The 60,948-nt window shown below is 37.3% G+C and overlaps 1 protein-coding gene across 1 annotated transcript; it reads left to right on the top strand.

Moving 5' to 3' along the window:
- The first annotated feature begins 47,897 nt into the window (after positions 1-47,897).
- Positions 47,898-50,858, top strand: pou3f1 (POU class 3 homeobox 1). Its single transcript, XM_052578260.1, has one exon. The coding sequence runs from the start codon at positions 48,121-48,123 to the stop codon at positions 49,225-49,227; it is 1,107 nt and encodes a 368-aa protein (XP_052434220.1). The 5' UTR covers positions 47,898-48,120; the 3' UTR covers positions 49,228-50,858.
- The last annotated feature ends 10,090 nt before the right edge of the window (positions 50,859-60,948 follow it).

Below are 60,948 nucleotides of genomic sequence, written 5' to 3' on the forward strand. Positions count from 1 at the left end.
AAATGCAGCAGCCCAAGGTCTCATAGAGGAGACGTGTCAGGGAAGGGGAGGTATGCTCATTTTAACGAGACAGGCTCTGTTATGCTAATGCATTTTTGTGCTTTCCGTTTCCACCATTGCTTCCCTTGCCCCGTCTTCTGGCCAGCCGTATCAATAGACTGGGAACTGCCCGCTGCCTGTGAATGATGACCACCCTCTCAGACACACACACCCCCCTCCCTCACCCTCCAAGCCTGCCCTACTCCACCTCCTTAACCCCAAAACCTCCTTTTTCCATCTGGACTTTGATTGACAGGCGCTGGGAAGCAGGAGAAGAGCCGAGGTTCACAGATCATTAGGAAAAGGGAGAAATCTGTGCGTTTTTGTGTGTACGTGTGTGTGTGTGTGTGTGTGTGTGTGTGTGTGTTGGGGTGGGGAAGCATTAATCCTCATGGTGACACCCCAACACCCCCATCATGGCCCCTTTCAGGCCCAAATCCTTAGCCATGGGGGTCATTGAGTCTAAGGGGAAATTTCACAATTTAGAGGCTAATCTGTCTGATACATCGCAGTTGGATGAAGAATGATTTTGTTCTTTCTTCATCCAGTTGGCCAGTGGTTGAGACACTAACCAGTTCTTTAGTACTCTTCAGTTTATGTTTTTGTAAACATGACTTGAAATCTACAGTGCTAATAGTAGTAATAAACCTAATGTTTTGAATACATTAAACCAGGTTATATACTTATCAATTAATCTCTTTAAATTTATTTCACTCTGATTCATTTGAACTAAGTGATTGCTTGTTCCACAGCTAGCCATAATTATTAACTAATTAAATGTGATTATTTAAATAGATGCAAATGGTTAACAATAAACAGTGCCCTTTTTGAGTGCAGAAGTATAATTTGTAGTATGTATGAAAAATATGCATCACATTTTGTTAACAAAAAAGTTAACTGTGTGATCCAAATGCATGTAGATTTTATACAGAATGTAAAAAAAACATACATTTTAAATATAGATGTGAAGAAATGTAAAGGAATAGTTCACCCACAAAATACATTTTTAGCATTGCTTGCTCATTCTCATGACTTTTATTCTTAAATTTGTCACTTAAAAAGGGCATATGTTTTACCTACAGTTATAATTAATAAAAAACTTGAGCGTTTATGATTGCAAGAGATTGGAACATAAGTATTACAAAACCAATCTAAATGAATTTTGTGCTCTATTTTAAGTATTTTGAAGCCATACAATAGCTTTGTGATATTTAATCATTAAATTTGTAAACTGCATCAGTCAATTGATTGAGAAGATCAAATCAAATGGCACTTTTATTATGTCAACTTTTTAATCAAATAACTTAAATTTCAGTCTTTTCCTCACACAAAACTATTGTATTACTTTAGAAAACTTTGAATCGTCATTTGGACCACTTGTATGATGTCTTACGTATTTTATTGTCAATTCATTGTAACGGTACAGAAAAAAAGCACCCAGTGCATTGTGCCTAACAAGTATCTTCCACAGGAAAAAAGAAAATCATACAGGTTTGGAATGATATGAGGGTAAGTTAATTATTAAATATTAAATTATTACGAGTAAATTATATAGACCGAATTAATTTTTTCATTTGTTCATTTTCTTTATATTTCTATTTGATTCACTGTACATAGCTGTGGGTCTAATAATAACATCCTTTTCAAAAATATTTCTTGTGCATATCTACTGTATGTAAACATTGGTTCATTTGTTTGTGGACGCAAACAGAGCGGGGTCAATCAAGAGCAGTTGTTATACATATAATTCCGCTTTCTGTTGGTTTCTCTTTCTCCAGGGTGACAGTGTGTCTGGAGTCGGCGCAGGCAGGGAGACAGTAATTGAGATCTACTCCAAGCTGGAGTGTTGGGACTCTGTTAATGGAAGCTGCTTCATAGTCAGCAGACCTCCACACCCGCGGCCCAGACCTCCATAATAACTGCACCTGAGACAGAGAGAGGCAGCAAACACAGACTAGACTGCTCTGTGCCCTGACCTTTTAATCTGTCCTTCACTTCCCCCATTTTCCCTCGCTCTCTCTCTTCCCATGTCTTTATGTACCACCTGTCTTTTACAATCTGGCCATTTAGATTTTTTCTTTAACTGTCATGAAATGTCACAACTCTGCATTTAAACACACTGACAGTCCGCATTGCACATTGGGAATGCTAGACTGAGGGGTTTCTGGTTTTTAAACCAATCGGCTGGATCAATGGCATTAGAAATCTATGTAAAGCAGAGATCGGCCGCTCATCCTCTGGTTGGCTGGCCCTCTGATTGGCAGAGGATGAGCCTAGAAGGAGGCCACATTTGCAGGCTGGAGGGTTGTAGGAAGAATCCTGCTGTGGCTCTGCAGACCTGCTGCCAATACTGAATGGGGTTACCCTCTCGTTCTCGAGGTGAGGGCATTGACAGAACAGTCAGCTTAAAAAGATCCAGGATGTGAGGGAGAGACAAATGGTCTGTCCCAAAAACATGGTGATCAGCAATTTAAAGCCACATAGGTACACTTTGTATACAGTGTGTGTGTATATATATATATATATATATATATATATATATATATGTGTGTGTGTGTGTGTGTGTGTGTGTGTGTGTGTGTAGTACAGTTTTTAAAGCTTTTCAGTAGTAATCCAGTAATTATTCCACCATCTTTCAGAAATCATCTTAATATGTTAGCTGTTCAAGAAACACTTATTTTTACTATCAATGCAAAATAATAATAATAATAATAAGAAGAAGAAAATCTTAATATTTTTGTGGAAGAAAATTATCTAACTTAACCCAATACCTAAACTTAACAACTACTAACTAATGATAAGTATCACATTAGGAGTTTATTGATATATATTTATTGATATATAGGTCAGAATTATAATGTCATTTTCATGGAATGAAGACTCACATGTTGAATCCGATGTGTTGAAAATGTGCAATTTGGCAATACCTCAAAACCAGGATTATGAAAAAATGTAGTCATTTGCTTAGCAACATGCCAACACCTTTCTTTTGAAATCAATGGTGAGACACGTTTCCTCAATGCTTGGCATGATGAGCACAGTTTGCAGTGGTTGTCTATGTAGAACATTGCATGTGGTTCTACGTCAGTTATGATCTTGCTCATGTGGGCAGTAGACAGAACGACAGCTCACTGGCTTTAGAAACAACAGAGAAAAAATTTGAGTGTAATAGAAAAGGAGAGATCGAGAAGATCTCATGGGGCATCTGTGGGAAGCTGGAAAGCGAGTTAGCAGCAGTATGTCCCGGAGAGGGACGGATGGATGTTAAGGGAACGAGAGGGCAGGAGAGAACAGAAAGAGAGGGAAAGGAGAGAGTGAGGAGCAAGGGGAGAGAGGAGGTCGGCACAAGCAGCGGCAGGCGGTGGGACTGCTCTAATTGATCTCTGGGTGATGCAAGGGGCCGCCTCTCAGGGGCCAGGCAAAGGGAGAGGAAGATGGTGGGGAGGGTCATTAGAATGCAAATCCAGGCCTCGCTCTTCCTGCATCCGCGTCCGACAGGTACATAGCAGGGAGGAGGAGAGGAAAGAGGTGGAGGAGGCTCTCTATAGAGGTGCAGCTGGACTGATCTTATAAAGGATTGCCGATTGAACGCATATGCTCGCTGCCCCTGTGTTAATATCTCTTTTATTGGTCCTCATTTTTGTTCCTGTTTTTAAGACAAAAGGGAAGGATATCCATGGCAGGGGTGAGCGGCGGTGGAGGAGTGGGAGGGAAGAGGGCCAGCCGATCGGGGTATCATTTTTTATTCCCCCTAATTGACGTGAACAGTTCTTTTGACCCTAATTAGCGGTCTGTAATCTCTCATTTGCATATCACAAAAGCAACGCTATTTGCATATTTGTAAACGAGAAGGGCCTTGCATCTACATGCAATCCCCTGTTTCCTTTTCTCTCTATTTGTCTCCTCCTCCCTCTCTCTTTTCAGTCGCACGTCGTGCCAGACAGGGACGGTGTACATTGAACTACATAAGAGCTTGGCACTGACTGCCAGTGTTATTGGCACTGTCTCTGACAGAGAGGTATATAGAGACAGAGAGTGAACGACAGTGAAAGAGACTCAGAAAGACAGCGAAACAAAGTTCTAGTAATGACAGCGTGACACTTTTGTCTGAAAGAGAGAGAAAATAGGCAGAAAGACAGATTGAGAAAGTGAAAGAGACGGTTAAATGAGAAAAAAGAGAGAAGACACTGGATGTATGTGACAGGCTTGTGTTTAATGTAGGATTTACATTGACTGACTGGTCTATCAGCCCATTGGTTTGCGTGAGCGGTCCAGTAGCTCACCTACAAATTAAAATTCTGTCATAAATGACTCACCTTTTAAAAATATTCTCACAAAAGTAGATATTTTAAAGAATGTTGATAACAGTTTTGGTGACCTTTGACTTCTATAAACCCTAATTTACAAAATATCTTCTGTTCTGAAGGGAAAGTCATAAAGTTTTAAAATAACAAAGGGTAAGTAAATGATGAGAGTTTTACAGTTGAACCACTGGCTATTTTGTTGATGTCCTTACTGTGTTGTGGTAGTTCCCTTTCAGTCTATGCAGGGTCAGAAAGCACTCAGATTTCATTCAAAAATATCAGAATTTGTGTTCCAAAAATAAATGAAGGTCTTACCGATTTGGAACAACGTGAGTGCCAAATTAATGTCAAAATTTGCATGTTTGGGTGAACTAATCCTTTAAATAACAATTGTACAGCCTTTTAAAAACACAAGGGTTGGTAAAAGATGATAGAATGAAAATTCTGGGGTGTATTTTCCCTTGAAGATCCTATATAAATGAAATATTTGATAGCTCAGGGATATAATATTTAGACTTAACTACTTTTCTGCCTTTTGCTTGCTTCATTTTCCCCTCACTCTCCAAAAGTTAATATTTTCCCAAAAGTATTTTCAATGTCCTCAGTAAGCGATCAGTTGAATCTAATGAATAAGAAAGTCGAGATCCACTTTCAAATGTGCTAGCATGTATATGTATGCTTAGCACATTACCCCTTCTTTAACTCAAACCTCAATCAACTTTAACATTCACCAAATATACTTTGCCATCTTAACACCTGAACCATACAATCTAAAAATAAGATCACCTGACAAGTAGAACCTAGTGCTTAAAAATAGCTAACAACTGCTACACTAGTGTTCTGAACGAGACCAACAACTACTAAAGAGAAAAAGCACCATTAAAGTCTGTGCATGCTTGCCAGCTCCAACAGAGCCCTTTTAAAAAAAAGTCTTGTCGGGCACTTTTCATCCCCTTGTCATGGCTGACCCTTCCAACGCTTGCCTCAATTACTATGGAAATGGGGGCTAATTGAATGGTCGGTGCGAAATAGGGAAGACAGCATGGCCTACATTATGATAAGGAGCACAGACAATAGGTGAGCCATCTCACTGGGGACACTTGGCTTAGTGGCGGATTGAACACGGCTCTCGCTTATCTCTCCTGGGGTACAGGTATTCCAAGCATCACACCATAAGCCCTGATGTTAGCATTAGCGAGGCCACATGACCGCAAGGTTTGCCAGTGGTAGGGCAACTCTTTTTGTATTCACTGGTGGCTCAATCTCAATATCCTAAGGATATAGAGGCTATTATGTGGCAGTGATTTTTGCATATGCTCCTCACTATGGGATGCCCTTTTGTGCTAACTGCTGCATTTCTGCATGGATTAGCCACAGAGACTTGTGCTGCACATACTGCCTGTTTGTTAGCAAGTAGGTCTTCAAAAGATTGCACCAACCTTAAACACCTTACTTTTAATGTATGGAGGGAGTCGTTTTACAATGCATATCTTTTTCATATGGAGATTATTGCGTTTTAAGAGGTCTGCAACTAGCTTCATTGTCACCAGGCGCTTGAAGTGTTTAGAACAAGAGGTCTGGGAACAAGCATACCTTTTCAGCTCATGAAGGAAGGAGAAAAGGAGGAGGGAAAGCTCCACTTTGATTTTGTTTGTACTGTTGAAGAAAGCAGCATCGCCTCTGCAATTAGCCCTAATAACCTGCGTGTGCATGTGTGTGTGTCTGTGATGAGAGAGAGAACGAGGATGAATGAGAAAATATAAGCTGTTTTAAGAGCACGTGTTTCAGGTGTTAAAGAACATTGAATCGAGCTAGTGGGATGAGTTTATTCCTCATGAGCTACCAAATTCAAACTGTTAATATGGAAAGACGTTCATTTTTGTTAAATTTTACTGATAAACTGGGAGATTTTGTTTTCCAGATTAAAACAGATAGGGATTTGATTGGAGCTCACTGTGTTCTAGTAACGTTCTTCTACATTAAAAATGAGATATTTGCCACATTTTGATAACACAATCTTTCTTTTTCTGCTCTCCCTTCTCGCTCTTCAGCTATTTCTTTCACCATGTTCTTCAAACCACAATACACAGATGAGTATAAATGACTTGTGTAATCGTGCTTCACTACTACACCGCGCATTGAATAAAAAAATAAATGTTATATTATGCATTCATGTATATAAAACATGCGCTTGTCTTCTTAAGTATTACTATTAAGATGCTTGCCGAATTGATAAGTATTGCAGTTTTTCAAAAAATGCAATTCTACAAGTATTGCCATTCAATATTAAAGAGTATTGCGAACAATTCGCCACACCTTTCTGAGTTTTATTTCAGGAATAATGGTGATAATTGATGCACCAAAATAATTTTTGGTTAACCAAAATGCTGAAACTGAAATTAAAGTTTTCATGACTTATTCATTAAAACATACATTAGGGCTTTCATGATATCAGATTTTTCATATCACGGTTATTGTGGCCATAAGAATTCACGATATCGACATATCGAAAAAGGAGGAAAAAGATATCAGTCAAATTAATTTTTACTTTGCTTATTGAGTTTTTATTTTTCACCCAACAAACATAAGGATACTGGCAAATGCAGGGCACAAGACTCTGGCTTTCTATGTCTTCTTTAAAGCTCCTCTGAAATAACAAGAGAGAAAATACTGTCAAGTTCAACAGTATGATAATGAGGCATTAAGTGCATGGCACTGCGACCAACTTAATATTTTACAAAGTTTAATGTAGCAATGTGGTCGCTCAGTTTTTTAAAAGATCAGTTTTAATTGAGTAACTGTTAATAGATTTGAACAAAGAAATAATGTTTCTACGGACAGGCAGTATTGATTGCAAATACAAAACAAGACGAGTAAAGAAAATGCAGTACTTATTAAAATAATCACCCTTTACTTAAATATATGAACACAGAAAACCGCTGTTAACAGGTTAATATAACCTTTCCCATTCTATGATTAGTAAAATAATAGTAATTTACTCTGCTGAACACAGCAATCCTCGGAGTTGCTGCGAGCACTGTGTCTTCTACTTGTGTGAAAAGTATCAGCGTTTAAGGCACAATACTCCCACCAGGTACTGGCGCTGGAGGATTTACATGTGGTGTCATCATAAGAGAACTGTTCATTTTATAAAACATTGTGGTTGTCGCTAATACTGGTATATCGTCACACACTAAATTAACACAATATCAATAATTGTTGCTTTGAATATCATGGGTATTGTCAATACAGCTATATCATGACACCCCTAACTTACATTAAATAATGAAGACAAGAGGATACATAAAAATATACTGTAATATAGTGCATATATTTATCAAAGATGGGATGTGAGTTATTTTCTATCAAGTTTATGAAACTTTTCTTGTATAATTTATTTTAATATTCATGTACAGTTTGTATATTTACAGGTGCATCTCAATAAAATAGAATATCATCGAAAAGTTTATTTATTTCAGTAATTCAACTCAAATTGTGAAACTTGTCTATTAACTAAATTCAATGCACACAGACTGTAGTAATTCTTTGGTTCTTTTAATTGTGATGATTTTGGCTCACATTTAACAAAAACCCACCAATTCACTCTCTCAGCAAATTAGAATATGGTGAAATGCCAATCAGCTAATCAACTCAAAACACCTGCAAAGGTTTCCTGAGCCTTCAAAATGGTCTCTCAGTTTGGTTCACTAGGCTACACAATCATGGGGAAGACTTCTGATCTGACAGTTGTCCAGAAGGCAATCATTGAAACCCTTCACAAGGAGGGTAAGCCACAAACATTCATTGCCAAAGAAGCTGTCTGTTCACAGAGTGCTGTATCCAAGCATGTTAACTGAATGTTGAGTAGAATGAAAAAGTGTGGGAGAAAAAGATGCACAACCAACCGAGAGAACCGCAGCCTTATGAGGATTGTCAAGCAAAATCAATTCAAGAAAGTGAACTCCACAAGGAATGGACTGAGGCTGGGGTCAAGGCATGAAGAGCTACCACACACAGACGTGTCAAGGTATTTGGCTACAGTTGTCGGATTCCTCTTGTTTAGCCACTCCTGAACCACAGACAACGTCAGAGGCATCTTGAAGTCCAGTGTTAAGTTACCACAGTCTGTGGTGATTTGGGGTGCCATGTCATCTGCTGGTGTTGGTCCATTGTGTTTTTTGAAAAGTCACTGCACCCGTTTACCTAGAAATTTTGGATCACTTCATGCTTCCTTCTGCTGACCAGCTTTTTGAAGATGTTGATTTCATTTCCAGCAGGATTTGGCAAGTGCCCACACTGACTGGCCAGCAAACTCACCAGACCTTGGCAAGAGGAAAAAGAGAAACAAGAGACCAAAAAAATCAGATGAGTTGAAGGCCACTGTCAAAGAAACCTGGGTTTCCACATCACCACAACGCAGTGCCACAAACTGATCACCTCCATGCCATGCCGAAATGAGGCAGTAATTAAAGCAAAAGGAGCCCCTACCAAGTATTGAGTTCACTTTTTTTTTATTTTATTTTTTTTATTTTTCTTATGAAGTATTCTAATTTGTTGAGACAGTGATTTTTTTTTTTTTTTTTTTTATGTGAGCCAAAATCATCACAATTAAAAGAAACAAAAAATTTTCAGAGTTTTTATAGCACCTATTGTAACTCCAGACACTGATCAGCACTAAACTATCCTGTTTTTCATTTTAAACCCCATTTGTGTCCTGTTTATGTGTTTTTAGCTATGCGTCTTTATCTGACCTCATGTATCAGTTTTGTGTGATAATGTGTCTTTTAATAACATACCCATCTATAAAGAGAAAGACAGAGGGGGTGAGAATGGTCCGTTCATGATACGTACAGGACACATGGAGCAAAAAGGCCAGCTCTACCCAATCAACCTACCACCCACCAGCCTGAAAGCTGGATGAGGGAGGAGAAGCGAGAGATGGTGAGAGATAGACATTTGAAGACGTTTCCTCATGACGCCTGGTCATCCTCCAGCTCTCTCCCTTATTTTCTTTTCCTCTCTACCAGGTTATTCTGTTCTTTTTTCTCCGTCTCTTTCCCGGCTCTTCCCCGCTGTGGGCCCACTCGAGCCCCCTGCCTCTGCCCCATATTGGATCTCAGTGGGCATTTGGTGTTTTTAAATGAATAGGCAAATGAGAAGAGAGTCCTCGGCAAACGGGGTGGGGGTGTCCAGGGAAGGGCGGGGCTATGTTGGAGTTGGGCCGAGGTGATTGGGTCAGTGGGCAAAAACAACCCACTTTGCATTTAAAAAAATTTCAAGGGTGGATAAGTGCCCCGGAGACAGTGCGCATTTCAATATGGCATCCCGTCAGGTTCGTTTGTGCGCGTGTGCTCCGTCAGCCACTGGTCTGTGTGAAAAGAACCTTCGACGGCCTCCTCCTTCTCTGCAAAATCCAATTCCAACTTTTCAAATTGCTTATTGCTCTGTGTTTTCCCTCCTCCTGTGTGTGTGTCTGTATGTGTGTTGAGTTTGGCAGTGTATTTTGTATCGTCAAAGGCTCCCATTTGCCTGCCGAGGATCACCTATAACGTCCTCACTTTTTTGCACTGTGTGTGGGCGTATGCGTGCCAAGACACTGTGATGGTAAGATGTAACTAAGACACACACACACACACACACACACACACACACACAATCATGCAATCGCATGCACACACATCAGAGCAAAAGGTAATGACTGAGGCAGGCAGGAAGAGCGCATTACCAAGGTGAGGGAAAAAGAAAGATACTTCAGAAAAGCGGCAGGTTAATGAACTTGTGTTTGATGCTTCACTCCCAACGCCTCATTGGATGTCTATTAGAGTAAATACTCAGCAGAGAGGATAGTAGATTGGACATTTGAATAAGGAAAGCTCAGCTGGGACTCTACAGATGAAAACGTGCCCGTGTCCTTTAATATGACCTGCAAAAACTAGATTTCTAACTTATAATGTCTTAGGGACCCATTTTTATATAAAAAATAAATCAATAAATAGGTGTCCATTTTTATTTAAACATATTTTTGTTGTTAAAGGTCACGTCAAAATCGTCTTGGTGTAACTTTCTACCAGCCTTTCATCATTTATTTGCTATTTTTCAAATGTCCTGGTAACCCTTTAAGGTTCTATTAGTTAACATTAACTAACAATGCAAATACAATAAAGCATTTATTAATCTTAGCTATTCTTCATTACAACATTTATTAATACATTATTAATCTGTTAAAATGGGCGTGAGCTTACCTGACTTAACAATTAACAGTATTTTTATTAACTAATGTTAACCAAGGTTAATAAATAATGTAAAAAATGCATTGCTCATTGTTAGTTAAATTTAGTTATTACATTAACTAGCGTTAATTAATCGGACCACTTTTTGGGTATTACCTTTTACTGAATATTTGTCGTTGTTCCAGATTGACTTTTAATCTTAAACTATGAAAATATAGCATCTAATAGCATCATTCCCACTGCACCAAATAATTTTACCTATATCAAAATCATTATGCCTATGGAATGTCCCCATAAATCTTAAAAACCATGAGTGTGTGTTTTGCATCATTTCCCTGCAGGCTCTAATTTTGTCAAAATTTGCAAAAAGTGTGAATTTTTTTTAATTATCTATGAACTACAAAGAATTGAATAGATAAAAAAGGCTAGTGAGGTCATCAAAAGTGTCTTTTTAAGGCCAAAAGAACCAATATTTGAACAAATGCTCATTAGGAATATAGGGTGCAAAAGGAGATTATTTAGAACAGAGACAGAGGACGAAAATAAAGCAAAGAGTTAATGTGTGATAGTATGTGTGTTCTCATGTGCCATCGAGTTTTGGGATGTGAAACAAGGGTCTCCAATAAAGCAGGCTGAAATATTTATGCCTTTGAAACAACAAGGGTGTGACGGTTCAGCACACCCACCACCACCGTGTCCACCCGAAGAAAAGAGGGAGAGAGAAGGGGAAAGTTGAAATATTAATGGAGTAAGTAAATTAAAGCAGAAGAATCACACACACACAAAAGAGTTTGTTTTTCCTCCAGTATATTTGTATTGTTTATGGTTGGGGTATGTATTGGTTAGAGGGCAGAAAAGAAGAATGGATTAGGTCCAGGGTTGCATCGTGGGTAATGAGACTGATAGACTTGTGCTAAAAGAAAGATGCATGCTTAAGGTCCTAGATCTATAACTTAATGCAAGTAAACAGAATCCCAGAAAGGAAAACTGAAGAGCAAAAGGACAGATCAGGGATGGAATGACAGACTATATGACAGAAAAAGGACTGATTAAAAAACAGAAAGAAGGAAGGATGAGCGCTGATGAGATCAGGGTGACACTGTTCTGTGATAAGGTGGGTGGACTAAGATAGAGGCTAGTTTACATGTATCTCCATACACAGGCTGTTTATGATGATAGCGGCTCTTTCTTCAGATCCACAGAAAGCACTGCTTCTTTGCATGTACAAAGCAGTCCTTGACCCCAGCGACAGCCCCTTGACCCACTACAGTTACAAAGACCAGCTCAAAGCTACTCACAAACACACTTTCACACACAAATAAATAGCCTACTGAATAGCATCATAGGACATATAAATGTGCATAAGATTATGTTGTTATCGACAGTATGTCATTAAAATATAGAAACATATAGGTTTCATAATGCAGACAAAACTCTTGAGGGCATTATTGTTTTTATAGGTCTTTATGTTAAATACACAAGGGGCATTTACCTTACCAGCAAGTAAACAAGCAACTAAAGTATCAGAAAGACCATGGTGCTACACTTCACTTGACTGTGGCTTTTTGAGTAATTTTTTTAACTAAAACCTTAATTTTTCTATTTTAATATATGTTAATCATGTGTTATCAATGCTGAATTTTCAGCAGCTATGACTCCAGTCTTCAAGGTCACACGATCCTTTAGAAATGCTGCTCAATTTTAGAAGTTATAAACATATATATATATATATATATATATATATATATATATATATATATATATATATATATATATATATATATATATATATATATATATATATATATATATATATATAGTGCTATAAAAAGATTAATCATGATTAATCGCATCCGAAATAAAAGATTTTGTTTATATAATATATGAATATGTTCTGTGTATATTTATTATGCATATATAAATACATACACGTGCATTTACAGTATATATTTCAGAAAGAAATATGTTGATATATTAAATATATTTATTATTATTATTATTATTATCATTATATTTATGAATTGTATGAATATAAATACAGACATGTAAATGCAAACATTTTCAAAATATATACTGTATGTGCGTGTATTTATATATACATATTGAATTTGCATAAAAAATTCATTTATTGAATGCAAACAAAAACTTTTATTTTGGATGCGATTAATCAATATTCATTGTTTGACGGCACTAATATTTTTATATTTTATAGTTTATAATTTTTTCTGTGCTGAAAACTGTGATACTTTTTTTTTCAGGATTCTTTGATAAATAGAACGTTCGAACCGTGTTTATTTAAAATAGAAATCTAATGTTTTCAACATTGAGAATGATATTGATAATAATAAGAAATGTTTCTTGGGGAATCAGCATATTAGATGGATCTTATTGAAGGATCATGTGACACTGTAGACTGGAGTAATGACTGCTGACAATTCAGCTTAGCCTATACAGTAATAAATGACATTTTAAGAAAATGTTCTGATTGAAAACAATTATTATAAATTGTAATATTTCACAATATTACTTTATTTACTGTATTTGATGTCTCATCATTTTTGGAGTTTTTTATTAGGAGTATACTGTAAATATTAATATTGTAATCATATCAAAAAACCATCTGATTTCATCATGGTACCACAATACCACCACAGTTCTTTTTTACAGGCCTCTATGGTAATATGTAGTAGGATGCCCATGCAAACCAGCCCATAAAAATACACCCTTGATATAGTTAAATACTCACACAGACTGGCACTTACACACACAGAGAGAGGAGTTTATCTCCTCCATCAATTTCCTCTGCATATGGTGGCTGTTTATGCATGGGCTCTTGTGCTACACTTTATCAAAGGCCTGTCCTCAGAGCCATGCATTATTTAACAAACCCAATCAGAATTCTGCTGCAGGTAGCACCACAACCCAGGTGCTGCACACACACACACACACACACACACACATGCTAAAACACATCCTCCAAGTCTCCTTCGTCACTAAACCGGTCCATATCTGTACTCCATTGTTTTTTAAACACTTTGGCCCCACTTGTACACTCTGTGAGGACAAAGGTACACAGCAAAGCTTCTAATTGCGACACATTCACTATATAATTGATGGCTCTCAGTTAACAGAATAAACATCTTTCATTTTGAAGCATTGCATGCGAATGGAGTTTTATGTACGTCTGTGCATGGATTCCAGTGTTTTAGATGATTAAACATTTCATTTTTCAAACGTATGCATGATTACTATGATTATTTTATAAGGCAGGTGCCTGAGTCAAGTGAGGTAAGCAACCATCTGCTGTCTCAAGCACTGCACTTCCGTTGCTCCTGTCAGAGAGAGACTGGATCGCTCAAGGCAGAAAGAGAGGAAGTGCACAGGTGTGTGTTTATGTAAGAAAGACTGCACACAGAATGAAAGACAGTTAAAGATAAAACAAGAGACAGTGATGGCCATCCTTTCAGAACGCAAGAAGAAAATGCTAAAAGATGCAGCAGTTGTCGTAAACAAAGATAGCATCAAAAAGTTTCCGTTGTTGGGGTCTCAGGCCAATTGCACCATCTGTCCACCTGTTGTCGACTGCTGACTTTCTTGTGGTTCTGACATGGTTACAGTCACCTCTCCCTGACCCCTTCCCAAACACCTCATTCACTCGGCTATATTCCGGCCGCCTGATGGACGCTGTTTATTCATCCGCACTCTTTTGTTGAGAGAATAGCAATGAGACGATTGCATCTGCTTTACCTTTGCCCTCAACAGTGATGGCATTGTAAGGTCAGGAACGGAAGCAAGTGTGTGCGTGTGTGTTCTGTGGCGGTCAGTGAAGGTGAATGGCGTACAGAAGGAGCTGTTTAAGTCAGTTGTTCGCTCCACTTTGCCCTCTTCCCCTTCTCCACTCCCAGTGGCCTCTACAAGCGAAGGCATGGAAATGTATGCGGCAAATAAATACGTGGAGTGACGGAGAGGGCAAGCCATCAGGACGTGGAAGGTAAACCGTACTGAGCCTGAAAGGGTGAGCATTTCACATTCAGAGGCACGTGGTTCTGGAGGTCAGACAGCATTGCGTCTTTTTATGCGCGAGAATGCAATGTGGGATTTCGCTTTTGTGTATCAGCCGTGCAAATAGATTCAAGGCTATACTCACATGAATGACATGGTGACCTGTATGGTAAAGCTGTGGTTATGAATCAGAGATGCTGAATCAGATTTGTATTGTGGCATTTTGCTGTTGTATTGCTATACTTTGCTAAAGTGCAAAAGGAACACAGCTGCAGACATTGCGCTCATTTGCACCAGATATTAATTTGTATCTCAAATGGTCCACCACAAGTTCATCTGAAAGGGGTTGGAAGTGATTAAATCACAAAATGTTTTGTACTGCGTTTTTTACTTCCGCATTTGACATTTTTATATAAACACTCACGAAAGATGTCTTTGACCGCCGCGTCTCTCTGCCTTTGTATGCCACATTTTAATACTTCTGCATCAAACTTTTAAAACATGTCTCGAGACTAGTTCCGTTTTATTGCTTTAATCTCACAATTCAGAATTAAGAGTTGTGAACTAAAAAGTCACAATTACCTTTCAAATTTGTATTTTTATTCCGTGGCAGAAAATTTATTCCATGTATTTCAATAGGAATCTACACAGTTAAGAATTTTTCGCAGTATATTTAAGTTGGTCACTAATTTGCACTGTTGATTAAACAAGCTGTTTGGATTGAAAGTGACTTCTGTGTGAGCAGTGCTTCCCTACACTTTTCACAATATATAGCTTCTTTGGCCCGGTTCCTCACAGTGCAGCAGGACCTGTGGATTCCTGTTGTAAAGGGGCGGCTGGGGTGTCTGTTGGATGTATGGAGTTCTGCCAGGCTAGGCTGTATCACGCTGGGATGATGCTGGCTGGCTTTCCCATGGAACATGAGCCAATTGGCAAAGAAATCAGACCCCTCCTTTCCCCAACATCAGCCCCTGGTGAAGAAGGGTGAGACCTCTGCAGTGGGAACAGAAGCTATTAAACAAACTTCATTAGCCGCAGTAAGCTTAATTTACACTCAGCTTTACGTCATCTTAAATCATGATTAAGATGTGTTTATATGAGGCAGTACAGTATGCTTGATCCAAATCGTCCATATGCAGATTCAGATGAGTGGTGATTAGTACAAAAAGTACTAGCAAAACATATTGGTAACTATATAAGCATTTCACTCCCTGTTTCAAGCACACACACACACACACACATTTGTAGTTTGTTCCACCCCAGTGCTCCTCGCCTCTCATGCCTATTTGCACACAACAAAAAATCAATGGCTTTTTTCCACTTAATCTCCTGATTAATTTATTGCTTTACTGCATGTCTGTGTGTTTGTGTGCATCTGTGTGTGTGACAAACAGCTTTGTGTGTGATACAGATATTATTACACAAACACATTAGTCAGGAGGATGCTGGCATTTGTAAGTATTGATCGATGGAGGGAGGAAGACGCCTCGCAGCACATGAGCCATTGGAGGTAAGTGAATGCCAGGAACGACACCTCGAGTGTTTTATTGAAAGAGGTTACCAAAACAAGTCTCACTTTCACAGTATTATTTTTAAAAGCACTTGTTCAGCAACTCTGCTTATAAGTGTCATTCGTTGAATGCATTTTAAAGGTGTAAACGGGGTTGACAAAGGCCGTAAAAACATGGTTAAAAAGTTGTTTCTTGCTTATAGCGCCTTGCTATTTTAAGACTACTGAATCCTATTACCACCACGAGTAAAATGTAAAAAATACTTAAATGTTATTTGACTTATTTAATACAAAAAAATATTATTCAAATTTTTGTTTAGAAAAATAAGTGTCTATATGAAACTAAAACATAAAAATAATGTCCAATCTTCAAGACACAGCTCTGACATCTCGTATCTGAGGATGTGTGGATACTTGACGAAGCTTCATGTTTAACGCAAGATAAGTTGGACCCAGCATGTGGCATTTTGATATGCAGGGGTAAAACATAATACCCTGGGGCTTATACTTCACCTCAGAAGCACCTGGCCTTTTGGCAGGGCTTTGATGGTGCCGTGCACAGACCGTTTTCCAACAAACACAGCGTTACGTGCATTCCTCGATCCGCCCGACATGCAATAACTCAAAATCTGAGACATGTGTTTCCTATCCTAGGTGTCTTCTTTAAGTGTTTCCTTCAAACAGACTGTATTTTATCCTATTAAAATTCACTTGATCAGCAGATTAAAAAAAATTACGATCTAGATTAAACAGAAACTTTGACCCGGCTGTCAGGAATTACAAGCTCTCTCTGCAGAAGGAGATAAATGTTTCGCAGTAACATTTTTGCCTGGCTCTTAGAATGCAAATCAGGGCCTGAGAGCACCAGGTTTGTAATTGTTCATTAGTAGGGTGGATCAAAGTTGATTTTCAATTCCAGTCACCATTCTGTATGTAAATTTATGTTATGGGTGGTGAGCATGCAAATACCATTTAGAAGCCGCTTTGGTGGCTTTGTAATTTATGAAGCATGTACTGTGCCATTACAGCAATATTATTACATAACTGGATCATTAGAAGACGTCAGGCCTCTGATTTGTTTAGTACCAGTTCTGCCTGCAAGGTTTCAATACCGTTCTCGTTCCACAAGAGTTATTAAGGTATTTATTCATTTATTGTTTTTACGAGGCCACCCTTTAGTGTGTTGTCCATGTTAGGTGAAAGTATTCAATTGTTCTGAGCCAAATTAAAACTTATGCAAAATATTGTGTGCATGTGAAAGAGAATAAGTGCCTCAGGCAGTGAACTTGCAGTGAGGTTACTAACTGGAGGGATATTTTGGGTTGGTGAGGTCAGTAGGGTTAAACAGAAGGTCGTGACCTTGACCCTGCTGCAGCTCCTTAAACTGTGAGAGGCGATCAGTGAGGCTCTGTAGGGGAACATGCAAGGCTCACTATGTTAGAGAATAACAAATGGACAAAGAGAAAAATAGCATTTTAGAAATGGACTAAAAGGGCCGAGAAGCACCATAAAAGTAGATAAGAATTACAGACTATATTCCTAGTCTGATGACATGTGATAACTTTAATTTTATTTGTTGTTCTCTGAAAATTCTCCACTCCGGTGGGTTGCAAGCAATTTCTGAGTGGATCATTTGTGAATAAATCATTCAGTTCTGTTTTATGAACTGGATCAGCTGATTCAATGAAAGGATCTGTTTCGAGATAGAGGTGGGCAGTAGTAAAGTATTTTTACTTTACTCAAGTCAATTTAAAAAGTATCTGTAGTTTATCAGAGTGTTTTTTTTTTTGTATAATTTTACTTCACTACATTCCAAAATATAATATCAAACTTTTGACTGCACAACATTTCATAAATTTAAGTTGTTGCTTTTACCTTTGATACTTAAGAACATTTAAAAAAAATGTACTTTCTTGTTCTCAAGTAAATCCTTTAATTACTTTTATTTGAGTAAAAGAAAGTAATAGATTTTTAATGTAATTAAGTATTAAATTATATTTAGAATTATACTGATGTGTTGTTGCTATGGGTGTCTCAAGTTAGAAACCTTGGCCAGTGGACCTTTCCTGATCCCGCCCCCATCTCTCTACCACTTCGCTTCCTGTCTTCTCTACACTGTCCTATCATAATAAATTAAAATAATATTAAATATAATAATAATTATAATAGGGAAAATAATTATTATACTGATATACTGTATACAATACTGTTCAACAGTGTAAGGTAGTTAAAAAAAAGTCCGTTTTAAAAAAATATATTATATGTTATACGTTCACAAAAGCTGCATTTATTTGATCAAAAATAAAATAAAACCAGTAATATTGTGAAAAATTATTAAATTTGTATTCTATTATATTCAAATGTAAATATATATTATAATAAACAAAAATGGTTAAAATAAACAAAAATGGTTTTCCAGCATTTTTAATAAATAGAAAGTTCAAAAGCACAACATATATTTGAAATAATGCCTTTACTGTCACTTCTAATCAATTTATATATGTATATACAGAATTATTATACATTATTATGTGTGATTATATGATACTGTGAGACTTGGATATTTCAGTGATAATTATGTTTCTAGCTTTTATTGATTTACATGAAAGTCTGCGTGTTTTAATATTTAGAAGTGTGCCTTAAGCACTTTTATCATTCAAACTCAGCCCTGAACCGTTCTCGCGATTTTACTTCCGTCCTTCTGTCTGATTCCCCTGCGTGTGTCTGTCAGATGACACCGGGTGATCGAGTCTCTGTTTGCTGAGGCATGTCAGAAATTAGCGCTGCTCGCCAGAAACGCCTGTAGTGCTGTCAGGTGAAATTAGAAAAAATGGAAGCACTCATCCTAGCGACAACTTTACAGTGTGCAGGGAGGGGAGGGCACAGGCACGGGGTGTTCATTTGAGTCGGTTGGCAGGGGTTTAGTGCCTTTCATCGGAGTGGCGGAAAGACTGTGAGAAGATAAGATGAGCCGCGCACCACGTCTTTGACACCGATGGATTAGCAGTGATAATGTGATGATAGTAATTGAGCTTGTAATAATTGCTCAGTCACAAAGCTCATCCCAAGGGCCTAGTGACAATATTACACTTCATGTCCTCACACAAGCATTTATGAAACAAGTTACATCATTCAGGGAATTCCGAGGATATGTGTGTTCTTTTTTTCTGCATTTATTGTTAATGGATGTAATCTATGAGATTGGATGTTATCCAGAGATAAAGGCTTTTTCTTTAATCAAAATACTGTTTTAAGGGTGTTTTTGACAAAACTACATTTCTACATGGCTGTTTATCTGAATTTTCTGTTTTGATTTTGATTTGACTGTATTTCGTTTTAGCTAACTTGCATTTATACACTGATTGATCCGTCTGAAGCGTTTTCATTGGTAGATAATTAAGGGAATAGTTTCAAATATACATTCTTAACAGTTGTTCTTAATTGTGCCAGCAGCAAGATGCAGGACTTCCTTGTGTTCATCTGTCTGATGTGAGAAAAGAGAGAGAGTTGACAAGGCCACCTTCTTACTGTCAGAATTTTCTCTGAGAATCCAACACAAAACCCCAAGTTGCTGAAAACAGAAAGCGAGGGAGAGAAAGAAAGGGAAAAAAAACAGCTGAGGGTGTAAATAATTCATGCAGACAATATGACTTTTTTATGTAAATTTGGTGCATTAACCCTCTATTAGAATGATGGACGACAGATATGGGTGATGTTTCCTTGGTAAGGGCTAATGGATGACCATCATAAATTCACTGCACATTTTATTGTGTTGCCAGGGAAATTGTGCCTGCAGGCAATGTTGTTTACTTTTATGTAGAAAAAAAAATCCCGCCTGTCTTCAAAAGGGAGAGAGGAAAGGGAGGGAATAATGGGCCGTCGGCCAGTGCCTTGTTATGCACCTTTAGCCACATTTGGAGTGAACGTTCCTACACTCTTCCTCATCCTCTTCTTCCTCCACCATGATGTCACCACCAGATTAGTGATAGACATTAATTCAAATATGCATGCTCTCTCTTTCCTTTTCTTTCTGTTCCCGTTTCTTGTTTTCACTTTTAGAATAGTTCACCCATAAATGAAAATTCTGTCTTGTTGTACTTGACCCCTGTATATAAATAACCGTTTCAAAACTGTATGACTCTCTCCATTAAGCAACGACATGATAGCTGTTTTCTGTATAATGAGAGTGAACTGGGTGCTGTAAAGTTTCAAAATTTAAAAAATTACAAAAAAAGGTTGTTGTTGTTTTTTTTAACCCATGGGAACTGTTCCAAGTCTGATAAAGCCATACAATAACTTTATGTGAGAAACAGACTAAAATTTAAGTCACTTTAATTGATGAGAATTAGATAAACAGAATATGTCAGATAAACAGAAGAAATGTGTAGAAAAACAATTTTTACTCAGAAATTGCTACAATAACAATGAAATGGTAACATGTTTAAACATCATTAGAAAAAGTAGTTTTTTTTTTTTTTTTACTTTACACGTTACTTTTTCATCATGCAAAAAAATTCAATTATTTTTATTGAATCAGTTGATTCAGTTTAGAATCAATCTACAGTAAATGCTTCTTTTATGATTTAGAATGATCCAGACCTACTCAATTTGAGAAGTATCAGTAAATAATGGCTTTAATTTCAGTCTTTCTTTACATAAGGTTATCATATGGCTTCAGAAGATCTGGAATAAAGTGCATGAGTCATATTTTATGATATTTCATGCTTTCTGATTTCTATTTTAAAGCAAAATTCACTTTCACTTTTATTATATGTGACACTGGACCACAAAACCAGTCACGAGGGTCAATTTCTTGAAACTTTCTTTATACATAATCTGAAAGCTGAATAAATAAGTTTTCAATTGATGTATGGTTTGTTAGAATAGGAAAATATTTGGCTGAGATACACCTTGAATTAGAAAATGTGGAATCTGTAGGTGTCAAAAATAAATAAATAAAAAATTGAGAAAATTGCCTTTAATGTTGTCCAAATTAAGTTCTTAGCAGTGCATATTATTAATCAAAAATAAAGTTTTGATATATTTACAGTGGTTAACTTACGAAATATCTTCATGAAACATGATCTTTACTTAATATCCTAATGATTTTTAGCATAAAAGTGTAAACGCTGTGTAAACATACTGTAAACATTGTGTAAACTTATTTCGTAGGTATGGTGAACAGCGATAAATGTACGGACGCTGAAGTCCAGGCACTTGTTGCAAATGTAGCACTGGCAGTGGTCGTTTGAGACTCTTAATCCTTCTTTTCGTTCTTACAATTGCTTTACGTATGCATCAACATTCCACGTCCATTATTGAGAAACTCGCGAGACACAACAAAAACACACCTCCGATCACAACGTCTTTCATCCTGTTGTTGTTCTTCTTTGTTAACGATGTTGAACGTCGTGCACAAATGGCATCTCTGTTGACTGGCTTACATCATGTCCTAGTACAAACGATCGGTGCGAATGCAACCCTTTAAATAGTACTGGGAAATAGTTTGCGCAAAATCATCCCAGTACTTCAGTACTGTACATTTTAGTTTTGGAACTAAAGCAGTGCGAAAGGGCCTTATTTCTGGCCATTATATATCTGTACTGCTTATTACTGGTTTTGTGATCCAGGGTCCAATATGGATAAAGAAGCCTTTTGAGTTACACAGAAGATAGACAGATGAGTAAATGATATTCATTTTTGGGTGAACTATCCCTTTAAGACCATCTTTGTCTTTTCCTGAGTGTGTTCTGTGAAGGACCACTTGCTTAACTTTCCCTAATGAGCTCTGAGTTTTGTCAGGAAGCCCATATGCAGTCTGTGATAGGCAGTCTGTGTATTTCTCTAAGAAAGAGAATGGGAGAAAGCGAGTGAGCACAGAGGTGAAGCAGATGGTTGGGTGCAGCTGTTCGACAACAGACAGACTGGTGAAGCACCTCTGGATGCAGCCGAGCATCAGTGCCACATCTGGGCTTTAGTCACACCACAGTCTTTTATGGATAACCGAGACTCACATACTCATTTATATCTAAAGCTCCCAAATACACATCTGTGGAGCACAGCAGGAAACAACAACATTGTGACTTGGGTGCTTCAAAGAACTGTTATCCATTGTTTACTGTGAGATTTATTTACTTGCACACAGAGGTCAGATACAAGATGGTTTTGGGTTCGAATCCCAGGCTGACGTCCTGTCTTTCTCCTTGTCTCCCCCACGGGGCTGCAAATAGTTTGGCTAAATGGTGGAGGCAGAAGCCATGCACACTTCCCTCGATGAGGGCGTCTGCTAAACATATAGATGATAATTACCAGCACAGCTGTCTGGTGCCATGTGTTGTAATAGGTCTCGGCTCACTGCTTGGTCCTCAGAGAGTCGTCACCATGCGTTCCTAATTTCTCAATTTGTCCACGGCATCCTGCTCTGTTTTACTCCATTCAAACTTGCTCTTTCAGCGGATGTCTTTACTCTTCAATATTCGTTATAATCTCAGCCAGGAGTTTTGAGACAGCAGGGGGCTACAAGAAAGTTTTATAGGAGTTTGGAGAAATTGTTTTTTAAGGATAGTGTTAACTGATTTTGAACAGTATTTATTATATAAACTGCTATACAAATCTCCTTGAGTTTATAGTCAATAAGCTTTTGTCATTCTTTTCCAGATATCCACCTTCTTCTTCTTCAATGCGGAAGTATGGGTGAGACTTCCAGTTCATTTTTCATTGTTCATTCAGTATAGGTAAATAACGAGGAGAATAAAAATGTGCAGTAAACGGTAAAATGGTTTGCACTACAAACCAATGTGTCATAATTAAGATAATACATTAAAATAATATGATAAGACACACCAACTTTCAATATCAAGCAACAAAATGAACTGTTTTGTTGAACGCAGATGAGACCAGAAGCCAGACCCATAGAATTTACAAATGGCCGTGCCCATTTTTACGACAAGAAAAATGTGGATAAGATTTGAACATTAATAACCAAGGATTGATTAAGGATTTTTTTTATTTTTGCATAATATCATGCATTTTCTCACACAGTGTAAACAGGTCTTTATGCATATGCTTTACTATTTATATGTATTAATATTTACACTGTCTTTACACTAAACGATTGGTGGTTTTCAAATAAATTATAACTTTTACTCGGTGAATATGCATCACATTGATCAAAGGTGAAAGACTTTTCCAATGTTAAAAAGGATGTTGTTCTTTTGAACTTTCTATTCATAAATAATAATAATTTATTATTATTCTTATTATTATAAGATTTTTTTTTACATTATTACTGTTTTTACTGTATTTTTTATTATGTAAAAGCCATGGTGAACAGAAGAGACTTCTTAATATATATATATGTTAGGAGAAAATTGTTAGTCTGAATGCAATGTAAGTCGCTTTGGATAAAAGTGTCTGCTAAATGCATAAATGTAATTTATTTATTTATATATATATATATATAATTAATGCCTTGATGTTTCTTTGATTTATTACACAGATAATATATCAACGAAGTCAGATTATCTGACCTGAGGTCAGGTTATAGAAATTCAGTTTGAGTTGTTTATCTCCTAACAACATAACACACTCCCACCTGTTATTTTTTTATTTCCGGTATACAATGTACATACACATCCTCTATTGAATTAGTGATATGTTTTGTTTAAAGCTGAGGCTGTTGTCTCCAGGGGTTTGGAACTGTGTGTTTGTCAGCTTGGTTCTGTGTCTGTTAGTGGTTCTGTTGGTCTCACAGGGACCAGGGCCTCTGGGCCTCTCTCCATCTGGGGAACTGTTTCCTGGGAAAAACACTAGTCTGGCAAGGTGCCACTTTAGGCATGTTTATATACTCTGGCAAACTTACGCTGGTGAGAGAGTTCAGGTGTGCCCAAGAGAGAGCTGGATCGAGAGAGCTGGAGTGGAATCTCAACATCCTGTATTTACTTGCCCTGTAGCATTCACACGCAGCACATGCACAGAACTGTGCCTGTAGTTATCATGAGTATTTCATTTGGACTAATTATCGGGTCCAATTAGAGGCTGATGTGCTGTGGTGAAATGTTATCTTTCTGTCAAAAGAGACTCTGGAGGGGTTGAAGTTTCCCGTGGTTAACAGTCAATGTAGAAATACATCATTAATGGCATAGAAAGCAGTTGATAGATATTTTCTGGCAGCCTCAGATTTATTGGAATACCTATATATAATTTGTCTTAAGTAGGTTTCTTATTCATAAATGGCATGATTGAAAAAATAGCTACTAAACCTAAATTGTATTTGAATTCATTCTGCCCATTCAAACTAAGCACCCTGCTAAGATACACATTCCTACTTATTTAATGCTGCCAGGTCCCGCAACACCAATACTGTGTCTATACTGTGAAAACAAACCAGTGTTAATCTATTATGAAAACATAAGTAAGCAAACAATATAGTTTGATTCTGATCATGAGTCATTTCTTTGCAGTGAATAAGAAACATCCAAAGCAAGCAGTCTAGTCCGATTCATGATCAAATGACTCTTATGAACAAGTTGTTTTTAGCTAACATACTTTGCAGTCAATGTTTTTTAATTCCCAGACGACTGACTGTAATGAGTTGTTTCTTGTAAAGTAGAAAACAAGACAGTGAATGGCTTTGAAAACTGTATTTCAATAATATTGATATTATAATAGTTCTGTCAAACGATTACTCGTGATTAATCCCATCCAAAATACAAATTTATGTTTACATAATACATGTGTGTGTGCACCTATACACAGTACATATACGTATATTATGTAAACAAAAACTTTTATTTTGGATGCGATTAATCACGATTAATCGTTTGACAGCACTCTAGTGCAGTCTATTAATATAATAATCATAACTAAATATTTGGTTGCTTTATGCAAATTCATTAATTGTTTTGTTAGATAATATACATAAATTAATATTGTTCTGATGCTTAAGCAGTTAAACCTGACAGTGTTCTTATAAAAAGCTAATTTATAAAAAGTCAAGTAGAAAAAAGTTTAAACATAGTCTGTCAATAAAGCAGTTCTTCAAATAAACGTTGAATTCATGTAGTATTACTGTATTTACGTTATGACTGAATTCAGTCCAGAGTCTTCAGTAATGAATGTACTTCATCTAAAAAAAAATGCTGCTCCCGCCAGTGCACTCGCCTGCAACTGTCAAACATTGCTCAGTGTGAGCGGTGTTTAATGCCCAGTAATTCTAATATTAATCATCTTACTATTAATTAAACCGGTTAAGTGCTAGTTGCGTTTTATTAGTAGTGCCATTTGGACATTGAAGTGACACTCCTAATGGTGCTGCACTTTAAAAAAAAAAAAAAAAAAAAAAGAGGCATAATTGGGTTTGGCAATTCCATTTACTCAGACGGCCACTAGCCCATCCCTCCTCCATCTATAATTCATCTAATTACTGATATTGTGGTACGAGTCACTCTCAATTTAGGAGACAAACATGATTATTTAATATTAATAATGTCCAAAACATATGCATTTTCTCTCTTCCAGCATTCTCCCTTTCAATTTTTAATGATCTCTTAACACAACGGGTGAGAGCAATTCCAAATAGAACAACAAAAGAGGCCTCTTGTACGTGACCTTTCCAGCCTGTATTAGCAACACATCAACTAACAATCAAGACAAAAGCCCAGCACAAGCAGATGGCATTGCCTGTGTTATTAATGAACGTTCAAAGTTAAAAGCATGCTAGCCTTTAGCGAAAAGTGGGTGGAATTGCCGGGTCTGGACGTTCCGTGGAATTCACCCCGCCGCTCATAATGAGCTCAGTGCTCGTCTTGGATGCTGTAGAGTTAAAGTATGCTGCGATGCCGTAGATTATGTGGGGCAGTAAAACACAGACAAACTCCCTCGAACATGCGGGAGGTAAATGAAGTCCCAGGGGCGTTATATTCTCCAGCTCCAACTGATACATTTGTTTCATTCTCATCCAAAAGACAGCTCGTGCTGGCCCTCACATGTGTGGGGAGTGTGTGAGAGCGATAAAGGAAGAGGGAAGAAAAGAAATGAGAGCGAGGTATGCAAGTATTATTATGAGTATGTGCCGCGGGCTGGATGTCATTGTTTTGTCTCAAGGACATTTCAGTGGTTGTTGTAAACCCTCATGGATTAACATTCTATGAAGACGCTGCACAAGGCATTACATACTGTATATTGGCTATATGTGCAGTGAGTAATTCAATAACTATAAATGAGCAAAAGCCACTGAGCATTATGAGGGGCTTCTGAATGGAAGAATGATCTTGCTCTGCTCGCTTGCTTTCCATCATAGAGAATGTTGTGCCCACGTGCTTTTTCTGCTTACTCATGAATCTGACTCAAACACAGATAAAGCGAACTCAGTAGCCACATGACTCAGTAAACAGAAAAATTGCTAAGCTTAAGTGTTACTGTACTAGAAATAAAACATTTTACACTGTATGGACAAAATGCAAAAATAACCAAGCTTTTTAGGTCAGTTTTTAGTACAGGCACTAATTCTGACTATTTATTAGTTGCTTATTAGCATGTCTATTATTAACATATTTGCTGTTTATTAGTTTTATAAGGCACATATTCTGCATGACCATATTCTGCATTCCTAATTCCAATACCTGAACTTAACAACTACCTTACTAACTACTAATAAGCAGCAAATTAGGACTTTATGAGCCAATAGTTCTAAACAAATAAAAAAAAAATTAAAATTATATTTTAGGGATATTTTTATTTACCAGTGCATGTGTGTGCATGAACTGTACATGTAAAGGTCAAATGTAATGATGTTAGGTCAATACAAATAAGGGTAATGCCTGTGCATATTTTTGAAATTGTTAATGAAAGTCTCTTCAAATAAGCATCTTTGCTAAAGAAACAGAATCAATACTATTTATATCATCATTTTATTGTGATTCTGAATCAGAATGCATAAGCGGGTTACATCCCCCCTCATCAAATTGCACAAGGGGGATCATGCTAAAGAATATCTTAATTCAAGACATGCACTGTTTTTTTCATGGCAGCTCAATCTAAGACAGCACACGACTGATTTTATTTGTGTGTACGTATGTGTGATGGATGTGAAATATCCAGCTTTAGAAACATTTCCTCACTCAGGCCTGTGTGCTGTGGCTTAAGGAGGCGGTGAAAGAATCCACTGGGTTGTTTGGTTCAGTAGCTCATAAGACCCCTACTCTTCACGCTTTTCTTTTCTCATGCCAAGGCTGGATCTGTGCTCCCAGCAGAAAACTTTAAGCCAGTATGGTGTGGTTCAACAGGTGCAGAGCTCTCTCGCCTGATCCGTGGCTGCAGGGCAGAGACAAAACATGTAGTACCTAAAATTAGTCTCTCCGGGAAGATGAGTTAAGGTTCTTCTCTTCACACCTTTACCTGGTAGGTGGATCCGTCCTGGTTTCAAGACTATGGGAGCTGTCATTGGAAATACACATGTCATTGAGGCAAGACGTTAATTGCCTTCGCGGGGTGGTGCGACGTATGCTCAGGTGTGTGTAGTCTGGCCGCAGCTGCGCAAATGAGATTTGGATATTCGCCAACGGTGTCTCCTTGCTAGAGATAATTGACCTGCGGGGTCTGCCTCTGAGCTGCCCGCCCTCTCTCCTCTACAGTCCTTGACAGTCTGGGACCCTCTGATTGGTCGGTAGTCAGCATTAAATGGCAGCCCTCTGACCCAAGCCCCGTTCCCCCACCCTTTCTCTTCCTCAGCTCCTTCACAAGGACATACAGGAGCTGAGGTGGCCAAATCAGCGGCGTTCTTTTGCTCTTCTGCATGTCCCCCCACACCTTCAACACACACACACATATGCTTGTACACCTACTGCTTAGTCATTTGTTTCTGTTGTCACCCATCCAGGTCTTAATTAGCTGAGAACATCTTGTTTGGACCTGTGTCCGTATCCCAGCTACAGCAGATACCGCTGTTCACACTTTGTTGTTTATGTTTGATAAATTAAATTTAGCCCATTTTAGACACTTCCTCTATGAACGTGGGGTTTCTGTGCAACTTGTGTCACCTCACAGAATTAAAAAAATGAAAGATTTCCCAAACATTATGGCAGTCTTCATTGGTTGGACAAGCAAGTAGTCCTGCCCCAAACTCATGATATTGGTTACGCTACTCAGTAGATACAAAACCTTAAAGAATAATTGTTATTTTTATTTTTTTTGGACTTATCATCAACTACAGGAACTTTTGGATTTTTTTATAGACACTTTTTTCATTCTCTCTTTAATCTGTAATGTCTAACAATATCAATATCTCTCTTCCCCCTTTTTTGTTGTAATGCTTTGGAACATGTACTGTATTTACTTTTAACTAAAATTTTCTCTGAGTAAACTCCTAATTTGCTGCTTATTAATGGTTAGTAATGTAGTTGTTAAGTTTAGGTATTGGGAAGGATTAAGAGATCTAAAATATGGTCATGTAGAATAAGGCATTAATATGTGCTTAATAAGTACTAATAAACAGCCAATATTCTTGAAAATATTAGCAAGTTATGTGCATGCTAATAAGCAACTAATTAATAACAAGAATTGGTCCTTGAAAAAGAAGTGTTACCATATATATATTGTGTTTTATACCACTCTGACATGGAAATGACGATAATGTCTCTTCAGTCTCTTCAGTGACACATTTCTCTCTTTTGGTAAAATTTGTAAAATTTGGAAAAATGAAGGGCAAAATTTTTGGTTTGGCGTAAGTCAATTATTTCTATATTTATGTATTAGATTAATCATGCATTAATCATACATTCAGTGTTGAAATGATGTATGCTATATTTCTAAATTTGTAATTAATTCATATTTTCATGATGGATTTTCTGGGTATGAGACAATGGTAATTCAATCTTGAAAGATGCAGTGGTTTTAATGTGATCCTGTAACAAAACAAATTTGAATACAAACTTAAACCCCTAAGACATGAAAACTCCCTAAAGTTGAATGAACACCCAGTTGTAGCTTAATTTAGCTTTGGTATCGACAAAAACATTACTGTCTATTTTCAAACTGTTGAATTTTTTTTTTTTTAATATTTTTCAATGTCCTAAAAGTGTTTTTGTTAATTTGACAAAAATTAAATCCTATTCTTGCATCAGAATTATTTTGACCCAGAAGGGACTCTGAGGATGCCACAACAGCGCTGAATACCTCCCGGTATTGTGGTAGGTGGAACCCTGGAGAAAAGCACAACAGTAGGAGGTTAGAGTCGTGCAGTTAAGTCTGCATCCTTAAAGTACAAATTGATTACATATATGTATATGCCCGTTGGGCTTTGCAAGCGCAGCATTCATGTGTGCTGTTTGTGTGGGTGTGGTGTAACCAGATCAGTCTCTGTCGTAGAGCCCCTCTGCTTTGCGGAGAGCAGCGCTTGTAGAGGAGGGGGAGCGCTTAGTGTGTTTCATGGTTAATTCTGTGTCAGTTAGTTGACTGCTACCTTCCCTCCAGCTAAAAGTGCACAGTGAAACACAAGCCCAAAGAAATCCTCTGGCTTTGACAGCCGAGCTGTTCAATCATTTATCTGTAGGCCCGGGGCCATGAATCAGTGTCAACAAACATTCCATTGAAATCATATCAAGCCCGCTCTGTTCTGCTGTTTCTTTCTTTCACACTCTCGCACTCCTTTCTTTCCCGCTCCTGCTGTCTCCCTATCCCTTTTTCCTCTTTTCATCCCCACAAGGCCCCTGTGTGATGGAACTATGTTTTCTTTAGTTTGACATGGCCCAACTCATTACCAGCTCCACTGAGAGCTTATACTGTGAGGATTTTTTCATCTCTTTTGGGTCTTAATAGCATTTTGACCTGTTGATGAGCATATGATATCATATATCAAATGTTTGATTCTGTTACTGTACATTCTGAGGAAACAGCCTTTAGTTAATTTTTTTAAGGCAGAACATACTAAGCAAGCATTTATGACCACCAATCTATGCTGACATATTTATATATGTTTAGTTACATGGTTATTACATAGTTATAATCTCCCTTAATTTGTTATTTAAGATTTTTTTTTGTTCATCAATATAAATGTTTGGGTATATAATACTTTTTAGTGTTTGTAAAAATATGTATTTTATGCTCACCAAGGCTGCATTCCTTTGATCATAAAATACAGTAATATTGTGAAATTGTCACAATTTCAAGGATTTGAATTTAAAAAAAAAAAAATGTAGATTTTCAGCAGCCATTACTCCAGTTTTCAGTGACAAATGATCTTTCAAAAGTAAGATTCTTCAGAGTAGAATTAGAATTTAGATTTTAACAATGTCTTGAATGAATGCATCCTTGCTGACCCTAAACGTTTCATCACTAGTGTCTCTAAATTGTTTCAATATTTGGGCTAATTTTCTACTAAAATGTAATTTTGTTGTATAAAATTCTATGCCATTTTACTCATAGTAAAACTGAGTATTATGAATTCTACAAAGTGTAATGTAGGACAATTTCAGCAAAGGATTACCTGGGGGGAGAAATGCAAAAATGAACACTCTCTACGTTCCTCTATTCTTCTCTTCTTTGTTGATTTCTATGAGCTTTGTCTGGAGGGCCTTTATGCTGATTTGGAGGGTTTTAAGCAGGTGAAGTGGACAGAGGGCAGTGTGCTTTTTTTGGCACTTCCTGCGCTTGGGGCAACAAACGCTGAAGCCGAATCACTCTTCCTGTAAGCTTCCCTCACTGTATGTATCCTCAGAACCACCGTGGACCCTAGAGACGGCCAGACCACAGGAGTGTGGAAGTGAGGGGGAAAAAATAAACGAATACAGCAAGCTTAATTATTAAAAACACCCTAAACTGATCCCTCCCATTTTTTTCTTCAAGAGTGAAGCGTATCCTCCCCGGACTTTTGGTTCAGGGCTGAGCTCTCTTTTGCTCTGTTTATGTTTACATCCCCTCAGGTGGCGAAGGCAATTCGGTGCCTCGTGGATCCAACATATCAATTTGTCTGTGCACGGTTGGGCCTACCTCTGCTGGGATTGCAACGCAGCTCAGAGCCAATAACTTTGATCATGCAAAGTCAGATTGTTGATGGGCAGCGTCTCCTACAAAGCTCGATTCTCAGTCCTTGCTGCTCTCGTAGTGAAGGTATCAAAACAAACTTGGCTTCACAAAACGAGAGATAAAACAGATACTAAGTGCATTGGGCTTTTAGTTCTTTTAGTTCCTCTGAGGAAGGAGCGTAAAGTGCTTGCCAGATTGAGGGATGCTTGAATCCAAAGGCCTAGTTCTTACTCTCCCTCCCTGTCTCCTTTTCCCTCAATCTTTTTCTCAGTTTCCCATCCCACCCACTCAGTCTTTTAGCGTCTGTGATATGGTCCCCGACGCTTGGTACAAATGAAATCTATTGTCCAGTAGCTTTCAGGGAAAGGTGATGCTTCAAAGGGATGTCTGAGTTATTGTCCTCCTCCTCCTGCATTGAGCTGCCTCTCTCAGACAGTCACTCGTACTGCTTTTCTCGCTTGCCAAAGAGCGGCACTTTCCACTTATCCTGATGCTCTGTGAAATGAACAACATGTCCTGAAGGTTTCATAAAGACAGGGTCTTCTAAGAATATCTGTTAACTAACTGCTCTGTAAACTGCTGCTGGGCGTATTAATATTACTGGCATAGTCTTCATTTCTGAAAAAAAAAAAATGTTTATCTCATTTGCTGGTTTAGTCCAGTACAGGTTATCTAGTACAGAGTAATGATTGTATTATTTCTGCTTTTTGACCCAGTAAATTAAATTCAAACTTAGCATGCAGTGTGAATTTTGAAAATCAATCAATCAATCAACCACTATTATCATTTTATTGTTCATCTTGTAAACTACTTGTATGAATCTTGCATTTGAGTCCTTCAAGAAACCTGTGTATACATAATACACAGACTATTACACAATGATTTTCGGAAGGTTTGACATGGGTCATGAATTAACAGGGAGCTCTGTGCCTGTGCCAATTGGCAAAGAACCCATAACAAGTTTCTGACCCAAACTGGAATAATGCCCAGCAGAAAATCAAAGCCCACCTCTAGATCATGCATTTATGCAAGTTTATTTTTTATGTTTCAGTATTTGAATTAATCAGAGCACTGCTCTACACTTATAGCACGAGCTCAATTTATTCATTGTGCATTGATGCAGGCTGCAAAGTTAAAATTGCTGTGATGTATTAAAGATACATACAGTTTGATGTACTGAGCTACTGTAAAAGTGCAAAAAAGTAGTACTTGAGATTTCATGCACCTTGCCATGTGTTTGCAAAAATGTGATTTGGGTAAATGCAATCACAAAAAAATTATGTCCAATTTTTTTTTTTTACTTTAAAGCTAAAACTAAACAGCGTATATTATTTTCCTTTATGAAAACCTCATATAAATGTCTGTATTAAGTGTTTGTGAACATGGTAACGGAGAGCTGCTCACACAGATGGCTCCCAAGACAGCCTTTCAATTACTGCAACAGTTTAAATGTCCACGTCTGATTGGAATGTGCTGGGAATAGGCACAAAAGCCCCCGCATGGATCGGCTCCAAGTCATTGCCACTCACTCTGTCAGTCTGGACGCTCTCCAAGGTTATTTCATCGATGGCTCCTGCGTCTTCCAATTCCCTCGACCCCTGATAGTACACAATACACTTTCTCCCTCTCTTTCTTTCTCCCCTCAAACACACACACAATCATTGATAAAGTAAACCACCCTCCTAATCCTGTATTACTTTGATTTATGTGTTGTTTGTTTTCTCAAAGCAATTAGATCACTTATCAAATTACTGGTGTGGAGTTAATATAATACATTTTATCTGTGGCACTTTGAGATTTCAGCTCTGCTGTATGTTTGTTTCAGTTCATATATGAAACATAGATTGCACGTGGGTTCAGATAAATGTAGAAAATACCGTTATTGTGACACTTGCAACAGTACTATTTAGTGAAGGCTCTAAATGTGTTCAATTTTTTCATAAATGCATGAATGTGAATGATGACAACATTTTGTTATGTTAGTTGTTGTACATATCAGAGCACTTTCAATGGGAAATGTCTGCTGACTGTCACTAAAAGGTTAATGCTGTATCAAGTTTGAAAATAATCTACCACCTACAATATACCCTACTCTAAACTTATAGTGCTACAAAAGCAAACATGAGAAGAAGAAGAAATTCAGAAGAAACCATACCATTTTAACTTGTTTTTTATGGATTGTTGTGAATATTGTTTCAAATGATTCATACCTGAGTGCTCTATAAGTGGAGTGCTGTACCAGGTGAGCTACTGAGCATGTTTACTTTGGTAGAGAAGCCATACAAATGTAGCTGGTTATATAATGCCAACTTGAATATGTTTTAGTTAAGAAATCATGCACCATAGTAAAGGTGTTTTGAGATCGTAAAATAATATTGTGCAAGGAACCATGCAAAAATAAATCCAATTTGGTGGTGTTTTACCGGCACTAGTGTTCATTTTAGCTGGAAACTGCAGTACATTTTATATATAGGTATGTCTTTGGAGCTTTGCAGAAATGTAGTTAATTACTTATGTAGTTACTTTTAATAAAACATTGCCTTCTTGGTAGCAATATTGGCCTTTAACGGAACATTGCGACTCCTTCCACCCCCTTCAAACTCAGACCTAAAAGATTATTGAGTAGTACAAGTGAAGAGTGAGGGTAGGAGTAAGAATGCTGCATAATCTAAAACAAAGGATGCTTTTTCCAAACGAGGCGACGGGGCAGATTAGGACTGTCAGTTAGTGCTTATGGGACTTTTCCATTAGAAAGACACACACTTGTTCTCTTTACCCACCTCCTCGGGTACACCATCACTGCCATAATGAGGTAGCATGGGAAATCGACATAATACTAGCTAATAAGGTCGAGGAAGGCAGATTTTATTAGGTTAGAGGAAAACGCACTTCTCTTTGAGTGTCTATCAGAACAACGACTTAGACTTCAACAATCGGACCTTACGACGATTGAGTCCAATAATATTACGCCAATAGTGATGTAAGACAATGCTGGCAAACCGAGGGTGAGGGTGCTGAGATATGCACTGTAATTGAGCAGCTGGAGCAATCGGAGGCCACGGGACGCACTTTTAATTTCATCACTCCGTCAGCTTTTATTAAAACTCATTCGTCATGAAGAGCAGAGCGAGAGGTTGGGCCGTGCATCGGAGGCTGTATTGCCATTGCCTGGGGATTGAGGCTTTGGAAGAGTAGAAGGACTCATGATATTGGGGAGATTGATGACGAAGCTTGGTTTTTAGGCACAAGCGTCGAGAGAATGGCTTCTACATTATATACGCAAACATCAGCCAAGCCATCAAGCCCATTTGTTACTGTCTAGGGAGGTCAGTGAAGTTGGGGAACGTGAACTGTGGATGAGCCTGCATGAGAACGTAAAAACCCAAGTCGGATAATTATCAGTCACATTGATCCAAAGTCTAAGTGCAGTGAATTCACCCAGTGTATTGAATTGCCGTTAATAGCTGTTTTTCCTTACAGGCTAATGAGATTACTTCAGGCTGCCGTCATTCTTGTTTTGTTGGTTGAAGAAATAGAAGGCCTTGTTTGTTGCCAGCATTGTTTGTTGTTGCGTCGTGTTTTGTTTCCACAAGGGACCGTAAAAGAGGGCACACATATTCTAGTTAGTTCTCAGATAGGTCTGATAGCTTAGTCTTGGCACACAGTTTTTGAAGTGTCATCAAAGTGTAAACCCCCGTCTCCCCTCCTTCTTTCTTTTCCTCTGAACTCTCTCTGTCCTCTATACTGTCATCCCACCGATCCTCGGCAGCTCCATCACGCCTCCTTCAATCAAAGCAAATTAAATGATTCATTATTTCTTCCCGCCCACCAAAAGATGTAGAGACATGAAAAATAAAAGAAAGGCAGTAGTGAGAATGGCTTTTACATCTTCTCCTATTCATGTTTTCACACAGTACATGTGTGCAGCTAAAGAACGAACCCACAAATATGAAGGGGAGAATAAAATGAAGTGTGACAACATATGAATTTCAAATTTGCAGAGAGACATCAAAGTGCACCATCCTGGGTGCCTTCGACACGGACTCACACTGATTTTTAATCCGGTCCCCACGATTGTATCGCCACCCTAACGAAGAGTTGAGCGGGGCCCTGCCAGAGAGAGTGGCACCGGGCAGAGGGAGATAGAGAGAGGGAAAGATCAGAGACGGGAGAAAAGGAGATGGAGGAGGAGGAAGGCGAGAAGAAAGGGGAAGCTTTTCCAAACACAGGCGGCCGAGCCCTTTGTTGTCGTCTCGATCAGAGGGGCCCTTTCATCAGAGCGGGAACCGTTTCCACTCCTCTCAGTTTTGGTAAGGGGGAGTCAGAGTGTGTGTGTGTGTGTGTGTGCACACGTGCAAGTGTTTGGTGTTGGTGCGTACCTCTCATACATCAGCATCCGAGGACTTCAGACTCTGTTCAGACTTCGGTTATAGTTTAAACATGTCACTGTATGAATATGTAATTTTTATTTAAAGCATCTCTGAGAATAAGTAGACAATTGTAAGAAAAGGCATCAAGTTAACTTTTATATAACCCACACAGCCAAATGAACTAATATATATACAATATATATATATATATATATATATATATATATATATATATATATATATATATATATATATATATATATATATATATATATATATATAATTATTATTATTATTGTTATTATTATTATAACGGCCAACAAAAAAAAAATTCTTAGAGGACATGAAAGATTAGTTTGCATTTTTATTTTCAAAAATATATTCTCTCAGTGAAATTGTGCTGGTTACAAAAACATTAATGTAATGTCTTAAAATGTCTTAAAACCAATCAAAAATTACAGTATAATTCTATCATCATTTATTCACCATCATGTCATTCCAAACCTATATGAATTATTTTCTTATGTGGAACATATGGAAGATATTTTGAAGAATGTTGGTTTAGATTACCATTGACTTCCATTTTATTTTTTGTCCAAACAATGAAAGTCAGTGGAAACTTTAAATGATTGGTTTGAGAATGTTTTGTATTTTTGTACTTTTCCTTTAATTTTGTTTTATATTATTATTATTATTAATCCAGGAATATTGAATGTACAATATGTCACCTCAATTACAATTTGTCAGTCATAAACTTTACCAGATTGACCTGCCAAAATTTTTTCAAATTGAAATCAAATTAAATTTATGCATTTAGCAGACGCTTCTATCCAAAGCGACTTACAGTACATTCAAGCTATCAATTTTTACTTATCATGTGTTCCCAGGGAATCAAACCCCCAACCTTGTTCTTGATAACACAATGCTCAACCAATTGAGCTACACTAACACAATTTTATATTTAATATTAATAAAATTTAACACAATTTTAATATTTGCTTCCCAAAGCCATTTTTACTTAAATTTGTCACTTGAGGAGTGCTTATATTGGACCTGCTTATAAGCATAACAAAATTGTAAAAAAAATGTGTAGATACACTTGTGGAATAACTGATGCAACAGCTTTCTGAGCCCACGGTGACAGTGCAGAGAGACAGAACTGACATAATACAGTACCAGCAGCACTGCTATAGAGCCAGTCAGTGTGGCTTAGCAACTAGAGGAAGGAGAGCCAAGCTTAAGTGAAAGCATGAGAGAGTGTGTTCACAGCAAGTATACTGCAAGGAAAGCTGCCTCCAAGCAGTGTCAGGGGGTCAAATCCTAAATGGCTTTTACACATTTTACACACAAACACATTTGCTTGCTCTCTCTGTCAAACGAGAAGCTTTACTACCAACACAAATACAGGGTTAAAGGATCTGAACAAAGTACAAGTACCCTTGAGTACAGCACCCTAGATTGCTTCAGAGAAACTGTCTCTGCGGGTAGTGACTGTAATTTCCACTAAATAGTAGGGGGAGAAGTAACATACAAAAACACACCTTCTACAAAATATAACTGTTTTACTTTTTTATTGTGTTAGAGGCATCCTGAAACTTACATCACACTTTAAATCATCAAATTATCAAACACCTTTTTAACATATTAAACAAGGAGAACATCAGTAACAATAAACATTATTAGTAGTAGTAATATTTATCTTAAAAATAATAATAATAATACTTTATTGCTTTAATAATATTTATTTTTAACAATTATTATTATTGTGCATTTTTATTATTGTTATTGTTTAAAATGAATAAATATTGATAAATGCAGTCTGTTCAATGTTTGTGTATGTCACAGAGAGAGAGAAAGAGAGATTAAAATATTGGGATGTGACACTTTTGGGAACAGCATGCCCCCTGGCCTTACCTGAGTGCATATGGTACGAAAGGGGCCTACGGGCACCACACCTGTCCCAGTCTACATCCTGCACATGCCGCCCTGCAAGATACAAAGAAGTGTAAATGTGAGTCTGCATAGTGTCACCTCACTTAAAATGAATGAACACATTTGCACACCTTCGTTCCTTAAAGCGCACGTTTGCCAGGAAACAATATCCTAATTTATACCAGTGTTAATCATAGGTAATGTGCATAAATCTGCACATGACTTCACACAAATAGCCCTGTTGTTTTTCGCTTTCTGGCAAAATCCTCAAACATCTAATAATTCAGAAGCTCAGGTTTGTGTCACAGTAAATGTATGTTCCTTGTTCCTTACCCCCATGCAACAGAAAAATGTCCTGATGGCCTAACAGAGCAGGGACTCTCCATTGATAGTTTTCACGTGACGTCACACACTCATAGGAACACTCACCTGGAGGGCAAAACAAACCTCTGCTCCACTGGCAGCCAGTTATTTTCATACAGTTTGCATTAAGTAGTAATGTAGTAAAACGCAGATATTAAAAGGTGAAATTCAGTAAACACCTTGTTGATTGCATCCATTTTGTACAGGCAAGCATATGAACCCAGAAAATAAACACAGTGTGCAAAGTTTCACATTAAATGTTTTCCCATAGAAAACCATTATAAGGAAAACACTGAACCATTAAGCCGACTACGTTCATATTCCTACCTTATCTGCTTGCCTATGTAAACTATATATCATTAATATAGTGATTACTGAATTTTTGATCTTTTAATATTTCTATTTTAAATATATTAAGACACATTTAGTGCTTTTACAATGTTTTTTCTCACTGTTTAATGATTGAAATATTGCCGTGGGTGTTTAATATGGATTGCAATTGGCCAAAACTTGCATTTTGTTCACATACGTTTGTTTTATTCTTTTGAGAGGTGATCTAAATATGTGCGGCTGTGAAACAGATGGAAAATTGGATAGGCTTAGGCTGCAGTTCTATGGATGTTTTGCCCTCCAGGTCTTCGAGCCGGTCACATGACTAAATGCTGTCAATTGCATATACAGTTAAAAACATTTTTTTAGTTTGTGAAGTCAGAGTAAAAATTTAACTGAAAATCTTTCATAGGCCAGTGGTTTTCAAACTTGTTCCTGGGGATCCACAGCTCTGCACATTTTAAATGTCTCCCTAATTTACACACCTGATTCAGATCATCAGCTCCATGAACTCAAATGAGTGTATCAGAGACATGCAAAATGTGCAGAGCAGTGCGTCCTGAGGAACAGGACTGAAAACCATTGTCATAGGCCCACAGCTGCATTGAGAAAGGAGGTGTGACTCAAAATCTTGTTCCCATGGGCATTTGAGGATGTTTAAGGGTTTACATGCTTCATTTCTTTTTCAAGTCAACTTCATCCCCTTAACAGGAAAATACGATATATAACATGTTACATATGTTGTAATATGTAATATATAACATGTGTGTGTGTGTGTGTGTGTAGATAAATAACATTTTAGATATATTAAAATAGAAAATAGTTATTTTAGATTGTAGTAATATTTCTAAATTTTTTACTTTTAATTTTTTCTAATCAAATAAATTCAGCCTTCATGAGCATAAGAGATGTCTTTCAAAAACAATAAAAACTCTCCCCAAGCTGTTGAACAGAAGTGTAAAATTAAACCAAATTTTTTTTTAATCATTTAGCATTTCAAATGCATTTTTTTTATTAATACTGTAGTTTGTTAACTTAAATTATTCAAATGTTATTTTTTTCTAATAGTAACTGTAGTAACTAACCAGCATGGTGTGTATATAATTTGACTGATTTGAATATTTTGCAATATTCAGAGAAAATGCATCACCTTGTAGACCTGAAAACATTGGATTACAAGTATCTGAAGTCCAATCTTAAATTGCCCATGAGTCTACATCAAATTTCAAGTCACTTTCTTAGTTTAAGTGTGGCTTCTCTTCTGTCAGAAAGCTGTTAGTACAAGAGAGAAGAGTGTATGTATGTGTGTAAGGACAGTAAAGCGATAGAGATGTGCCTGGTTCAAGAGTGTAAGAGAGAGAGAGATAGAGAGATGCACCGTGCACTGCCTCCGGCTACCATTATGTCTTCCATTTGTCTGTAGAAGTATGGGTCAGTGTGTGTGAGAGTGAGTTTGTGTCTGTTTGCTGTGGTTAGTGGTTAGTGTGTGTGTGTGTTGGAGGACAGAGGCTGTTCTCATTATCATGTGGTGTGTGTGATTAGCAGGCTAGCTGCTGCAGTAGGCAGGCTGCATCGTTTACCATGCTGTCAACACTACAGCCTTCCACCGAGCCCTGCTATTACTCACCATACAACACACACACACACACACACACACACCCCGACGTGCTCGCTGCATGTGTGGGTGTGCATGACCAAGACAAAAGCATTCGTATACATAATTTGCATAGTATCGAACTCAAATCGAATCAGCGCATTGATAATTGAGAGTGATGGCGAAAGAAAAAACGATGTTACTGTATGTTACTGAGATGAATCAACCGCAAAAGCCAGATTAACTAACAGCGACAGTAGAACCATAAATGCGTACAGTATGAATAAAGAGAAGAGATTTCTGTGAACCACACACCAGGAGTCTGAAAAGCAAATCAACAAAGATTGTCACAAAAGCATGGGTGGCTGATGGTGGCCTGAAATGATTCTTCAGCATTAGTGTGTTAAAAAATTACAAATCTTTTTAATTGCCAAAAAAAGGTTGATGCTTTCCTAAGTAACAGAAGTTCGGTAATTCAGAAAAGCTCAACAATCAGAGATGCCTCCTCTTAAAAATGCTTTCCCACCCCAAAGACGGAAAAGAAAAGAGCATGAGAGAGAGAGAAAAAGCGCATCTAAAAGAAACGGAGGGATTAGGGCTTTGCAAGAGTTTACTACGCTCATTTTGCGCGGGGACCTGCAGGATTATAGATAACAAATGTTAGCAGAGCGCTCTGACCTGCTTGCCGAGAGAAAAGTGCGTCTGTTCGTGCTAAAACAGCAGAGTCGGCTTTTGCAATGCTGCTTAAAGAAAGAAAAGAAAAGGAGTGCAGAAGAAAAAGATAAAGAGGAGTATCGAGGCGGGTGGGAGGAGTGAAAGAAGAGAACATAAGAAGAAAAAGAAGGGTTGCTTGTAAGTTGCACGCTTGCCAAGACACAGTCGGGGTGGTGTATCGCGCAGCGATTGTTAATTAATGAAGCGATTAATTGTGTCGACCGGGCGATTGAGGAGATTTTCAGCGAGGTGCAAACCTTAAGCCGATTTACGCTACAGAGTCTACAGGCTCTGAGTGTGTGTGTGTGTGTGTGTGGTACACTTTCCACTCAAGCAAACAAGCCAAATCTCATCTAAGCCTTCCTATAAACTCTTATTGCTAATCATCAGCCATGCATTCCCAGCATGCTCGGGCCTTCTCTCCCTCCCAGTCCATTCCAGGACCTGCAGGGCTGAAATTGCAGTTGGGGCCTGGGGGATTCAGGCTTTGCTATCTTGACTGACCCAAGCATCAGCTGCTCTCAGACCGGTCAATCCTCAATTAAAAGCAGTCTAATTTAATTCAGTCTGTCATGGCGAGTGCTTGACCACAGACGACATCGAGACAGGAGCACTTGGCGTCTGGTCGTGACCCCTTTTGGGCTGAAGCTGATCTGGTCACTCTGCTGTTTGCCATCACTATCTCTTAGTATCCACAGTGCGGAAACATACACATAACGCACGTAACCCCATGGCTAGAAGTTCAGTGCGAGCATATCGTGGTGATCTCAAAGCATCTGTTGCTAAAGCAGCTGTCTTGATATCATACGGTCGAATTCATACACAAACGCCCCTTGATCCCATTATTGGCTCTTTCAATGGACTTCTCAGATGTCTCTAAAGCAAGTCGCTCAGTCCTTTCTGGCCCCTTTGAGCCTAATAAAACACAAAAGCGGGAAAAACAGACAGAATGAGTAAACACAGTGGAACTCCGCGGAATGACCGAAGGGAACGATTTAGGTTCATTAGGCATGCATTAACATGAATTACTATCTAATTAAAAGGAAGCAACTCATTAATAAGTTTGGTGAGGGCTCTCTTGAGTGTGCAGTGACATGTGGAACTCTGCAGCTTTGGGCTGGCTTAGCCTCACTGTTTCTGCCACCAGGGAAGAGAGACGGCTCTTAAAATACTCTAGTGCAACAGACAGTTTACATGTGGAAACCCGCAAAGGTTTGCCAAATCAATCATTAAATATTTAAGCGGCAGAATAATGATTAAGTACTTTACACAAGGTTTTTAGAAATTCTACTGTTCCTAAGCTGAGCTTGACGAAAGAAGGAAAAGAAACAGCTGTGGGTTTTCTAATAATAATACTCCGTAAGCAGTAAACAGGTGTTGATGGAAACTACTGATTATAATTTTTAATTTGACACTTAAGCAATGCAAGCAACATACAAATGCATACATTCTGTTTTTGCAAACAAAAAATTTGCGAAATACATTTTTGTGCATGGTAGCACTAAAAGCTCATTCATTAATGTATGCATTTATTATATAAATTCTATAAAAAAATATATAGTTAATTTAATATATAATTTTTTATTTATATTTAAATGAATTAATGCATTTTAGAAAATTATAAATTAAATTGTAATTAATTGTTATTATTTACTTAATGGTCGCTTTAATTGCTAACCATTCACAATAAAAAATCAAATAAAATGTTGGATCTTTGGAAAATGATGGGTATTTCTTAAAAATATAACTATTAAATACATGAATACAATAAATTGTGTTATATATTATCTAATAACTATATTATTATTAAACTATATTATTATTAAACTAAAAAAATTATAAAACTTAAATAATGTGATGTGTATCACCTTTTTTTTTTCCTCTGCATCTGCTTTCACAGAAGGAAAATTATGTTTGCATGATATTTTCTCTATCATCATCATCAGCTTTCAGCTCCATTAGTCCTGTCAGGAGAGATGATGAAACTCGATCAGCATCAAGCTGTGTATTATTATGAACATAAATCTATAAAAAAAAGAACATCATGGCTACACTTCAAGTCAACATTAAACATTTCAGAATGTTTACGAGATGGTTAAATAATATACATTCTAAAAGATAGAAACTGAAATCATACTTTCATATGTGAATATGATCAAGACTTACTGATCAGCGTTGTATGATGCTTGATAATGACTTAAGTTGTTATAAAGTATAATTTAAGGTAATGTGAGACTAACAAGAGGCCACATATGTTTATATTAGGACTTGATTCTTAAGTGAACAAGACATTCAACAGAAATGCATGATTCAGAGGTCAAGTCCTGAAATCCAAAGAACAATTTGATATCAAGCGAAAGTGAACAGAAAATATTTGCCATTGCAATCATCCACCAAGCCTGAACATTAATGTCAACGGTTGATAAGTGAGTGGATGGGTGTAGTGGCAGCTTGTCCAACATTACAAACCCACTGCATCACAGGGATTGAGGGGAAAGTGACGTTGATTTGATTGACCATTGTGCAGGCAGACAGTGGAAGAGAGGCCCAATGTATTCAGGAGCATGCTTCTAACCCCTTCAGCCCACAAGCTGTTTACCACTCTATCAGCTGCTTACCAAGGGTCTGGCTGCCATCCATATTCAGACGGCACAAATTCCACTGCTTATCTCACAAACCCCCCTCCAAAAGCTCCCCGTTCCCTTCAAACACATACATACATACATAAACGCATCTTTATGGAAGCAAGTGGCAACTGCACACCCAGAAGGGAGCAGGATAAAGATCACCTTGAATTCAAAGCAAAGGAATGAGGCCTTGGCGGACAGAACGGACAGCGACAGGTTACGGTGCCCAACTTTGTCTGTGAATGAATGTGAGAGAAAGAGAAAAATAAAAGAAAGATACTGCAGAAAAGAAGATCTGCATTTTTTAAAAGAACGGCATTGGAAGAAAAAAAATATAATCCAAATAATAGTAATTATAGATAGAATATAATAGTTAGGAGTCTATTATAATTGTAGAAATTGGAAAAAGAAAAAAAAACATATAGTGATTTGAGATTGAAAACTCATTTTTGGAAAAAGGAAATACAAAAGCTGACGGTCAGCCTCAACAACCTGAAAATGTACAGAATGTTTCAAGTTCAACCAGATATTATCTGGAATCCACTGTATCCTAAATTTGTTTAAAAATTCCCTAGGACCAGGGTTTTTTTTAACAAGGGGACCCCTGGGGGTCTGTGAAGGTACTGCAGAGGTCTGAGGGAAAGATATATGAAACTGGATTCTCTATTAACTATTTGCATTAACATAATGCTCTGCTGAGCAATATGTAATTTAATAATGGTATTGTTTTTAATGTAAGATATTACAGACTGCTATTGTGAAAATACAGCTAATATTGTGGGGTCCCTGGGTTGGCTGAGTCTCTGCATGGAGGTCCCTGGTATAACAGCTTAAAACCTCTATCTAGGATGCTATAAAAATAAAAAATAAAAATGGTGATTTAAAAACATCGTTTAGTCTATAAAATACTAGATTGACTAATTGCACTTCTGAACCTTTATATATTCAGAATCCTATGAAATGCTGGTAATGGAAAAATTGAATGTGGGTAGCCTGTAATTTATAAATAGGGTTGGCATCCATTAAAAAGTACCGACTGCGCATAGAATTAAGTGTGATAAAAAAGAGAGGGAGAGAAAGAGACAGAGAAAGAGAGAGAGAGAGAAGAAGAAGAAGTCAGGTTAGTCTCTTAGCTGTTTCTCATACACTTTATGATTTAAAAAGGCTTGTTCTCAGGCTGTGAGGGAAGAGTACCCTTCTCTCTTTGCACTGGCCAGCGATTGAAGTTAGGAACTCACTCCATGGCTAATTGCACGCCGGTGCTTTCACATGAATATTCATGTGTGCGTCTTCAGGGCCCCGCCTAATTAGCCCAAAGATAAGTCGAGAGTTGGAGAGAGATAGCCCACACCTTTTACGGAAAGGAAAACATTCCCGTTCCATTCCCTCGGGATGCTTGCGGAATCGCCCGAGTTCATTAACCAAAAAAAGAGAGAGAAAGAGGTACCTGAAAAAGCGCAGGATGTCTGTAAATTCGTGGCTAGCCCATTACACACGTCTGTCAAAGCGAAGCGCTGAAAACAAACGGGTAAAATGGAATGAGAGGTGAATCTTTAGTGGAGCGAATCTTTAATTAAAACACTCATTTCAGTCGTTATGTATGGCACTTTCTAAAGTTGGGTGAAAATTTGTTCTTCTGTGGGACTTTTCTCCGCATTTTTTTTTCTTATAGGCTACAGTGGCCTCCCTCATTAGACACCAAAAGAGATTATTCATCATAATTATTTCCCCTTGTTTACGCATTGTTTTGTATATTTTTTATTATTTATAAGCCTATGTGAAATGGGCTATTACAGTGCATTATACACTATTAAGTAGGCCTATGTTAATGTATTATCAACTGACGCTGAAGTGTTGTTTTTAAACCGATTGTTCTGTTTAAAATGAAGCCTTTAGCTTTATTTTCTAATTTATAGTTTAATCTGAGTGTTGATAAAACATTTTAGAACATTTTTATAAGTGAATTGATGCAATACAATTCATACAAATACATATGCATTTCTGTATAAGAGTAAGCTGATACAACGTGTGAAAGAAAAGATTAAAGAAAGGTCAAAACAATGAAACTTTATGATAATGAAATATTTGCACGTGAATTGTTTCCGTTTTTGGCACCCACAGATTAGGCTGTGTAGTCTATTTTTGCTGTTTACTGAATTTACTCTCCTGTGCACTTTCACGGCCTATGGTTAATGGAGGGTTTGACCGACCAGACTCTAATTATATTCAAGTGGAGGGGGTCCCTCATGCAGATTAAAGCACGTGACTACAGACGCGTGAATCGTGAGAAGATGAAAAAAGCTAGATCTGCATGAGCCAATTTAACATTTTTGTAAACGAAAGCAAACGTATTGTACGAAAATTAAACTAAACATTACTCATATAAAGCTACTTGGATATCAAATGAATTAGTGAGATAATAAAATCACAATGTTTTAATTCAAACTCAGTCTGGTTTAAGATAAAGAAATCCAGTTTATAACAGTGATAAGTAAAACTTTTTCTTAAACTTAGATCTATAAAATTCTGTAACCAGATTTAGTACATCCTGGATACTCAAAGGCCAGAATTGTTCCCTATACTGTCTTTCATTGCCATCTTACAAAACAAGGGCTATTATTTGTCTTTTCCTGTATGGCAAATCATTCATCTCCAGGATCTGTGTGATCCATTCAAACCGCTCTCCATAGCAACCTCGTGCATCCCAGGAAAAATTCACCTCGCTCCACACAAGGCCATATTCTTTGCGAAGGAAAAAAGGAGCATCTGGACGCTTTTTGAACCAATTTCTTTCGCTGGCAAACTAAGCCAAGAGTTTGACTGTGCTGCTATGTGACGCAGCTCTATGGGCATAAATGACCGCTCTTTTTATAGACTTCCAAATGAGAGCAACTGTACAGTGAAGCACCCTCATTAACTGCGGCTCTCTGGGGCATAACCGGCCATCGTACTGCAATCGGCTATACAGTACGATTTAGATAATAATAATGAAAAAAATCTTGCCATCTGCTTTCCTATAACTTTTTAATGCCTTATATATATAAATTTAGGTTCAGGCCCTAGGTCACGCACAAAAATATATAGAATTTATAATATTATCGTGGACGCAAAACCACCGCGTTTTCAATCATAAAGAAACAGCAGTTAAAAATACTGTTGTTTAGAAATGTAGCCTAATTTAGACAATATACTAAAAAAAAAGATGTAAAGTGATTCTTATAAAAACACGTTAGTTTAGATGCCTTACTGAAGTTATAAAATAAAATAAAATAACCAATGCATAATCATTGCCCTTAAGAAGACACATAAGCTACGTGATAGTTTGTCAACCACCTGAAAAAAATCGTATTAAAGTAGCTAACGACATGATGTTTTTATCTGGTAGGCTATAAATGACGCGCTATAATCAGCTGTTCCTTTAAAAAAAAAAAAGTACAATGTCTTCTACAAGTGTTATTGCATATGTGATAAATAAATAACTGGTGGCTTAACATAACCACGCCTTTGACAGAGTGGTGACGAGCACTTGTGACCCCAAGAACATCATTTAGGTTACACTTCCATGAACGCGCGAAGCTCGTGCAGATGGACAGATAGGAAAAGCAGTGAGCAAACTTACCACAGAGAAGCGGTTTGGTTTGACGCCTGAATTCTCCTCATGTAACGGCACATTTCCTCGCAAAAGCCTGTGGAAACACCCCATAAGAGCAAGACAAACACACAAACACGAACGTGAACTAAAAAAAATACAGTGAGGTAAATAATTTAAATAGAAGTGATACCAAAAAAAATCTTCTAAAAAAGCTGTGGTTTTAGATGGAGTCGAACGTGTGCCTGATTGCGGAGTTTTAGACGACTGGAACAGAAGAGATGTAAGATTTGTTTAAAGCCCCACATTTCCATTTAAGAACGTGATTGTGTTTGCAAAGATCCCTTTCAATCTTCGCATCTCCCCCTCTCTACCCCTCAGCGTCTCCGAGGCTGCTTTGCAATTCATAGAATTGGTAATTTGCTATTGGGACAAAACGTGAAGGGAAAAATAATCAGATCAGCCGGGAAAGGAATACGGAGGAGGCCAGAAGGGAAAAAAACACTGGATTTCTCTCAAAGTTACTGTTTAGAAAAATGCTTCGAGTGAAGATACTGTCAACACACCGCAGCTTTTGTTTGGACTTTGTATGTTTGTTAAAATTTGTTGGCTTAAATATGAGTTTATTAACCCAACAACTGAAATTAACTGATTTGTAAAAGCTCAAGTGATGTTTGCTGAAATTTACTTCAAGTGAAATGTATATGAAATAGCCTACTAAAATGCCTACACACTGCATAAATAAAACGAGATGGATAGTGATTTTTATAGGCTCGGTGGTATTGTTTATGCATATATGCATAATGATGCGATTGTCTTGTATGTTACAGAGTGGGCGGTCTGTATTTCTGTGTGATGTTTTATTAATTCGATGCATGGTTCTGTGATTGTGCATTTGTTTGCTACTTCAATAACACAATCATCAAAAATAATTGTGCATGTGCATATAACTTAAATTACATTTCTGTATAAACATATTTTAATGTACCTACATACTGATCTTCATCTTTCTCGTGGGTGGCTCCTGAGATACTTTAGCATACTAATCTACTTGCAAAGAGGAGCGGTACAGTTACTAAAAGAGGCAACGCAAGACGGGTCATTCTTCCACCCCACCAAAAAGAGTACCACACTCCCCCACGTGGTTATTTGCAAAACAACCCTCAAAGCCCAATAATTTCCTACGGTTTTGCTGCTCACGCTCTCTTGACTAGCAGGGAGAGGAGAAGAAAGGGAAAAAGGGAGAAAAAAGGGAAAGCGTCTAGTGAAAGCGGCCAATTGCGAGTAACTGGGATCACGGCGCCCGGCAGCCAACCAAGCGGCCCGCGAGAAGTAATAAGGAAACCTGGTGGGCTGTAGTCGGCGAGGAACCAATGCACGCGCAGGGGAGGCGTGTCTTAGCTCTTCCCTAAGACCTCCCAGAGCAGGTTGTTGCATTTCGGGCTCTAAAGCTCAAAGATCTCCGAAGTGCTTGTCAGTTTTCTAAGTCGGAGCCATGGCGACAACAGCTCAGTATATTCCACGGAATAACTCATTGCCTTCGAACCCGCTAATGCATCCGGATTCGGACAGGATGCACCAAGGGACGACCTACAGAGAGGTGCAGAAAATGATGCACCACGAGTACTTACAAGGGCTAGCGACCAACACGGGACATCCGATGAGCCTAACGCACCACCAGTGGCTGCCCACCTCCAACACCGACTGGACCAGCGGCACCCACATCGGACAAGCGGAGCACAACAAAGGCAGCGTGCAGAGCAGAGAAGACCTAGGGAACGGCTATCACAGATCTCATCTGGTCCACCAGCCGACACAAAACAGCCACCACGGATCATGGGCGCCGGCCACAACGCACCACTTATCCCCGCTCTCGCCCGCCTCCAACGGTCACCAGTCGCTGGTCTACTCTCAGACGGGCTACACTATGTTAAGCCCCCAGCCGTCGCTGCACCACGGCTTGCGGGACCCGCTCCACGACGACGCGGGGAGCCATGATAACCAGATGGAGTCACCCCAGCAGCCGTTCAGCCACCATCAGGACCACTCTGACGAAGACGCGCCAAGCTCCGACGACCTGGAGCAGTTCGCCAAACAGTTCAAGCAGAGGCGCATCAAACTTGGTTTTACGCAGGCGGACGTGGGCTTAGCGCTGGGCACGCTCTACGGAAACGTCTTTTCCCAGACCACCATCTGTAGATTTGAGGCTCTGCAGCTGAGTTTCAAGAACATGTGCAAACTTAAGCCTCTGCTTAACAAATGGCTCGAGGAGACAGATTCAAACACGGGCAGCCCCACGAATTTGGACAAGATTGCAGCACAGGGCCGGAAACGAAAGAAGAGGACCTCCATCGAAGTCGGAGTCAAAGGGGCACTGGAAAACCATTTCTTAAAGTGTCCCAAGCCCTCCGCCCACGAAATCACCTCTTTAGCTGGCTCTCTGCAGTTGGAAAAAGAGGTAGTGCGTGTGTGGTTTTGCAACAGAAGACAGAAAGAGAAAAGAATGACGCCGGTGGGGGTCCCTCATCCAACCATGGAGGACGTATACTCACAAGCGGAGACACCCCCTCTCCATCACACGCTACAGAGTCCTGTCCAGTGACTGCTATCATAAACAGTGTCCTTGTTTGAAAAGAAACTACAATGGATTTTGTTTATCCCCTTTGTTTGATTAGGCCTATCCCAAGACATCAGAGACAGAAAGTTTGGGAAGAGTTCGCTGACAGTGAGCGGACAGTTCACGGGACGCCAGTAATTCTGAATAACGTGAAAATGCATTAATTACCGCGCAGGCTTCGCGCGCATTTATCAAATCAGTACCAGTGTTTACGAAAATAGTATCGTTTGTGCCACTCTGGAAAAAAATCGACTCTTCACCGCCGATCAAAGGAAAGCTACGAGCCACAAAAAGGGCAATGTCTCCTTGGACAAAGGAGATGGGACAGTGATTCTATTAAAGCGAGTAACCAGATTAATTATCACCGTGAATTATCTGATATTATTTGTGTTTTTCACTTTATTTGGAATGTTTTAACGTTAAGATCCTTTTTTTCTGTCTAGCGAGTATTTTACTTTAAATTCAACTAAGACAGAGGAAAATCTTGATGTAAAGAACAGGCACTTGGTCAAAACCTCCAAAACAAACAAGTGCGACAGAAACTGTTTACAATAATCATTTCTTAGCACCTGAAACCGTCTGAAGATGCATAGACGTTAAAATGGCAACATGAATACACTGTCTGAAACAATATTTTAGTCATATTGAGTTCTACTGCTTTCATTTTTTTTCCTCTTTGCATGAGGCACTTATAATGTTATTTTATTATTATTTTTATTATTTTCTCACAATGTATTTGTTCGAGATATACGACATTAATGCTTTGCTTGTTTACAGTTTCCTTTTCCAATTTCGTGTTATTTTGGACCGGCACTATTCAGCAAGTCTGCTCTAGCTAAACATATTGAGAGTGATGCGTCAAAATGAAAAAGAAAGAAATATCTCAGGTAATTTTCAGTGCCCAAAAATCGTGCTGTACTCTTAGTTCTTCTTGAATATTGGCCAATTCTTGACACTCTCTCTATGTCAGCTGTGCCCGTTTAGTTTATGTGAATTACATTTTGCATCCTACTCATGAGCCTGGACAAGGACAAAAGTAGATGTTGTTGTGAATAACGGATGTGTTTTCGGGACTTCTTTTCAGGATTGGGGGAAAAAAAAATAGGAGGCTGATAACGTTTCGTGTTGTTTCTCAAGGTCTGGCATTTTTCATTGGACTGCAGGTGTTCATCTCTCCAGTGTTATTTGAAACCGTGTGAATATACAACCTTTTCCAAAAAAGTAATAAAAATAAAAATAAATTACAAGAGAAAAGATTTTAAATAAATAGTTGTCAGGATTATTTCCAATATGTAAATATGTCGAATATGTAAACATATGTATTTGTTCTGGGTTAGTTTTGTTTTGTTTTGTTTTCCGGGCAGTTTTGTACACTTACTAATTCCAAGAAGATATTTTAATATTTCATTTATGACCATTTATATATCTATATATTTATTTCCTACGTGTGTTTGGAGCTTTTTTTGTTCGGCTCTGTTGATTATGTTGCAGTGGATTACAAATGTTTTCTTTACTACATTGGTTGTTTGTTGATTGCGAAATGTAGACTGCAAAGTCACGTTTATATTTATGTTATAGTAATATTTTATTACTTACATAAAACATATATACAAGAACACGACTTCTGTCTTTTTTTGAAGCACATTTTCACGAATATTATGGTGATGGTGAACGAAATAAAAGTTCATGAAACGACTCTCAGGATTTTGTGTTTGTTGCGATTCGAACCTTGAAAGCATTGGGACTCACACAATCTCACGCTATACTATATTGTTTATGCACGGTGAATTAATGAAAAATTATTTACATAAGAAACTACATTTTAACGTAGACATTCACACAGTTAAAATAAATAAATAAACGTTTTAATGTTTTAACCTATATTTTGCGCACTAGAAATGTTGCCCTATTGAAACATAAGCCTAATTAAAACTTCTATAAATAAAAATGTACAATCTGTGTGAGAACGCTACAACATAACGGAACTATTAGGTCTACAACAATCCATTTATCTATTGAGGTGTGTCAAACAGTTAAAGTCTAATACACCATTCATTTAATACATTTCCAGTTTTTAATTCTATAAACTCCAGTGGTTTTTACATTTTAAAAGGTATAGCCTTGTGGTTGTTCTGACTAAAACCCAGTGGATTTTGACAGTGATCTGTTTAGAACACCAAAATCCTGATCGTCCAAATTTCAACTCTTTATGGCCTTGACTATTTTCTAAGAAAAACGTTAAATACGGAAAAGGACATAGCTAAAGTCGTTTGATTTCACATGAGCGTGGAATAAGCTGTGGTAGTTTGTTTTTACCCGTGACTTGCGAATCAAAATCCGAAGATTCTTATTTCTCTTCTAAGCATCTTCTTTTGATGATGCTGATTTCCCGTATCAATTCATGAATATATAGTTGTTAGCTCTCATTAACCGTTATCGTTTGCTATGATATAGCTTATATTTCTCCTGTTTAATAACTTTTAATAAAGGCTTGAGACTAATCAAACCATATATGCTCAGGAATATAAATGCTGCTTAAAAATGAACGCGGTCATATGAAATCTATGATTAAAATGGGATGTAAATAGTGAGTGATTTAAAGAGTAAAAAATGGCATTGCCATCTTTGCAGACAGGGTCTAATTAAAATGTGATAATATTTTAAATCTGTCGATGGAAATGTAAATATTTTTCCAATTTAATAAAAGTTTTCATTAACTAGGCTTTATTATTTCTATTAGTTTTCCCAGGCTCTTCTTCGTTCAAATTGTATAAGGGCTGCTTTGTGTTGAAGAGAACGTATATTTATACAAACTTAATTAAAAATAGTTAGTTTATGTAGTAAGCTACAAATCATTTTTACAACTATTATTATTTTTACAAAACTATTTTAGTATAAGTTAATCTCAGCACGAACAAGCTTCACCAATAGTCAAAATTAAGATAGCCTACCAACTGAGAACAGGTTCGTTAGCCTTTAAAATAAACATAAGTGACAAAGTTTAAAATTCTTTTACCTTCTTTTCTATTATTATTATTATTATTATTACTCATTTTCTCTTAGACAACTAACATTTCTGGTTTGTGATAATAGGCCTATGTGATGCGAGCTGTGTGTCCAATTATTCAGGCATCGCATAGGAAGAGAAGTTATGAGAAAACTGATTCCCAAGCGCCCCCTAACGACGTAAAAAATAAATGCACGAGCTACGGTGCAATAGGTTCATGATTCAAGTTAACAACAATCCTCTTCAAAAGTCACCCTAATAATATATTGTTTCTCAATATATTTGTTTTCTTTAATCGCATGCTAACATTTATCTAAAAAATAAAAATGAAGTAGCCTAAAATAAAAATACCAACATTTCAAATAATAAATTATAAAATAATGTAATAACTTAGTCCTTTTTTATAATAGATTGTGTTTTGCCACACGTTTTGTTCTAATAAATCAGCTTCCCAAAATGGAAAATTATTTCTAAAGCTTAACAGTCTATAGGCTAACTTTAAAAGAATATGTATTACTCCATTATTTGCTAATTTATTATTTATATCAGTTGTAAAAACAGAAAAAAAAGAGACAAAAGGACCAGAAAATATATAAGCATCTTATAATATGCAGTAACCTGCTGGGTTTTAGCCCAGCCTGATACAAGGACTGTATGGTGAAGACTGTGGAATTGAAGAGCGATGTTACCTGGAATGCGAATTTGTGGCACAAAGACTATTCAATCATTTAGAGTAAAAGCCAGGGATGTACCAAGAAGAGAACATAACTTTGTTTGTGTGTGTGTGTGTGTGTGTGTGCGTGCGTGCGTGCATGCACACTTTAACATATGTGCATACACAAGTCTTTTTTTAATAAGCCATTACAACTACTAAATGTGGCATCATATTAATCCACAACTAAAAATGACTTACCACTGTGGATATAAATAGACACAGTAAACCATGAATGAATGTGTGTGGAATGAGTCTCCGGGGCCAGAGTTTGTCCAGATGTCACTATGAACGACAGCTCTGTAGGAAAGCAGATAGCATGTCCACAGCAGGCAGTATTCCCAAAGAGTTAGGCTTTTGTTCAAATGGGATGTATGCCCAGATTGACTGTGATTTATGATTTATTAAATTCTGGACCATACATTTCCAGTGACCACCAGCTTAACTCTCAGGACAAAAGATGTGCATTACTTTATCCTGCTGTGAGACTGTAAAAGTCATATTATGGTGGTTTGCTGGATGTTATAATTATATTCCATTATTTCAGTTTCCCAGTGGTTATGAAATAACCATTCGTATATGTAAGACATAACTGATCAGTGCTTTCTGCAAAAAATGGATTCTCCAACTGCCTTCGAAAGTTCTAAAAGTTCTCAAACTTCACTATGGGTTTAGTGTCTAAAGATACAGAATCCTTGAAACACCCATTCTATAGGAGAAGAGCACTTATATGTGCAAGTCTGATGAGTACAGCTTTGTTACGTATGCATAATTAAGCCGAAATGCACTCTGGGATGACCAATGTAGTCAGGCCTACCTTAAAACCCAGTGGCTTCTTTCTCTCTACAATGTACAAATCACTTCCAAGCTCATGCCCATGTCTGGTGAAGCACAGACCCGGGCAACGCCACCTCCTTCATCAGTAGAGTATCATCAAACACAGGAGATGTGGATTAGCAATGATTAGCAGGGATTATAGCTGGTTAATGGTGGGAAAATACATTAGGAGCCATGGGCTCAGGGAGGGATTTCGCTCACGCTAGCGGATTTGCATTGATCCAGAGCAAATGAATGAGGATTAGCCACATCTATCTACAGATAAATAACATTAAGCATATTATTTGGGCAAGAGCTGTTATTAATGACATTACATACACCACAACAATGCCGGTAATTATAACAAATGGGCCGAATAAAGGTATTTTTAAGTTTGTGTCTTGTTCTAAGAGGGTGTGAAGATTTTCAAGAGCTGAGATTTGTTTAAAAAATAAAAAAATAAAAAAATACTGTAGTGTGAGATTTCATATTAGAAGACTTTAAAACTTTCTCTTAAAGGGATAGTACACATTAAAAATGAAAATTCTGTCATCCTTTACTCTCCCTCATGTTGTTCCAAATTTGTATGACCAACATGCAACACACGTTATGTATAGCAATACTCGTTTTGACATCTAATGTTTGGAGAGAAAAACTTCTAATTTCATGTCCTGCAGAAAAAAGAAAATTATACATGCAGGGAACGACATCAGGGTAAGTAAATGATGACAGCAGTCATTTATCTTTTGAATTAACAAGATAATTGTATTTAAAACATGTCAATTTTGACAATTTAAACAATTTTGTTTTTATGTCCATATTCCAACCCCAAAAAGTAAACACCATTTGTTGCTTCTGTGCCTTTAAGATTCCTACAGTAAAGACCCTTGTATGTACATATGAAATGAGTAATAGCATATTTACACACAGGTTATGTGTTTTTATTTTGATCTAATACTGTAGATTTTAAACACATTTTTCAATAACAACCTGTTTATGAAATCTACATTACATTCTGAAAGAATTTAAAAACAATCTATGCTGAAGCATGCCACTCAAACTGTGAAGATCAGATCCTAAATGTAATTTAATTTAATTTAATTTAATTTAAAAATAAAATTAAATTAAATTAAATAAAACTTCAGTTGCATATCTTCAACACTGGTAATTTCTAGAATGACAGAGCAAGCAAACAGCGAGGAACAGCATTATTATTATTGTTTCATTCATCATTTGTTATTCTGGTGTTTAATAAAATTAATAATAATATTAATCTCATTTATACCAAATTACTGGACAGGTTAACTTTCAGAAAACAATAAATAAGTATAAAAGTGGGCAGTTGTGTTCATCTCTGGGACAAAGCTATAGAGCCATTTCTGGAGCTAAGTTTCAACAAATGCTCTTATTTTAACTGTGGAGGATGTTTTGAGTTCTGAAAGTTACAGTATGTTTTCGTAGCACAATGAACCCTTTTATCTCAAGACAACAAGGAAAATTTGATTCTACATGATATGACCCCTTTAAGTAGAATTTCTTCAGCGACGGCCACACATTGTGGTGCGTGATAGCATGCTGCTGCACAAGGCTGTGTTTGTCCCATTCAAAGCAACTGATGGGAAGGCAGTGAGGAACAGAAGCACGGAGAGACATGTGCGGTCGAGCTTGCATCACCACAGTTTCCAAGCAAGTGATCTGATAATATTTACCATTGTTCTGTCTACCCTAGTCTCCTACACTCACAGCCTACACTCGACTCTCAGTGCGCTATCATTTATGTAATAAACACCTGACCCCGACAGTGAAGGGCAGAGTGGTTGAGAATCAGAGGAAGGAGGGGAAAATGTATTTTTTTTTTTTTCATCAAAAATTCTCTCTCTTCCATACCTCAAGGTTTCACCTCAGAGCTGCATGAAAGATGGGCAACAATGTGGCCACACAGCGATCAGCTGTTTACCATATGAAAAGCTTTGGCTGAGCACAGGAGGAAACAGATTCTTAGTTATTTATGATGCCAGGGCCCTGAATCTATATGGACCCTCCTTCAATTTGATTCTCAAATACAGACCTGTATATACAGGGTTCAAGTAAAGTCATGGAGAGTGCTCCAACCTTCCCACTGCTTCTCTCCTTCGCTTCAAGTGGGCCGCAGCACCTGTCTGTGCCAGTGCTCTGGTGATGTAATGAATCCTCAGAACTGTAAAGGGATTTTGGGGGTTAAAACTTGTGCTTTTAAGGTCTTAAATATTTAGTTGCATCTCAGGTTTGCAAGAAATAAAAATCACTTTTACAGTAATGCGACTGAAAGTCCAAAGGTCATTTGTACTGGAGGGTTTAAATCTAAAATTTGAAGTTTGCATTTTTGTTTAAGCACATACACAAATGTTTATTATCTCATCTGTAAAGTCCAAATCATCTTTTTGAGATGTAATGGTTACATACATCACTTTTTTGTATTCCTGTGTGTATCAAGGTAAAGTTTTTGAGATCACTGGGTTTAAATGCTCACAACATAAACTGAAAATCCTCGATTGCAAATAACTTTGCATAGACGAGGTAAGTAAGAAATGATGTTTTAAACTTTATATATTCAAAACAAATAATCCTACACTTAATCAGTGTTTTAGTTTAATAATCCAGTAAAAAATTTTAAAATCCTTGCAAATCAAGTTACTTGACAAGCAACACATAGAATATAACAAAATGTTTATATGTGTGTATTTTGCATTAGATTTCCATTTGTTTTAAGTAGGAACAAGGGGAAAACAAGTGAGAAATCTGCCAGGGCTGTAAAACAAAAACATTTATATTTAATATACAATCTGAAATATTGTAAAGTGTTACTTTTAAGCAAACATTACGATTTCAGATGCAAAAACCTCTAAGTCTGTCTGAGATTTTCTTTCTTTTAAATGAGCATTTTTATCAGGCTCCTTGTGTTTAGGTTCAATAATTTTACTTTAATTACAATAAAAAAGGTTATTAGTTTGTTTATTGGTTATTAGATAGTAATGTCATATTCTCAAAAAAGTAAAAAAAACTCCAATGTTATTTACATAGGAGTATGATAAAAATGCTCATTTAAAAGAAACAATCTTAAATGAACTTATTATTTTTTTGTACAGTAGTTTAATTACATAAGTTTTTTTGTTGTTGTTTTTTTTTTTTTACTTTAAAACAAAATCAAGTAAAAGATACAAAAAAAATCATTATGAAGTCATTTTTGTGGTGTATAACTGTATGACTTACACCTCTAGGTGCATTACTGTTATTTGTTTGTTTCTGGGGCAAGTCGTGTATTTACTGTAGTAATTAATGGTACAGTGTAGTCACAGATGCTCACAGCAAATGTTTTTCTCTGGAATGGTCATTTAATCTTCATTGTTGGAGTTTGGCTTATTAATTAATTAGTCTCTTTATTACAAGAGAAACCGAACATTCTTGATGCATTTATTTGCTCATGCACTGATATTGTGTCTTACATTAGAATCATGTGCCTTATGATAACTTTGAATGGCATTATCAGAACAGTCCTAAATTCCTCTCGTCTCTGATTTGCTACATCTCAAATATTATGTTATAGTACAGATGTCCAGCTCTCTGTCCACTATCATTTTTTCTAAAGCTAAAAGCTTCATAAAAGCTTCTTAGGAAGGTCACAAGTTAATAACTCACCCCAAAGGCCTTCTTCTCAAAGGTGTAAGTCAAGCTATAGGTTCTCCAATACTTCACATTCAAAACCTAGCCTTTGTGTGGTGGCCATAGGGGACAGCTCTTTCAAGAATTAAATCACAAGGCTGACAGTAGCTCTAGAAAAATAAAAAATAAAAATAAAATGACAGAGTCTGAAAGAAGGCTATGCTAAACAATGGGAAGGTCACAAGGGCTGGGAGATTTCCAGGGTCCTTCAGACAAAATCTGTAGGGTTTTGTGTTTAGCACTTCTAAAAGCGATAGATAAACACTTGTTTGTATTTCCACAATTCTGCGAATGGTCTGGGTTCAACAACATGTTGCACATGAAGGTTTTTCTTTTTTAGCAAGCAAAGAAGAAAACTAATCAGATGTCTGTTTTTGCTACAAAATGTAATATGGCATTCGCCCACAAACTCAACTTGACATTACGTATTTGAGGGTGATGACCAACTTCTTTGAAATCTCTTTAATATCTATGCATGTTCTGGTTCAGGCCCACCCTCATTGCCCTCCAAAGCACTGCCACAAGAGAGAAGAGCAATGTGCAAACGAGCCCTTCGGCTCACAACTGCCAAAATAACAACAACAACAACAACAAAAAGAAATAAATGAGAAAGATGAAACGAGGGGAGACAAGGAGGGAGCGCGAGACGGATCGAGATGAAATAGAGACCTGCCGCTGAGCTCAAGGACGCAGCGCGCGACTGCGTAATTAGAAATGTACACAGACGATTTAGATGCAGGGATGTGATTAGGGAAAGCAGCCCGGTCTTCATCTTAATCAGCTCACTTCTGAGAGCTCCTTATGGATGGGAGGGGGACATACTCCCAAAGAACAAGACTGAAACCATCCACTCAAACAGACTGAAGAACTGAGGGAAAGAGAAGGAGAGATGTGAAAAATGGTGGAGAGTAGGAAAAGATTGACTGGCAACAAAGAGAATGGAAAGAGAAAATGGAAACATTAACGATGGCAACAGTGAACCATTTTCAGAAGACAACTGGTAATAATAGTAAGTCAAGTAAGAGTGAAGTAATGCAAAATTAAAAAAGAATGAAAAATGTGTTCCAATAATGTGATCATAACTATAAATAAATACTTAAAAGAATATATAATAATAAGTATAATTATTTTAAAATAAATTACATGTAAATCGTAAATCGTATATATATTTTTAAAATCATAAATAATAATGTTAAAATTATTTAAAATCAGTGTTTTTTAAAATATTGTTTAAAAATTCCTTAAAAAAATAAATTCTCAGATTTAAATATGAATGTTTTCTTGGGGGGAAAAAATATAATTTTAGGTGGATTAAGAAATGGAAAATGTAATGTGAAATTAATCAAAATAGTTTCCTAGACAAATACTAACCATTTTGTATTAGACACAATATTTGGTGATTTGACAGGTGACCAAGAAAATGTGCTTATGTGTTGAATTAACTGATACTATTTAAGTAAAACAAAATCAATATGACTGAATCAACCTGTATGGCACCTAATGGCACATCAGTTTTTGCATTGTATGCAAGGCCATTTTAATGTGTACATAGTACTGGGAACTAAGAGACATTATGCAGTGACTAAATAGTGGACAATAGAGGTAATCACAGACAGCAGAGGCACAGAGAACAGACAGATGCTAATGTCCACTATCCGTCACTGAAATATGCCCACTCATCCACCTCTCTTAGTTAGAGAAAGAACAGTTCTGCTCATGAGATACACACACACAAAAAAGAAGACTGACACACAAATAGTCAAATAATGAGTGTGGGCATTTAAAAAAATAATACTCAGCCTCCATCCCTCTCTTTCTCTCTCGTTCTCCATATCACCAGCCATGTTATTGATCACCTTTAACCTCTGCTTACAGCACTGTCAAACCTACCATTTAGGGCCTTCCCCAGGGCCGAGCAGCCATCAATGACACCCCTGCCCCATAAATCATTACCAAGCCTGTGAGGGTCTGCTGCCCAGGGGCCTGACATTCAGGGGCAAAACCCAGCCGATCTCCCTTAACACGCCCCCAGGGGTCAGAGGTCATCCCATCAACCCTGTGCCATCCGCTCCCTCGGCCCACTGCTGGCACTCGTTTGATTTTTAAATCAAAACAAAGGTCAGGAAGATCGTCCTCTTGCTCTTTGCACCACACAAGTGACACTTTCACACTGTTAACACTCCTAATCGGGCTCACAGCCAACAGGACATGGTCGTTCGACAGGGGAGGCAGGTGGTGTCAGAGGTGATGGCTCCAAATACTTCTGGAATAATCTATAAGCTTGGGCCTGGACCTTGTCGGGTTCAGGGAAATAAGATGATTCATTTATAGATACCATCAAAGTTAGGAGACTAAGAGGTTTTGTGACCAAACTTTCCTCATCACTGATGTGGAAGTCTGTGAGGGCTAAAAATATTGATTTTTATGATTAATTGCAGTCTTTATATGAACAATCCTGATATCAATATTTTAAACCTCAAAAATAATATTTTACTTTATTATAAGTGTCTGCATGAAAAATGCATTTGTACAGCAAAGTAAATATACAATAGCCAATTCATGATCATATGTGTCTTTATGAATTGGGGCTTTTTATGGAATCAAAAACATACAACGCAACCATTCTGATTCCCAAAAAACGAATTTCTAGTAACTGGCTTTTAAGCTTTTAACAATTAGCTTAAAGGAATAGTTCACCCTCATGTCTTTCCAAACTTTTACAAGTTTATTTCTTATGTTTAACACAAAGGAATATATTTAAAATATTTTTTTTCAAGAACCAAACAGTTGTTGGTCCTTACTGGCTTCTATAGGGAAAGAAATACTATGGAAGTCACTGGGGACCATCAACTGTTTGATTACCAGCATTCCTCAGAATATCTTCTTTAATGTTCAACATAAGAGAGAAACTCATACAGGCTTGGAACGACGTGAGGCTGAGTAAATAATGGCACATTTTTGGGGTGAATTATCCCTTTTAAAAGGCGAGTTGCCAATTTGAATTGATCTGAAACTGCCCTGTATTCACAGCATTAGCTATGAAAAAAAAGGATATTACGACTGAAACACACCTTAAAGAATAAGCTTCTAATAGTTTCAGAATAAAAAACTGGACCGAGAGTTTGTGAATTAGAATTGAATCAGAAAATGTATACTGATATAATACAATTGGATTACAAATAGTAAAACAAGTAAAATACAGTTTCACACATTTTTTTTACAAATAAATAAATAAATAAAAATATTATATATATATATATATATATATATATATATATATATATATATATATATATATATATACACACACACATATATATATATATATATATATATATATATATATATAAAAACAAGTTATCACATTTGAACAGTACATTTACTGCACTGTAAATTTTATTGTGGTACATTTACTGCTATTAATATTAGTAAATGTTACTGAACTCTCATTCATTTACACCAAAGAAATAAA

The sequence above is a fragment of the Carassius gibelio genome, chromosome B16 (assembly GCF_023724105.1).
Source record: "Carassius gibelio isolate Cgi1373 ecotype wild population from Czech Republic chromosome B16, carGib1.2-hapl.c, whole genome shotgun sequence".
Lineage (NCBI taxonomy): Eukaryota > Metazoa > Chordata > Actinopteri > Cypriniformes > Cyprinidae > Carassius > Carassius gibelio.

Excerpts from the sequence above, each read along its gene's own strand:
- pou3f1 (XM_052578260.1), top strand. The coding sequence starts at position 48,121 with ATGGCGACAACAGCTCAGTATATTCCACGGAATAACTCATTGCCTTCG.